General features: G+C 41.2%; 1 protein-coding gene across 1 annotated transcript; it reads left to right on the forward strand.

Moving 5' to 3' along the window:
- The first annotated feature begins 4,537 nt into the window (after positions 1–4,537).
- Positions 4,538–37,274, forward strand: hadh (hydroxyacyl-CoA dehydrogenase). The gene is made up of 8 exons (XM_072583908.1): positions 4,538–4,775; positions 13,489–13,617; positions 21,685–21,842; positions 23,049–23,175; positions 25,328–25,417; positions 27,171–27,243; positions 31,979–32,095; positions 36,830–37,274. Exons 1-8 carry the CDS (start codon positions 4,665–4,667, stop codon positions 36,946–36,948), a joined length of 924 nt encoding a protein of 307 aa, XP_072440009.1. The 5' UTR covers positions 4,538–4,664; the 3' UTR covers positions 36,949–37,274.
- Positions 37,275–72,089: the final 34,815 nt, after the last annotated feature.

Genomic DNA, 72,089 nt, shown 5'->3' on the forward strand with positions numbered 1-72,089 from the left:
ATGACACACCTCTTAGACCTGAAACTGGACCGCCCAGAGGTAGGGATACTACCACTGCTCCCCAATAGGTGTTGCAACACATTTTACCGTCACACAGGTAGTTGCAGGTTTAGTTATGTTCCAGCCCTCAGAGTGATTGCTACGTGTGTGTTAAAAACCTAATATCATATAACAAGTTCCTACCTCGTCATTCATTCCTCTTTCATTGTCTTTTTAAGTTTTAGTTCTGGCTTCCATCCATTACAGATACCATGTGGAAACCAACATACAGTGTGATCTAGTGAGCTGGGAGTAAGAGCAGGTCCATTGACAGTTAACCCAGTTTTAATCTATATCCATCAAATGAGAAGCTTGTGTCAATGTAGTGAGTGGTGTTACCATCTTCCTGTTTATAACACTGAGATTCAGCTTCATTTTTTGCCATTTTCAATGGGGGAAGTATTGGTCAATCAGAAATTCACTGTAGTACATTCCATGAAAGGCTGATTACACTGCCAGCACTGAAACTGGTGTTAAAATGATGTAAAACACAAAACAAATTAAATGGGGTCAAGGCGAAATAATATCCTTTCTGCCATCAGCGCAAAGTTCAGCAATCTCTCTTCCTTTTAATAACTTGAAAGTGTTAGCTTCTCAGTAGGAATATTGTAGATTTACAGGGTAGGGTGTAGGTTTGCTCACTGAGCTGTAGGTTTGATATCCAGACGTTTCATTACCTGGCGAGGTAACATCATCAGTGGTGACCTCCAAGTGAAGCGAAGCTGTTGTCTCCTGCTTTCTATTTATATCTTTCTCCTGGATGGGGTTCCTGGGGTTTGTGATGATGTCATTTCCTGTTCATTTTCTGAGGGGTTGATAGATGGTATCTAGATCTATGTGTTTTGTTTATGGCGTTGTGGTTGGAGTGCCAGGCCTCTAGGAATTCTCTGGCATGTCTTCGCTTAGCCTGTCCCAGGGTAGATGTGTTGTTCCAGTCGAAATGGTGGTTTTTTCATCCATGTGTAGGGCTAAGAGGGAGAGAGGGTCATGTCTTTTTGTGGCTAGCTGCTGTTCGTGTATCCTGGTGGCTAACTTTCTTCCTGTTTGTCCTATGTAGTGTTTGTGACAGTCCTTGCATGGTACTTTGTAGATGACATTGGTTTTGTCCATAGGTTGTACTGGGCCTTTTAAGTTTGTTAGTTTTTGTTTGAGAGTGTTGGTGGGTTTGTGTGCTACTAGGATTCCGAGGGGTCTTAGTAGTCTGGCTGTCATTTCTGAAACTTCTTTGATATATGGTAAGGTGGTTAGGGTTTCTGGCTGTGTTTGGTCTGCTTGTCGTGGTTTGTTCTTGAGGAATCTGCAGACTGTATTTTTTGAGTATCCGTTCACCACAAACCCCAGGAACCCCATTCAGGACAAACATATAAGTAGAAAGCAGGAGACAACAGCTTCGCTTCACTTGGAGGTCACCACTGATGATGTTACCTAGCCAGGTAATGAAATGTCTGGATATCAAACGTATAGCTCAGCGAGCAAACCTACACCCTAAACCTCAACCTGAGCTACAAACCTTCACTAATCTTGCATTGTAGATTTGCGTTCCTTCTAGGTAATGGGCACATAAAATCTAACCTGTGCTGTAAAAATTGCATACTATCTGAAAACAATGGGGTTTAGATTATTCAGTGTAAACCTGAAATAAGGACAGTGTTTTTATTGCTGTTGCTGTTATACATTGCCACCTACTGGCTAAAATGAGCTACAGCAAAACTTCCATGTGAAAATCTACTTTTCTCCTAACTTTTGCAAAGATTTTAATCCACTTAATTTAAATGTTTCAATGAGTTGGACATTGGAGTTTGAAACAGAACCCTCAAGCTTGCTCCACCATACAATAGGACCAATCGCAGTCTCAGATTAGAGTGGTGCTGGAAAAGTACATCAGGTTAGGCAGCGTCCAAGGAGCAGGAAAATCAACATTTCAGACAAAAGCCCATCATCAAGAAAGCCCTGCCATATCATCACTATTCCTGTTGAAAGGCTTTTGCCCGAAACGTTGATTTTCCTGCTCCTCTGATGCTGCCTGACCTGCTGTGTTTTTCCAGCACCACTCTAATCTTGACTCTAAGCTCCAGTACCTGCAGTACCCACTTCCGTCTGATTGCAGTCTCACTCCACCTACCCCTTGTTGATCACCAGTCTATCAATTGAGTCATCAAGATGGCAGTGGAGTAGGGCTCCTGAGCTGGGGCTCCTCCGCTCTGACCGCTTTTCTTTTATTTACCTCTTGTCCTGAGCTTGAACGGCACTGGCAGTGGTGAGGAATCCCAGCACGGACTTGAGCGAACCCAGCGTGGACTTCATAGTGGTGGCAAGCGGTCCCAGCACAAACACTGTGGTGGCAACAAATGGGCCCAATGTAGAACTCATGGCAGTGAGGAGTGAGTCCCTACTTACTTTTCCAGAGTGAGCATGGGATCTGCCAATGGAATCGGCAGCTGCTACATGAGTGGAGGTGACATTGGCTAGGTAGGCTCAGCAGCAAAGTTTGGCACTTGAGGATTGTCATTGGTTGAGCCCGGCACTGATCGCAGCTAGGCGGTGATGAAAAGACATCACAGCAACATCGACAAAGTGGGTCCAGCGGTGAGAGATGCAACTCTGATATTGGTGGGTCCAGTGCAGATGGCGGCTAGGAAGTGTCAAAGCAGAATCAGCTCAGTGATGAAAGATGGCGCCCAAAGAGTGGCAACATCAGCATTTATGTAGATGGCAGTAGGGCTGGGGGGGGGGGGGGGGGGGGGGTGGCACAGGTGTCATTGATGATGAGCTAGCTCACAACTAATGTACTCTCTTTACACTTGATGTTTCTTTTTTTTCTTCATTAGAGTCATAGACCAAGCATATATAGCAAGGAAATATACCCTTCAGTCCAACTTGTCCATGATAGATATCCTAAATTAATCTAGTCCCATTTGCCAAAACTTGGCCCATATCCATCCAAACCCTTCCTACTCATGTACCCATCAGATGCCTTTTAAATGCTGTAATTGTACCAGCCGCCACCACTTCCTCTAGTAGCTCATTCCATACACGCTCCACTATCTGTGTGAAAGAATTGCCCCTTAGGTCCCTTTTAAAGCTTTTTTCCTCTCACTTGAAACTTATGCACTCCAGTTTTGGACTCCCCCATCCTGGGAAAAAGATCTTTCTTGGACTGAAAGTACTAACTTGGATTGAAAGTTGGTTGGCTGACAGAAAACAAAGAGTAGTGATAAATGGCTCCATTTTGGAATGGTACCAGTGGGGTACCGCAGGACCGCAGCTTTTTACAATATATATTAATGATATAGAAGATGGTATTAGTAATAACATTAGCAAATTTGCTGATGATACTAAACTGGGTGGCAGGGTTAAATGTGAGGAGGATGTTAGGAGATTACAGGGTGACCTGGACAGGTTAGGTGAGTGGTCAGATACATGGCAGATGCAGTTTAATGTGGATAAATGTATGGTTATCCACTTTGGTGGCAAGAAAAGGAAAGCAGATTACTACCTATATGGAATCAATTTAGGTAAAGGGGCAGTACAAAGAGATCTGGGTGTTCTTGTACACCAGTCAATGAAGGTAAGCATGCAGGTACAGCAGGTAGTGAAGAAGGCTAATAGCATGCTGGCCTTTATAATAAGAGGGATTGAGTATAGAAGCAAAGAGGTTCTTCTGCAGCTGTACAGGGCCCTGGTGACCACACCTGGAGTATTGTGTGCAGTTCTAGTCTCCAAATTTGAGGAAAGACATTCTGGCTATGGAGGGAGTGCAGCGTAGGTTCACGAGATCAATTCATGGAATGGCGGGACTACCTTACACTGAAAGACTGGAGCGACTGGGCTTGTATATGCTTGAGTTTAGAAGACTGAGAGGGGATCTGATTGAGACATATAAGATTATTAAAGGATTGGACACTCTGGAGGCTGGAAACATGTTTCCGCTGATGGGCGAGTGCCGAATGCCGAACCAGAGGACACAGGTTAAAAATACGGGGTAGACCATTTAGGACAGAGATGAGGAGAAACTTCTTCACCCAGAGAGTGGTGGCTGTGTGGAATGCTCTGCCCCAGAGGGCAGTGGAGGCCCAGTCTCTGGATTCATTTAAGAAAGAGTTGGATAGAGCTCTCAAGGATAGTGGAGTCAAGGGTTATGGAGATAAGGCAGGAACAGGATACTGATTAGGAATGATCAGCCATGATCATATTGAATGGTGGTGCAGACTCGAAGGGCAGAATGGCCTATCCTGCACCTATTGTCTATCAATCATTGACCCTAGAATGTAAGGCACATTTCACCAGACAAGGAACCCCGCCCCCGGTCTATGATTGACAGGGAAGAGAACCCCGCCCCCTGAGCGATGATTGACAGGGAAGGGAACCCTGCCCCCTAAGCTATGATTGACAAGGAAGGGAAGCCCGCCCCCTGAGCTATGATTGACAAGGAAGGGAAGCCCGCCCCCTGAGCTATGATTGACAGTGTAAGAAACCCCGCCTCCGAGGCCATGATTGACAGGATGAGCAGCTCCGTCCCCGGGACAATGATTGACAAGACACTGCGCCTCCGCCTCCTGGGTCAATGACAGAGATTTCAGCCTGACCTCCACATTGACAGCCGCAACTGCAGTCAGCGGGTAATCATGGCGTTCGTCAGCCGCCAGCTTCTCCGCTCCATGTCCTCCGCCCAGAGCGCGGCCATCAAACACATCACGGTGATCGGCGGCGGCCTGATGGGCGCTGGCATCGCACAGGTCCGTGCTCTCGCAAACGTTAACTCTCGCTGCGCAAGTGGGCTAATAGAGCCAGCTGCGTTTCTCCAGCGGCACAGAATGGGTCGGGGAGGAGGTTCGCAAGACTCTTCCCCCACCGCCATCCTGGGCTCCGAATCTCGGTGAGAGGTCATCATCCCGGACTAAGCCCAGCCCCGCCCCCCACCTCGTCGGACAGGGCTGCGCCTGCGCGAGCCTCCCCTCATGCGGCCTGCTGGCCAGCACGTGCAGGGATGGCGGGTGGGAGGGGCAGGGTTTGAAATTTGAATCTCAACGGCATCTGGGCGTGACCTTCCAATGGAGCAGCCTGACCCCTACAACAACAACTGCCCCCTCCCCCCCCCCCCCAGGGCAGCTAAGGATGGGGATTGTGGGATTGGGATTGGGACAAGGTGGGACGAGAAGGTGGCATATCACCACCTTCCCAAGGGCATCTTGGTAGGGGGTGGGCAAATAAATTGGGAGAAAGTGAGCACTGCAGGTACTGGAGTACTAGAATTGAAAAATGTGTGCTGGAAAAACACAGCTGGCCAGGCAGCATGGAGGGCGGCATAAGCCCGAAACATCGATTCTCCTGCTCCCCAGATGCTGCCTGGCCTGCTGTGTTTTTCCAGCACCACATTTTTCAACGTGGGCAAATAAATGCCAATGATGCCCACTTGACGTCCCAGTCATGAATCAGCTTGGTGGATCAGTGGTTAGCATTTCTGTGTCAGGGACCCAAGTTCAATTCCACCCTCGGGCCCCTGTCAATGTGGAGTTTGGACATTTTCACTGTGCCTATGTGTGTTTCCGTTGGCTGCTCCGGTTTCCTCCCACAGTCCAAAGGCGTGCATGTTAGGATGGATTGGCAATGAGAAATTGCCCATAGTGTCCAGGGATCTCAGGTTAGGTAGGTAGCCTAATGTAGGTTAAGTTCGTTAGCCATGCAGGATTACAGGGAAAGGGTAGTGTGAGAAACAAAGCTCACGTATCAATAAATTTCAGTCCGAGTCAAATTCTGAAGCAGCGAATTTTATTGGAACGTTCTTGCAAGATGGGTGGCTAACAACTGGGTACACCGGTCCAACTGTTACTTCACAATTTATACAGTTTAATTGAGTCTCTCTCGGTACTTCCCCGTTTACTTCATTGGCCTAGCATATTATGTGTCAAACCTATCACTATTCCTTATTGTATTCCGCCCCTGCCTAGCTGCAATCTGCCCTTGTTTACTTCTCCCACGATTCTAAGCCTGGGGCACCTCACTCTTGTTTGTTTTATCCCTTATTTGCAACTAACTTGGCTTGTTCTGGTGCCTACATGAGGGCAATCTGCTGAGCTGGCATGGCTTCAGTGTTCTCTTTCCTCCTTATCTACTTGTCCATAACATATTCCATTGTTGCTCATCCTAATCTTAACTTTTGCATGCAAGTTTTAGCTAACTCAGCTCTTTATTTCAGCAAAGAGCTGAAGTTACAACTATACAATTGTGTAAGTTAGTTCATTACCTTGCAGAAGCAATTATGTATTCCCTTCATATAGTTTCATCTTTGTATGCAAGTTTTATCTAACTCAGCTTTTTGCTGAAATAATTATACAATTGTATAAGTTAGTTCATTACCTTGCAGAAGCAATTATGGCTGCAGAAGCAACACTGCTTTACCTATATCCCACAGTAGGGAGATAGGTCTGGGTGGGATGATCTTTAGAGGATTAGTGTGGACTTGTTGGGCCAAATGGCCTGTTTCCACATTGTAGGGATTCTATGATTTTGATATAGACCAATGATGTACTTGGGCAGGGAATAATTGATGAATAACAGCACCCTGGAAAACACTTAAGGATCAAAGGGACCTTGGCATGCAAATGTACCAATGCCTTAATGTAGAGGGAATAGGTGGATAAAATGGTTAAGAAGGCATATGAGATATTTGCCTTTATTGCAGGAGGCATAGAGTGTAAGAGCAGGGGGGTTATGCTGGAACTATATAAAAATGTTCATTAAACCACAGCTTGAGCGCTGCGCACAGTTCTGGAATCGACATTGTAGTGAGGATCTGATGGAAGTGGAGAAGGTGCAAAGGAGATTCACCAGGGCAGTGCCTGGGCTGGAGAATTTCAGTTATGAAGGGAAATTGGTCAGCCTGGAGTTGTTTCCTATAGTCCAGAGGAGATTGAGAGGGGACATAGAATCATACAGCATGAAAACAGACCCTTCGGTCCAAACATAATCCCAAACTAAACTAGTCCCACCTGCCTGCTCCTGGACCATATTCCCTCCAAAGACATGATTGAGATGTATAAAATTGGACAAGAAGGAAACTTTCCAATGACTGGAGGTATATATTTAAGCTAGGGATTTAGAGATAATCTGAGGAAAAATGTTTTCACCCAGAACATAGAATCCCTACAGTGTGGAAGCAGGCCATTTGGCCCATCAAGTCCACACTGATCCTCCAAAGAGCATCACACCCAGACCCAATCTCTATTTCCTTAACCCCACATTTTCCCATGGCTAATCCACCTGGCCTGCACATCCCTGGACAATTTGCACAATTTAGCATGGCCAATCCACATAACCTTCTTATCTTTGGAATTTGGGAGGAAACTGGAGCACCCGGAGGAAACCTATTTGGACTACAGGGAGAACGTACAAACTCCCCACATGGGTGGAACCAAACCTAGGTCCCTGGCACTGTAAGGCAACAGTGCTAGCCACTGAGCCACCATGCAACCCTAGAGGGTGGTAGTAATCTAGAACTCACTGCTCATAAAGGTGGTAAGAGGCAGAAACATTTATATGTTCACTTGTCATTCCAAGTGCTGGAAAATCAGATTAGAATAGTTAAATCCTTGTTTTTGGCCAGCACAAATTTGACGGGCCTTTTTTCTGTAGACCTCTATGACTCCATTGTGAAACCAGCGTCAGCAGTTATTTCGAGTCAGTGTTTTCAAACAGCAAGCAAAAAAGTCCTTTGGCTCATCATGTTCTCATCAGTTATCAACCATCTAGTCCAATCCTGTAGTCTTGTAGATATTTTCTCATCAGCTTGTTCAGCAATCTCATTGCACACTGCTTGAGCAGATGGGATTTTAAGCCTAACCTGCTGGCTCAGAGGTTGGGACACTGCTGCACCACAAGAGCCCCATATGCTATGAGATTCATGTTCTCACATAAAAACTTAATAAGAACACAAGTTATAGGAAGATGTGGGTTATTCAGCCCATCATAGTCAATGAATATCAATGTCAATGAATCCAGTTAACAACTTTAAACAAATGAATCAAAAACACCTGGAATGAAAGCTTACCTCAGTAATGGTGACTGTGAAAATAGTTATTAAATTCAAATTAATGAAAAAAAGACTGAAAACGAGTCTCAATAAAGCTAATCATGAACCATTGTCATAAAAACCCATCTGGTTTACTCATGTCCCTTTTAGAGAATGACTCTTAAATGCTCTCAGAAATTGCCAAACAGTCTACGCTGAAATGTGGCATTCCGTTTATGTAGCAAAAATCCAACAAGAGCAATGAACTAATTGATTCACCATTGCTTTTCAGTGATTAATAAGCAGGAAAAGAACTGCTGAAATTCTGAAATAGAAGCAGATAAATTTCAAAATACTCAACATTAGTCTTGGATATCTATGGAGAGAGAAACAGAGTGAACATTTCATATCTGTAACTTTTCATCAGAAAACTTCCTCAATTTTTCTCTCCAAGATACTGCCAGAGCTAAGTATTTTAATCATTTTCTGCTTTTATCTTTTTCTCAATATTGATTTAGTAGAAATATTAGATGAATACATATGAGCAAAAAACTGATGCATTCACTGAACTTCACCTGTCTTATGGTAGAATAGTTTTCAGTGCAGCTATTGTACATAAATTTCAATCCTCAGTGCCCTAATTCAATTTTTAAAAAACCTATAAAGTTAAGTTCGAGAAAAGGTAACTCAAATTCTATTAGGCACAGAAAAAGTGGAATCCTATGATTCTGCTCATAACTATCTATCTAATTCATATATGGAGTTCGTGTGGGTAGACAGCACCAAAGTTTTAAGAACTGCTGTGAGATTTCAACGTCTCCTGTATACTTTACTCTAATTTGTTTAAAAGATTATTGGCTTTACTACTCACTGTTGGATTTGACGATTTTTAAATAAGTTTGATTGTAAAAACGTACTGATCTCCATTTATCAGGGGTTTAGCTCAATTAATCAGAAATAAAAATTGTATACTCTGTGGGAGACAAGCCAGCTTGCAATCTGCATTGTTTACTTTTAGCTTGAATAAAATATTAATTGATTTTTATTTGCCTTTGTGTACTAAATGTTGCTGCCACAGTGAATCCAGAATTCCAGTTTTAAGAAGAAGCTGACTAGTTTGAACTTTAATCTTTTCATAAGTTGTTTACATTTTGAATGTCTGACTTTTATTTCACAACATTGTAGCGATAGCTGGATGTTAGTAGGGACAGAAAAGCAAACTTTGTACTTGTACAGAACTTTATCCTGCTGTAGTTTTCTTTCTGGTAGTTCAGGGAAGAATAATTCGCTGTACAACTGGAAACTTCAGGATGGTGTCAGTGTCTTTGTATCTATGGAATTAACTTACAGTTGTTCTGTTTAATGTCTCAACTCCACTAAAAGCTGAAATCTCAGTAAAATTCAGCACTTCCAAATGTTCAACCTGTCATGTGTGCAATTCTTGGAGTGGAACTTCAACTCATAGTGTTCTGATTCCAAGGAATGGCAGAAACTAGAATACTATATCACAAAAATCAGAGCTGAGCAAAGGCCATCAATTACCTCACCATTCCTGTTCCTCTGTCATTTCAACTCACTTAGCCAAGCATCCAATTGCATTTTGAACATCTTAAAGACCTCTCACCAGCTGATATATAATTCCAAACATTTGTTTACCTTTCAACAAAGATTTTGTTTTAAGTCAGTTTTCTGTTTACCCTTAGTAAAGTCAGTAGGTCTGACAGCTTCTGTGGAGAAACAGAACTTATGTTTAAGCTCATATAACTCTTTTTCAGTTTCACTACCAGATCTACTGAGTTTCTCCAGCGTCCACAGTATTTTGATTTTATTAAGGGTAAATAGAAAACTTTAAAACAAAATCTTTGCTGAAAGGAAAACAAATGTTTGGGATTATATCTCAACTGATGAGAGGTCTTTAAGATGTTCAAAGTGCAATTGGATGCTTGGCTAAGTTGAAATGACAGAAGATCAGGAATGGTGAGGTAGTTGATGGCCTTTGCTCATCACTGACTTTTGTTGGAGAAACTAAGTAGATTTGGCAGTGAAACTGAAGAAGAGTTATAGTGGGCTCAAAACAATAATTCTGTTTTCCCACAGAAGCTGTCAGACTATTGAGTTTCTACAACATTTTCTGTTTTTACTTAAATTTACTCTTGTTGAAGTTGAGATTTCCTCTTGATTAGAGTGGCTTTAAAGGTTTCTTCTGGATTCACCTTGTGCTTAAACTTTAGATTCAAGACTATAAACTTCTCTCATCTTTCATCATAAATATCCTGTTTTCACCTCACATTAATGTATTTGCTTTGATTTACACCCTTTCCAGTGCATATAATGGGGTAACCAGAAATATAGTATTTAAAGTGACATCAGACGTACTTGTTAATCTCTGTAAAATAATTTTGTACTTTTCTGAATTTCTAAAAATTGTTTTCTATTCAGTTTTGATACAAAATAATGTTTTTACAAATTGGCAGCTTTCCAAGTAATGACTAAAATCAGCAGCCAGGATGAATGCATAAATTTTGTTTTGTTAACAGTTTACTGTATTTTTCTAACTATGACAACAGGAGCTACTGTTCCTGCATTCTTCAGACTTGAGAGGACTCACAGACAAGGACAAAATCACTTATAGCTTGGGAATACTCAAACAATCAGGAGGCTGCCACCAAGTATTTGTCTATAGTGTTGTCCATATTGAGCTTTCTATTCAGACATCCACACCAAACAAACCTCATTAGGACAAAATTAAAATAAAATTGAGGTATTTTCCTTCCCGATAGTCTAAAGTGTGGCTTGTTTTAGAATGATACTGAGCTCTGTGTAGTATGTGAGTAAATGCATGACTTCTTAAAGAAGTGTGTTACTTTTTTTCAGAAAAATACTTGGTGTTTTAAACAATGCAATTAATAAAGATTGCATTTCGTTTATTTGGTAATGACTAAAATAAACCTTATGGAGGAAGTGTTAATAATAAAAATAATTCTTCTCAATTTATTACCTAATCCATTGACAGCCTGCAACAGGTTTAAACCAGTTCTTGTTATTCGGTTCAACAAGTTGGTCTAGTCCTCCATATAGAATTTTTGAATGGCACAGAGAAAACCATGTTCATTTGACAGCTCCATGTTATAGCTGGTCTGCATTTGTTTGAGAGCTCTTTTTCTTTCATCATGTTCACCAGAATTATTTGGGAAATTCATAATTAAATGTTATTTTGTAGAGGGAAGAAATTCTAAGTGCTTCTTTCCATCAATATTTTGAGCATTAAACCCAAATTTTCAATCATGCAGTGTATGGTCCAGGAGGCTACATATAGTTTAATACAATACAGACAGCTCTTTTTTTCCCAGATTAATTAATTCTATTGTTGCCCAGATTCAAAGCAGAGAAACCCCACCCAAATAATACAACTGGAAAAACAACAGTGAATACCGTAAAACCATTTCAATTTGGATGAATTCATCAAATGCATTGTTATTGACTTGGGAACTCTATTGATAATTTGAGAGTAGACTCTGTAAAGCAGTTTGTTTTTTTTAAGACAGCTGTCACTTTCTGAACACAACTAACTTCCACATTTTTCCCCTCTTAATGTTGATCTTTTCTCCATTCAGACCTCATCATTTAAAAATCTGCCTTTTTAAGTGAGCATTATGAACCTAACATTATACTCCTCCATGTTGTAGTGCTGGTTTCTGACATTGCAGCAGTGGCTACAGTTTAAAAAATGTTTAATTGGCTACAAAGTACGATCAGATATCTAGAAATTGTTCCCTACGTGCAAGATTTTTTTTTTCTGTTGCCAAGATATTTTCCAACTCTTAAGATGTTCAAATACCAATTCCTATAAAGTCCAGTGTTATACTTGTTTGTGTCTAATACTAACATAATCGCTGGGATTATGGGCCATCTTTTTAGGAATCAGGAAAACTCCGCAAATGTTTGCAGTTGGGACCTGCCCCATTTCCAACAGATCAAAGCTTTGCTAGTTGGGGAAATTGGAGTGGATGCAAACTACAAATGAGGGAAACCTGACCTCAGCAGGACCATTCAAACACACTGCTGAATTCAAAAAGATACCAGAAACAGAATCTGCTGGAAAAGCTCAGCAGGTCTGACAGCATTTGTGGAGAGAACTCAAACTTATAAAAAGAGGCTGTGGGTATTAGTGATAGTTTTTTTTACAAAAAACCTGGTGCTGGATTGCTTAGATTGACAGGGCATGGGCGGCACTGTGGCTCAGTGGTCAGCACTGCAGCCTCACAGCACCAGGATCCTAGGTTTGATTCCAGCCTTGGGTGACTGTCAGTGTGGAGTTTGCACGTTCTCCCTGTGTCTGTGTGGGTTTCCTCCGGGTACTCCGGTTTCCTCCCACAGTTCAAAGATGTGCAGGTCAGGTGAATTGGCCCATAGTGTTAAGTGCATTAGTCAGAGGGAAATGGGTCTGGGTGGGTTACTCTTCGGCGGATCGGTGTGGACTGGTTGGGCCGAAGGGCCTGTTTCCACACTGTAGGGAATCTAATCTAATCTAATTTGGTGTAGATTAAAAATAAAATCATTTGACACCTGCGCATATACAATGGAGCTTTTTTAAATCAAACTATGTTATGAAACAAATCCAGAGTAGGAGGGAATTGAACTGATCTCTGACCCAGCCGTAAAAGCACAACCACTGCACCACTTAAGGCCTGTTAACATTGAAAGTTTAGCTGAGTTTCAAAAAGTGGAATTTATTTTAGCAGGTGTACTGATCTCACAGTTTGACAGTTTAAAGATGTTATGAAAGGATTAGCTATCATTTATGTGGGATCTCAAAAAATTGTTTTACAAGAGATTAACCACTCAAGATTTAAATGTTTTGTACAGATTTTATGAAAGGGCATTCTTCCACTGTCTCACTGTGTAGAAGTGAGAACTGTATTAGACTGTTGGAAAGTTCCTTTTCATCTCCACGTGGTTCCTGAGATCAGTCTGTGGTGAATATAACCTGTGTAGCCTGTTCAGGTGGCCTGGTGGTGGTTGGGAGCATGGAGAGAATGAGGGGATGAGTTGACATGGACAATATGAGGACTCTCAAGGGTGGATAAGGCTTTCTAAGTAGTATTCCTCAGTATCTGCTTATCTCTTGCCAGCACTTCTGGCACCAACAAGCCTGATTCCTTCTTGCATCTGCTGCACCATCCACTGAGTGAAACTTACCCATATCAGGGTAGTTTTTACTAAGGCAGGACCAGTGAGATGGAAAATTTTCCAATCAAAGCTATCTGTGTTGGTAGCCTAAATCCAGCCCTTTTTTTTCTGTTGCATCTATTTTTACCAATTTTACAACCTGCCTCAGCTTCCCTTGTTTGAATCTGAATTTCTTGGTTTATTTACAGGAGTTGGAAGATTGCTGTGTCGGGTTGGTGTGACTGATGCAATGTTGTTTCTGCTTCCATTAGGTAGCTGCTGGAACAGGACACACAGTGATACTGGTCGATCAGGCTGACGATATCCTGAAGAAATCATTGAAGAAAATTGGAGACAGTGTTGCACGTATAAGCAAAAAGAAATTCACAGATAAACCTGAGGTGATGTTTTGACCTTAATGAACTTTATAAGCATTTGTAAACTAATTTACCAAACGTCTTAATATGTATTGACTATGGTAATTTCAATGTAAGCTTGTCAATCATATTCTTTTAAGAGTTAATTATGAATTTCCATGTCACAAGTAACATAATTGGTCATTTTAAAAACTAATTAATTAAAGTAGAATGATTATCAACCAATCAGCAGTTCCCTTTCATAGAGTCATAGTCATAGAGTCAGAGAACATGGAAACAGATCCTTTTGTACAACCAGTCCATGCCAAATGTAATCCCAAACTAAACTAGTCCCACCTGCCTGCTCCTGGCCCCTATTTGTCCAAACTTTCCTATTCATCTATCTATCTAAATATCTTTTAAACATTGCAATTGTACCAGCATCCACCACTTCTTCAAGAAGTTCATTCCACACGTGAACCACCCTCTGTGTAAACAATTTGCCTCTTATGTCTTTAATGTTGGTTTACCCCTTAAATTGGTAATCTTGCAAATGATCCTGATGAGTGGAAGATGAAACATTTCAACAAAATGTTTCCTTTTTTCTAAAGTAATCTAGCAACAGTGAATTCCACATGTTTGTGGGGTTTGTTTGTCTGTTCAAAATAAATGAAATTTGGAAACCATGTGACCAGTAAATCTCAGCTGGTTGTTAATTGTTAGTAAGGGCTAGTTTTTATTATTCCCACTTACAGCACAGTTTCTTGTCTGTATTTTATAAACTATCACTGTTTTGTATGTACTGTTGGAATCATGTCAGGAGCAATAAACTGAGTTTGAATTTAAAACAGAAGGTAATATTGCCAATTTAATTACTAAATAAATATGTAAATGTATTTAGTTTACTGTAAGAAATAAGCCAGCCCAATCCTTTAAATCAACATGTAAAGAGTTTGTTTTATTTGCAAAGCTGTATGAATTTCTAATAAAGAGTTTGAAATGCACAATTACATGGAATTACCCACTATTACAAAAAAGCACGTACACAATCCATCCAAGCAAGGAAAAAAAAAGACAGGTGAATATCAGATCCTAAAACTTTGCCAAGTAACAAGTAAAGGTGAGAAAGAAAATCATTTGCTGATTGTGCAGGTACCTGAATACAATTGAAAGGCCACTTTCTGAACAGCAGCTTCTGGTATCAGAGTTTCTTACTGAAGTAGTTATTCTGCAGTTGTGTTTTGAGTAATTTTCTTGGAGACAATAGTATGGATCTGGAATTCTCCATTAAGAACATTTACTTTGCAACTAGAAAGACTTATTGTAGACTTGCAGGTAATAAACTGCTTTGATGATAGTTTAAAGAGAAAGGGAGCAACGTAAGGCTGTTTCCCTTCTGTCCTGCTCCAGTCTTTCTGATACTGAGTTCAAAATCCCGCAGTTATTTTTAAACAGCTCAAGAGCTGGGTCACATCACCTGTCTGACAGTTAACTTGTGACTTCACAAAAACAGTTTGTTCTCCACAAATGCAACACTAGCTACTGTCAGTCAACATTCTTTGCTTTGAAAAGTGTTTGTTTCAAAATTCATATTTAGTTGTTGACATTATAGATTATTATTTTAGTCCACATCTTCAAAACGAAGCAGAGTTCATTTATCAGAATGCAACAAGGAATGAGCCTTGACAATAATGGCATTATTCTCTTTGGAGTAGAGAAGACTAAAAGGAGATTTAATTCTGATTAAATTATGAAAGATTAAATAAGCAGGAGATTTTGTGGTGCAGTGCGTTGTGTTCTTATCTCTGCACCAGAAACTTTGTGTTTAAGTCCTACACCAAAACTTCTCGGCCATGGACGATGCATATATAATTATCCCCAAGCAGATTGATTGTCAGCTTGCAAGTCCTTCTAATACAGCTGTTGTTACCAGGAAACCGAGAGGAGAGAGTTTTCTGGTCAGCCTTCTTGTGTAAGGCAATGTCAAACAATTTACTTTTAAGTGTGGACCAACCCAATCGAAGCTCTGGCCCAGCACTTGAAAACGTGAATTGTAGAAAAGACAAATAAAACAGACAAAATAAAGGGAAATTGTTTCCCAATTACCTGAAGGGTCAACGACCAGTGAGCACGGAAACTGAGATTACACACCAATGATCCATTTTACATAATGAATGGTTAGGATTGTCTGATGCATTATCTGATGATAGGATGGAGTTGATACAAATTCAAAATTAGCCTTAAAAATGAATTTGGATAAATACTTGACAGGGAACAAATGGGGGGTGATTAACTGGATTTCTCGGCAAGAGAGTTGACATAGATTTTATGGATGAAATGGCTTTCTTCTGTTCTCTGCTGTTCTATGATTTTGTTTGGCACTGCATTGACATTGCCATTTCTAAACCTTCAATTTGTCTTAATAGGTAATCGGTTATTCTGCAGTCTCTTATTAGTCACGTTTTGCTGATCTGTTAAACAGTCCAGCATTGATTTGGAAACCACACATTGAAAAGCAACAGAACAACATTCGTCCTGTTTGGCCTGTTGCCAGCAACACATACAGTTTCAACAGCATTCAAGATTTTCAGAGACACGTATAAAGGGTAATGTCACCATAGTTTTACTAGACCAACGGGCTGCTCTCTCTTTAGAGAGAGATGGCTGGTGGTGATTTAACCCAAGGGTCGTCATGCCTCAGGTGAAGGAAAGGTTGAGAAGGAGAATCCTTTATGGTAACATCAGTCAGTGCAGGAATTGAACCCACGTTGTTGGTATCACTCTGCATTGCAAACCAGATGTATACATAAACAGATTAATTAATTTGTAAATTTATTTTTTAGAGCAGTTGTTATAAATGTACAGTTCCTAGCCAATGTGTTACCTTTTAATGAGATGTGATTCCATGGGTTTTGCTCGGAATTTATTTTTTAGTCTTCGAATTGAATGTAACTGGGCTGAAGGTATTGCTTTTTACATCACAGTTGATCGTAATCCTGCTCTAATGTGCATCAGTGCGCTTCAGATCAGAACTGAAATCATGGTCAAATTCCCTGGCTTAACCCCAGGGCGCAAAGACCAATCACCCCACTCAGCACAATTGATAATCATACGTGGTATCATTGCTAATTTGCACAAGTGAAAACTATACAAGTGATGTTTAAATCAATTTTTAGTCTCTAAAATAAATAAAAGAAAAATGCTGGAAATAAGAACACAAAAATCTAAAAAAACTGAGCAGGTCAGGCACCATCTGTGGAGAGAAACACTTAACGTTTTGACCTGTCAGTAGTTGAAAGCTGACCTTTCATGAAACGCTAACTCTATTTATCTCTCCACATGCTGTCTACCTTGATTAGTTTCTCCAAGATGTTTTTGTTGTTATTTTGTATAAATTGAGTATTTCCTCGTTGGTATTTAACTTTTATTTCTTGACAGGTTTGATTTTAGGGAACTCTCTTAATTGTACCACTACTATAAGGAGACATGGATGAAAGAAAATGATTTGATGTTATTCAATGTTATGCTGTGCTTTGGGGGCCTCTGCTGGCAGAAGTCACAAATGCACAATTTCAACTAAAGTTTAAAAAAAAAATTCTCTGGCAATTTTCTGCTGTCCTGTCATCTCCTTCAAAGTTTAATTCTGAAATTCCCTTCTTCATCTGTAAAAATGATGGTGAATGCTGGTGTGCTCTTTGCTAATGGAGGGATTGCAGCTGAGCTTAGTTATAGTAATGAAACAAGTTATGGTGTCCCATTTCCAGTCTGGGTAAAATCTGCTACTTTAGTTCAGATGAGGGATTGAACCCATCACCTTCCTGGACCCAAATGAGTCATGGTTCCCTGACTGCACCTTCTGGATTACGTATAACAATCATTCTTAAAATTTGAAAGTGACCTTGCACTGTGGGTGGTACGGTGGCTCAGGTGGTTAGCACTGCTGCCAGGGACCTGGGTTCGATTCTACCCTCAGGCGACTCTCTGTGTGGGGTTTGCATGTTCTCCCAGTGTCTGTGTGGGTTTCCTCCGGGTGCTCTGGTTTCCTTCTCACAATCCAAAGATGTGTAGGTTAGGTGGTTTGGCCATGCTAAATTGCCTGTAGAGTCCAGGAATGTGCAGACTGGGTGGATTAGGCATGGAAAATGCAGAGTTACAGGGATAGGGTGTTGGCATGTGTCTGGGTGGGATGCTATTCTGAGAGTCCGTGTGGTCTCATTGGGATGAATGGCCTGCTTCCACACTTTAGGGATTCTGTAATTCTTACATACATGCTGGATGATGCACCAGCCATTTTATTTTCCATTGTCTTGTGCTAGTTAGAAGCAGCTTTTGGAGCAAATGTTTGTGTGTTAGCATGGCAACATAAAGTTTGGTTCAATGTGTCATAACTGGAAGCCACTTTATCCAGTCACTGTTCTAAATATGTACTATCAAGGCTGCATCTATTCAGTAATTGTAATGCAAAACAAACCACTGGACATGTATAACATCTCTTGAACAGGTTGATTAGAAAAATAGATTACAAAACAAGCAAGCCTGTAATGTTACCAGCATCTCTTTGTAGAATGTCTGCATTATCAAACTGACTGTATGGTGATCCTCACATTAAACGACAACTAGTTATCTCTCTCTAAGGAGATAGCATTTCTGTAGCAGCTTTCAATACAGATAAATCACTTCAGAGATGTATTGAAAATTGATTTGAAGCCACAATAGAGATATTAGGAGGGTGGCTTTAAGCTAGGTGAAAGATGCTAGTTTTAAGAATGGCTTTAAAAGGGAAGAGAGAGATGGTGAGTAATTCAAGTGAATTTGACTAAAGTAGGTGAATGGTGAATTAGAGAGAGGGAAGATCCATTAGACTCGAGTGAGTTTCTTTTAAAGGGTTTGTCCTGCTGAAAAAAGTTGCATTGATGAGGATTGTGAGGTCATGGGTTGACTTAAATACAAGGATTTTAAATAGGAAACATGGCAGTTAATGTAGGGTAGCAAAGATAGGGGTGATTGCAGATCACAAGCTGATACAGGATAAGATACAGGTTATAGTGCTGTGGATAAGCTGAGGATAATAGATTGCAGGAGACCAGCTAGAAAATTGGAATAATTAGTCTTAGTCTGACAGGAGATTGTGGGAAGCTTTCAGCGGATAGGTGAAGGTTGCAGTGGATATGGTCATGTAATCGAGATGGAAAGAGTCTATTCTTATGATGACAAGTGGTTACAGGAAGGAGCTTAGCTCAAAGTTAAAAATCACACAATACCAGGTTATAGTCCAACAGATATAATTGGAAGCACACTAGCTTTCGGAGCGGCGCTCCTTCATCAGGTGCTTAGCTCAGCAATGGTTAGGATGACAAGGTTATAAGCAGTCCAGTTTAACGAGAGACAATGGCAAGGAAAGTGAAAGAATCTGTAACAAGTCAGGGTAAAAGACCATGGTTTGTTCAACTGGAGCACATTAAGGTTCATGTGAGTCTGGGGGTTGAACACATAACCTGATAATGTGGAGTTAGGAGATGGCTTGAGAGTGGAGAAGGAGAACTAGGTGCTGGGGGTGTACATGTGAATTTTAATCTAATATCTGAGAGGCCACATGCAATGAAGGAAGCTGCAGGAACCAAGGAAGAATTGTTTAGGGAACTTTGGGGCTGAAAGTGAAAGATAGGGATTATTCCTTATTAATGGAGTTGCTTTGACTGAAATGATAGGCTACATTAAAAATGCGATTAAAGCTGGAGTGATGTAAACAGGAGGATGATCAAGAGTTTTGTAGACTGCACAGAAAACTGCACAGAGTTCTGGAAGATCAACAAGGCTATAATTCATTCAAAGTCTTTAAAGAGGAAAGAGAAATTGGAGCTCCAGGGCATCATGCACATGTATCTCCACATTGTCTTATGTCTAACCGTCTTCAGCTGCTTCATTAATGACCTTCACTCCATCATAAGGTTAAAAGTAAGGATATTCGCTCATAATTGTAGTGTTCAATATTCACAAATCCTCAGATATTGAAGTAGTATGCAGCAAGAGCTGAACAATATCCAGCCTTGGGCTGACAGGTGGTAAGTAACAGTCATGCCATACAAGTACTAGGTATTGACCATCTCCAACAAGAGAATCTATAACCATTGCTCTTGACATTCAATGGCATTAATATTTCCTGAATTCTCCCAGTATCGATATTCTGGAGTTATCATTGACCAGAAATTGAACTGGATTGGCCATATAAATACTGTAGCAAGAGCAGATCAGAGTCATGTAAGTGAGTTACTTACTTCTTGACTCCCCTGAACCAGACTATTATCTATGAGGCACAAGCCAAGAATGTGATGAAATACTCCCCATTTGACTGGGTGAGTGCAGCTCTGACAACATTCAAAAAGCTTACCACTGTCCAGGACAGAGACAGTTTGCTTGATTGGCAACATGTCCACAAACCGTCTCTGCCACCAACAACCATTGGTAGTATGAATCATTTATTGATTGCATACATTGCAGAAATTCACCAAGTTTCCTTAGATAGCACCTCCAAACCCAGGACCAGCACCATCTAAATCTAATACATATGAATACAATAACTTGAAACTTGCTTCCATCCTGACTTGGAAATATATTGCTGTTCCATCAGTATCACCATGTCAAAATCCTGAAACTCACTCTCTCCAACAGTTTTGTGAATGTATCCACATCACATGGACCGCAGCAGTTCAAGAAAGCAGCTCACTACTCTTTCTCAAGGGCACTTAAGGATGGGCTATAATGCTGGCCCAGCCAAAATCACCCACACTCCCCCAAATGGACAAGACAAGTTAGAGCAATAAATGCAGTATTGCCATGGTCTTTCAGTTGCAAATAACAAATTACAAAAAACCTTCTTCTACTTCCATTTCCTCTCCCTGCGTCCCTCAATGCGTGACCAAAATCAGGATTATCCTTTGTGGAAATAGATGTGTCTGAACTTTCATCATACTATGGCACTATTTCTTTGGTACTAATGTATTAAGTTAATCATAAATCACAATTCTTTTTGTGAAGGTTTGTTCAGACTCATTATAGTGCTCCATGTGTGGAATTGCGTGTTAATGGCTGTGACTGTCTCGTCTAAAAATTAGACTTTTTTTTCTTTTGATCTAAACTTCAAAGCTTAAAGTTTCAGCAGATTGAGTGTTTTAGAACAGCTGTAATTAAACTTTAAAACTTCCTCTGGTTGTAGTCTAACCCCACTTATTTTTAACCACCATAATAAATTGGAACAGGCGTTGTTATCTGGTTGTAACCATTCTCTTTAGACCAGTATGAGGGTTGTCTGTTCAAGCTGGTGTTAACATTGGCGTTCATGAAAATATTTCATTTCTACTTGTTTCTGTTCACAGCTGCAGAGGAAAGAATGTCTTGTGCAGCAGTTTTTCTTTTTAATGGGCCAACAAGTCTGCAGTCTCTTAGGAGACTCGTCTTCAGTTTAGTAACAGATTTTCTTCCCTGTGCAGATTGATTACTTTGTGTCCTGTTTATGCCCAGAGCTGCTCTGATAACATGGTGGGGAGCATCTTCATTCACATATATTTTGAGCTGAATTGCAGGCACACATGCAGTGAATGTTAATAGCAAGATGACACTTCCGAATCATCATCCAGGTCAGTCTGAAGAGCTGGCTTCAGCCGCTACTGCAGGATATGTATGCCCTAATAAGATCTAAGATCCGAGTACTGAGGACAGAGGCAGTATAGTGGCTAACATTCATAGAAAGGGAAGATTAGTTCCTATTTTACTCAACTTAAAATATATAATTGATGAATTACTTTAAAACATTCAGGATATTGTCTGAATGTAGATATTTTTGAGCTTATAAAGAGAATGAAAATCCACCAAGGTACAGGGCTCACACCTTATCCATCCCCATTACCTTCCTAAAATGTTTCCAGTAATGTTGTTTTAACCATTATACTATTTTGCAGTTAATCATTTTAGAACAAAACAATCAGTAACCCCACTTTTAAAGAATTGTTTATTGACAACACTTTGTCTCAGGGTTGGTGTTGAGGTTGAAACTGCCCATGAGTGGGGAAGCACAATTGGATCTTGCTGTTAATGACTGCTCTCTTCTATCACCAGGCTGCTGCAGAATTCGTGCAGGAGACTCTTCAGAGAATCAGTACCTCAACAGATCCTGTTTCTGCAGTGCACAGCACAGACCTTGTCATAGAAGCAATTGTGGAAAATATTAAAGTTAAACAGGAACTTTTTGAAAAACTAGATAAGGTTGCACCAGTGTAAGTATTTGAATTATATTCTACTGTGCCAGTAAATAAAGAAAGACTTACATATTATATATAGTGTCTTTCAGGATCTCAGGACATCCCAAAATGCATTGCAACTAATTAAATACTTCATTGAGATGTGGTCATCTTTGTAATGGGGCGCAGTGAATGCTCCACTATTGGAGGTGTTGTCTTTCTGATAAAACCTTAAACTGAGACCCACCCTCCCCTGGGCAGCTATAAAATGCCATGTGTAAAGCAGCAGGAGAATTACCCCCAGTTTCCAGACCAGCATCTGTTCCTTAAGAAAAACTTTCTGGTCATTGTATTATTTGTGGGACCTTGCTCTGTGGAAATTGACAAAAATCTGTCTTTGTGATAGTGCAGCACTCGCTAGGTACTGGCCATTAGTTTCAAGCTGGGGTTTTTTTTCCCTCAAGAAAATAAGCAATACCGGTTAGTTTGCTAAATACCTGGTAAATTTTGTTTATAAAGTGTCTTTTCTCTACGTAGGGGTTTTCAAGACTAGGTGGCATATGTTTTGAGGTGAGAGAGGAAAGATTTAAAAAAGACATAAGAGGCAATTTTTTTTTTACACAGAGAGTTGTTCATGTGTGGAATGAACTTCCAGAGAAAGCGGTGGATGTGGGTACAGTTATAATGTTTAAAAGACATTAAAATAATGACATGAACAAGAAATGTTTGGAGGGATATAGGCCAAGTGGAAGCAAGTGGGACTAGTTTAGTTTGGAATTATGATCAGCATGGACTGGTTGGACCAAAGGGTCTGTTTCCATGCTGTATGACTCTATAAGATGCTGATGAATCCCCAGAGGTGGTTGGAAAAGGGATTTTCATGTATGTCATTTTGATTTGTTAGTGGACTGATGAAAAAAAAGTTTCCCTAGTGTTTCGCAAATATGTCATTTTGTTATAGAGTAGGGCTATACTGATAATTCTCTGTCAGAAATTCTTGAGTTTTATAAATGCAGATGCTTCACTCTCAAATTAACATATTGCACTGTATGGACTTACATTTTATTATGTTGAAATTGTGCGCTGTGGTAAGAGGACGTCAAGTGAATCTTGAAGAGCTACTGAAAGTGATTAAACTTGCAGCAATGATTTTAAAATTTAGTTAGAATAGCAACTGAAAATCAGTAAACAGCCTTTTGTTGTTTTGAAGGAGTAATTCAATTTTCTTTGTTATCCTAATAGGGAAACCATCTTTGTTAGTAACACGTCATCATTGCCAATCACTGAAATAGCAAATGCTACAACCAGACAAGACCGGTTTGGTGGGCTCCATTTTTTCAACCCTGTGCCCTTGATGAAGCTAGTTGAGGTTTGTTTTATTTTATGACCAACAAAGAGATTGAAAGGAATTTATTTTAAAAACCTCGGGTAAAGTTATATTCCGTATTATCTGTTAAATTTAGCCAAGGAAGTCATTAGTCTGTTTTAATTAAAATATAACAAATAAGTTCTTACTAATGTCACTTGTTCAAGATTACAATATAGAAACAGGCCATTCAGTTTTAAGCCAACATTTTTAGGCTCCACATGATCCTCTATCACCCCTTTTCATCTAATGTTAGTAGCAAACCTTTCTGTTTCTGACTCCATTGTGTGCCTATCTAGCATCCCGTATATACTGTTTGCCTCAACTACTTCTTACATTAACATGTTTCACAATCTGACCACTCTCTATGTGAAGAAATTTCTTTTCCATTACCGATGGGTTTTACGAATAACAAGGTCACATTTATGATTTCTTGTGTGAACTTTCTGCAAGTGGTAGTGCTTTCTGTACAAATACCTCGTATCAAACTCCTTCAAAATTTTAAAGGCCCCTTTTAGATTACATTTCTCTTTTCCAGAGAAAAAAGCTCTAAACCTGTTTAGCTTTTCCTATTAGGTATATCCTCTAATTCTATTATCAGCCTTGTGAATCATTTTTGAACTTTCTCTAATGCCTTTTTTATAGAGCAGGAGGCCAAACATGTGCACAGAGTCCAAGTGTTGCCTAACGAATACATCTTCACACCTTTTGTCAATTGGAGTTACTACCCTTGACTTGTTTAGTCTCTATTTTGTAGTCACCATATATGGAGTAATAGGTTAACATCATGTGTTCAAGAGATCATGGTGGAATGATGATGTAATGTCATATGACTAGAGACATAGAGCACCTTAAGGAGGCACTTTGAAGCTCTTGTTGAATTTTAACTGTGTAAGATAGAAGCTCAATATATAAAAGGGTCTAGTTGAAATGAACAGACTTGAGTAGAAAGGCAATTAGGCCCCACGCGCACAAAAATAAGAAGATGAAACACTTTACATTATTTCTCTACCATTATACTCCCTCTGCAGAATATTCTTAATATTTAGTTAATTAAAACTCGGATGGATGAGGAAGGAATCACTGCTGTTTAAGTAACACATTAGATTACATGTTTGTTCCTCAAAAATATAGGATGTCTTCTCGTGAGGACAATTTTTTTGTTAAAAATTGATTTCAAGGACTGTATCAACTATCCACAACCTCGTTCTCCTTCCTTTCCTTTCAAATTCAAAAACAAATGGTGTGAAATGCAGAACACTTCAAGTGTAAATTATTTCACAACGAGCATCAGGTCAGTTTAATTTTAAAGCTTTGGCTTGTCCCAGAGATTTGCACTGAACATAAATCATTGAAGCAAACTATTTGGTCCAACTTGTCCATGCTGATGTTTAAATGCCAATGGGAGACACTTCTTACCCTAATGCGATATCCTTCTGTTTCTTTCTCCTTTATGTGTTTCTTTAGCTTCCCCATAAATACACTTATGCTGTTCATCACGGCTTCTCCCTATGTGGTGAATGTCACATTCTGACCACTCACTGAGTTCTTCTGAAATCTTCATTGAATCTATTAATGGCAATCTTATGGCACGAATTTTGATTTCCTCAATAAGTAGAACCATGTTCTTTACATTTAAGCTACTAAACGTTCTCAGAATTGGTTAGGTTTCTATGAGGTTATCCCCTTCCCTTCCCGCTCTTTCCTCAAGACAGGAGCCATAGGCTGTTCGGATCCTTTTACAATGATCATTTGTTCACCATTCTCTTGTTTGTTGCATTATCTTATATGGTTCTGTTATCTATTCCTTCTGTATTGCTTTCTACAGTTGTCAAACTATTCTTGAATTCCATGTCTGTTCTAAGCACATGCCAGAAAGGTGGGGTGCATAATTCCACACTGAATAGAAGACTTAATGGGCCAAACTAGCACTGCTAAATTTAAGTGCCATTTAAGATTAGTTTTTAACCAGTGTTACCTCTGGTATGCTCAGTTTTCTTCATCCTTGTAAATAGTTTCTCATTACATTTGTTTGCGAAATCTTTTTGTATCAATCGATTCTAGAAAATATTAGGGTTAAACAAGGAACTTGTTGAGAATGGGTTTTATGTTTTATTAGTTTTTAAAACCTATTTCTTGTAATTGTTGTGAATAGGTGGTTCAGACTCCAAAGACCAGCCAGCAGACATTTGAATCACTCATGAATTTCAGCAAAGCTTTGGGGAAGAAACCTGTGGCTTGTAAGGTAGATACTGCTTGGTTCTTGCTTCTTTGGCTAGTTTTTTTTTATTAACTTTGGATTCTATCCAGTTAGTGCAGTGGTAAAGAGATTGGTGCTTTCTCTTTTGGTGCCTGACTTCAAAGGCATCTCTGTCTGTTGTAACACGAGCTCCCTTTATATATGGCCTGTAAGTGTTGTATGCAACATCAGTTTGAGCAGTTACAATTCAATTCCTAGGCTTATAGGTTCTCAGTGCAAAAATATCCCTAATTTGTCAACCTTGCCTCAAAGGCCACCGTTTCACTGACACCTTTGAACAAAAAAATGTCAAGAATGCAAGTGCTTGCAAGTCATGAGGTGTGTCAATGTTTTTGAGGAAAAATTAAGACATAAACATAGATTCGGAGTTAAAACAGGAAGGGAAAGAGTACAATTCTCATTAAATCATAAACATAAGAGAGAACGTTCTACAACAGTTTTGAAAAATATATAACGGAGCAAGTCTAATCCATATCCTTCACTCTGACGTGTCTTCAACTATCCCCACTACATCACCCTGCCCCTACCATCCCCTTTATATGCAGCTCCCACCCACCCCCAGTCCTAAAGAAGAAGAAATGTCGACTGTTCCACCTCCTGATGCTGCCTGGCTTGCTGTGTTCTTCCAGCCTCCTGCCTGTTTACTCCTGACAGTACCTGCCATCTTTTGCTAATTCACGCCTGTGCTTCTTTGAACCCACACATGGGACAGGCTTGGAGGCGGGGCAGTGAGGTAGGGGATCCCAAAATGCTGTATAGGATCAGCTCTCAAATGCATTTGCACAGTAAAGGAACTTCCCAGATATTTTCTAATTGTCCTGTTGAGAGATGTTATTACATGCCTCTGGAGCAAGTGAAACCTAAACCCAGGCCACCTAGTTCAGAGGAAGGGACATTTCCACTGCACTGCATGAGCCCACTTCTAGGAGCTTTCCAAGGGTCAACCTAGAATTACAAATCAACTTGATAGTTCCAAAGAGATGAGCAACCATTTAAGATTCCCAATCAGTTTATTGTTGCTGATGAACCTTGGTATTCTATACAGTTTGAATACCCAATTTTCTCTGCCTTATTTAGTTCTGTGGTCCCAAGTACAAAATGCAAACTGCTCGCTTGCTCATAGAAAAGAAAGCTGTACTCCAATAGTTCTCAGATGAGTATTTGGATTTGTGCAATATATAAATTAATCACTATTTCTTTAATTACTGGGTCAAAATTCTGAAGCTCCCTCTCAGTTCTGTGTAGATATTTTTAATAAATCTGTTCAGACATGTTATGACACATAGGAGGAACTGAGCACTACTGATGCCAGAGATCAGAGTCGAGAGTGTGTTGCTAGAAAGAGCACAGCAGGTCAAGCAGCATCTGAGGAGCAGGAGAATCAACATTTTGGGCAAAAGCTCTTCCTGAGGATGGGCTGGATGTTATGACACGTGTCTGAGACAGGTGGGATTTGAACCTGGAGCTTCTTAATCAGAGGTAAGGCCATTGCCACTTGCCGCAAGATCCCTAAGCAGAAGTGTGTGTATGTACTTGCAGTAGATTGAAAAGGAGACTCACCACCATCTTCTCAATGACAATTAGTTGTTGAGGAACAACAAATACTGACTTTGCCATTTATGCTCACATCCCATGAAAGAGTTAAAATAAAGTTAGCCAATTTAGTGAGAGTCTTATAAGCATGAAAGCAACTTTCATATTGGTTGAAGGTTTTATTTAACTTACTGTCTCTCTGTAGGATACCCCTGGATTTATTGTGAACCGTCTACTTGTGCCATACCTGATGGAAGCTGTCCGGCTACATGAGAGAGGTAATTAAATTGAAAGATATTTTAAAAATACACATTTAAAAAATGTTTTGGAAGACTTATTTCAAATAAAGTGCACCTTTCCAAAATGAAGAAAGCAGTGTCTATTTTTCTCCTGTTGCACTGTATGAATGTTGTATGTTTTAATTTAACACAGGTGAAAAAGTATTTGATATTGTGTACCTATAGTCTCTGCCAAAACATACCCCTCTCCCGGCTAGCAGATAGTGAATTTAATAAGGATGTAAACTAGAATTAATTCTTCATACAAAGAATTCAACAAGATCTTTATTTTCTTGGAAGAATCCCTTTGACATTAGAACCTCATTAGAAGTGTTAAACTGTCTCCCGTTTTATAACTTTAAAATCGTTTATGGCAATTTGTACTTTCTGTGTCACCTGAGCCACTGGGAAGATATTCCATTGTCCTCATGCATTCACTTTAGATTGGCAAAACACTTCCCTGGTGATGATGCTAAAGGCAGTAAAATTGTTCGTCCAGTTTTTAAATGTCATATGAGACTGGATTAATAAAATGTTATAGCAAAGGTTTTTTTGTGTGCAAGTTTCAATTTCTGGCGCTAGTATGGCTATTGTTTAATTTTCAGTCTTAATAACAACCTTGGTATTTAGATTAGGTTTACATTTACATTACAATGTGGAAACAGGCCCTTTGGCCCAACAAGTCCACACCGCCCCGCCGAAGCGCAACCCACCCATACCCCTATATTTACCCCTTACCTAACACTACGGGCAATTTAGCATGACCAATTCACCAGACCTGCACATCTTTGGACTATGGGAGGAAACCGGAGCACCCGGAGGAAACCCACGCATCATTTTTGTTTAAAATTTTCCTGATATGTTATGCACACTTCTGATTCTTTTGCCTTTTGAGCAATCTGTAGTTTGATTTTACCTTGTAAGTTAAAAGCATTGATGTTGAGTTACTTCTTTACTGTCCCATTCAATGTGTAACAGATCTGTCAATCAAATCATGAGAGCTGTTAACTGAGATTGTTCTTCTCGAGCAGAGCTTCAACTGCAACGTGTACAATCTAGACAGTTGGGGGAAACAGGCGTGAGGTCTGAATTCAGGCTGAGATTATTTGACAAGGCAGGAACAGAAACTGAAAAATAGGAGATGATAAAGGAAAATTTCAGCTTGATCATAAAATTAGTGAGAAACTGAGTGAAGAATGATTATTAGTTCTTTTACATGCAATGAAAAAAATTGAAATCAACTAAATGAGAAGGTAATAACAAGTTGGGACAATCCTAATTTTACGTGACATGTTAAGATGTCTTATACCCTATGGAGGGAGGTGATGTGTGATAGTATTGTCACAAAAGTAACAATCTAGAACCTCAGGCTAGTGTTCTGAGGGGCATGAGTTCATGCCCATGAAATTTGAATTCAATTTTTTAAAAAACTTAGAATAAAAATTTTGCCTCGTGACAAACATATAACAACTGTTAACTGTTGCAAAAACCCACCTTGTTCACAAGTTTCCTCAAACAAATGAAATCCAGCCTATATCTGACTCCAGGCCCATAGCTGGTTGACTGTTAACTTCCTCGAGACAATTCAGGATGGGCGATAAATGCTTGCCCTAGTCAGCAGTGCCCACATCCCATGTACAAACAAAAGAAAAAGTTGTGCTTGGTAATGAGATACCCTTTAATTAACATTGAGTAAATTATGGGACAGAGTAAACAGAAAGAAAACACAAGTTCTCACTTTCAAAAAGTATTTTAAAAAATCTGGTTATATTGCATCTGGAATAATAAATTCGTTTCTGAGTATCACACCTTAGAAAGGTTGTCTTGGCCTTGGAGGGCTGCAGTGCTGAATCTCCAAAACGATGTTCATGCTAAAAGCATTAACTGTGAGGACAGCCTGTATAGGTTAGGCTTGTAGTTAATTTCATCAAGGTGTATTGTGATTCACCTCTGGGGCTGAAGCTGGTCCAGAGGTTGGGTCACCACCACTGGTCCACATGATCCTTAAGAGGCACTCCTTATTATTCCTTGACTGTTAGAAAATGAGTAGAGAACTTTAAGATGATCAAAGTAAAGTGGTAGGGCAGATAGAGAGAAACCGTTCCTTTCTTGGGGAATGCTGGGAACAATCGCACACCGATTTAAAACTGGAGCTAGGCTGTTTCAGGGTGTCAGTAGGATGTATTACCCACATTGGGTTGTCAGCTTTAAGCTCTTAAGATGAGGCCAATTGAAAATTTCCAAATTGAGATTACGAAATTGTTTTGTAATAGTATTAAGGTAAATGGAGTTAAGATGCAGATCAGCCATGAACTAATTCAGTTATGAGGGAACTTACGCTTGGAGGCAGAAGATATGGGTGAGATCCCAAATGAGTGCATTGTGTCAGTATTCACCCAGGAGAATGATATGGGGGATAGTCAGATTTGTGTGGAGCTTGCTAATATACTAGAGCATTTTGAGATCAAGAAAAAAGTGTTGAGTCTCAAATAGCATTAAGATGGATAAATCTCCAGGGCCCAATGGCATTTACCCAAGGTTCTCGAGAGGGACAAGAGAAGAGATTGCTGGGGCTTTCACCAAGATCTTTGTATCCTCACTAGCCACTGGAGAGGTCCCAGAGGTCTGGCAAGTAGCTAATGTTATTCCTCTATTCAAGAAGGGGAAATAGGGATAATCCAGGAAACTATAGACTGGTGAGTTTCATATCGGTGGTTGGGAAGCTTTTGGAGAGAATTCTTAGAGATAGGATTAACATGTATCTGGAAAAGGATGGCCTAATTAGGGACAGTCAGCACAGCTTTGTGAAGGGCAGGTCAAGTCTTAGCAATTTGATTACATTTTTCCAGAAGGTGACAAAGACAATCAAAGAGGCAAGAGTAGTAGATGTCTACATTGATTTTAGTAATGCTTTTGACAAGGTCCCTTATAGTAGACTCATCCAAAAGCTTAAGTTGCATAGTGATCCACAGTGACTTGGCTACGTGCATTCATCATTTACTTGCCCATAAAAGGCAGAGGGTAGTGTTTTTCAGGCTGGAGGTCGTGACTAGTGTTTGTGATATATATAAATAACTAGGATGATAATGTAGATGGGTGCGTTAGTAAATTTGTTAGATGATATAAAGATCGGTGGAGTTGTGGATAGTGCACAAGGTTGTCAAAGGATACAGCGGGATAGAGATCAGTTGTAGGTATGAGTGGAGAAATGGCAGATGGAATGTAATCCATATAAGTATGAGGAGTCAAATGTGAAGGAAAAGTATACAGTTATGGTAGGACCCTGAACAGACAGATGTACAGAAGGATCATGGGATTCAATTCTGAAGCTCCCAGAAAGTGGCCATACAAGTAGTTAGAGTGGTAAAGAAGGCATACAGCATGCTCGCCTTTACTGGCCAGGGAATTGAGTACAAGAGTCAAGGTGTCATGTCGCAGCTTCTAAGACTTTGGTTAGGCCACACTTAGAGTATTGCGTTCAGTTCTGGTTACCATATTACAGGAAGGATGTGGAGGCTTTGGGGAGGATGCAGAACATGTTTACCAGGACACTGCCTGGATTAGAGGGTATGAACTTTGAGGAGAGGCTCAAAAAACTCAGGTTGTTTTCTCTGGAGTGGTGGAGGCTGAGAGGAGACTTGATAGAAATCTATAAGACTATGAGCTGCATAGATAGAGTTGACTTTCAGAATCTTTTTCCCTGAGTTGAAACGTCTAAAACTAGGGGGCATGCATTTATGATGAGAGGGGGTAAGTTCAAAGGAAATATGAGGGGCAAGTGTTTTACACAGAGAGTGGTGGGAATGTGCTGCCAGGAGTGTTGGTGGAGGCACATATGATAGGGGCATTTTAGAGACTTTTAGCTAAGCACACACATCTGCAGGGAATGGCGGGTATAGACCAAGGGCAGGCAGAGGGAATTAGTTTAATTTGGCATCATGTTCGGCAGAACATTGTGGGCCGAAGGGCCTGTTCCTGTTCTATGTTCTATGGAAGAGGCTCAAGGGACTTTTTTCATGTATTCAAATCCTATGAAGAAAAATGGAAACTATTTCAGTAATGTATTCAAAGCTACAACAAATTGCATCATTTATTCCCTTGACACGCAGCATGAGTACAACATAAATGCTAATGAGGCATATAATATTTCTTCCAAAAACGTTAGTAGGCCAGATACCTATGAAAGTTACCAGTGATTTATAATATTTTTAGATATGAAATTGATAAATGAAATGTTTAAATAAATAGGTTGCTATCTCAAAAGGTAAGCTGGGAGGTAAAATATCCACAAAAACCAAGGCTTCTCCTGGATTTAATGGAAAAACAAATCTATGTTGCTTTCTGTTGATGATCAGCTGCCTTTTGGCCTTGATATTATTCCTGGGTGTTTATGAGATATCTAAAAAATTGGATTGTAATCAGCAGTAACTTCTTGACTGTGATAGCTTTTTGCCTTGCTGTAGAAAATAATAGTGACAGAGTTTTAACAAAAACAATGATGGTTCCAGTTTTCTCTGGGTTGTGCTTTTTTTTATTTTCTGATTGAACACAAATGACCTTATCTCTAAAATATGCAATAAAACAATCTTTGCATTGATGTGCTTTGAGTAGATATCTGATTAGGTTTATATATCGCTTGAAATGTTTTGGATCTTCATTCCCTAAATTAGTAGTTTATTTGGTTTCTTTTACTCTTAAAAGAAACTTTTACTTTTGCTTTTACTTTGTTTCTCAGGTCATGGATCAAAAGAAGACATTGACGTGGCAATGAAGCTGGGTGCAGGATATCCTATGGGTCCCTTTGAGTTACTAGATTATGTTGGACTTGACACCAGCAAGTTTATTATTGATGGTATGCAGAAGGAAAAATGTTGTTACTTATGTAGCCTTTGTCTCTAATTCATATTATTTAGCTGATTTCTTCTTTGTAGTTGAGTCTTGCCATGGCTATATTTTATGACTCTAGTCCACATTTGGCCTCTCCCCAATATTAGATACTCCTGAACTGTTCTTACTACAATAAAAGATATAGTGCTCAGCGAGTGAACAGTAGGTGGAGCTATGGTGAAGCAGAAATCCTCTTAAAATAAGTACTCTGGATCTATAAGAACAGAACACTACACAGACAGGCTATTTAGCCCACCATGTCTGTGCTGACCGTGATACCATTCCAAACTAATCCCATTTTCCTGCACATGATCTGTCTGTTTCTATTCTCTGCCTGTTCATATGTCTGTCTAAATGCCTCAAACTTTGCTAATGTATCTGCTTCTACCACCTCCCCTGGCAGTGCATTCCAGACTGTGTGTGTTACCCTCTGTGTAAAAAAAAACTTCCCTTGCACAACTCTTTTAAGCTTTTCTCCTTTCACCTTAAACCTATGACCCCCCCCCCCTCTAGTATTTGACATTTTCACCCCCAACTCTCCATCCCATCCATGCCTCTCATCATTTAATATACTTCTATCGGGTTACCCTTCAGCCTCTGACGCTGTAGCGAAAACAATCCAAGTTTGTCCCACCTTTCCTTATGACTAATACCCTCCAATCCAGCAACATTCTGGTAAACTGCTTTTGCATCTTGTCCAAAGCCTCACATCCTTCCTCTGGTTGGGCATCTAGAACTACACACAGTACTCCAAATGGGGCCCAACTGTTCTACTCCTGCACTCATCTGACTTTTTAAACCAGATAATAGGAACATAGGGACACATTTATAGTTGATCACTTCAAAGTTTTGGATAAATTTGGTAGCCTTATTCTTAATGACTAGGTGGAAATGGGTACTGCAGATGCTGGAGATTAGAATCAAGATTACAGTGGTGCTGTAAAAGCACAGCAGGACAGAAAGCATCTGAGGAGCAAGAAAATCGACGCTTCGGGCAGGACCCCTTCATCAGGAATCCTGATGAAGGGCTTTTGCCCAAAGTGTCGATTTTCCTCTTCCTCTGATGCTTCTTGACCTGCTGTGCTTTTCCAGACCACTCTAATCTTGACCCTTATTCTTAATGACTGTTGTGCCATTATTTTGGTAAAATGATCTTTATTTCCATTAATATTGGTCATGAGATAGTACATTGAACCACTTTTGAGAAAAGGAGGAAAAAGACTGGGCAGCAGGGTTTGTTTATTAAAAGTAGGTGAAAGCTGAATTCCTTGTGAATTAAGTTTCAGGTGCAGCTTACTGCATCTAATAGTGGAGCCTGCATTTGATAATCTCTTAAATAATCTTTATTTTCCAGCTGAGGTCAGTTGGTATAAATTGAAGATTTCATTCAGTTCGGGGCACACTTGATGCTAATGGGTTAATCTTGTAATTGCTGCTTTTCAAGATTTCTGTTTTTCTCTGTCCTTTGTGCTGACTCATCATGGGCTTTCGTTCCAGTATTTCTGATGTTGGGTGACTCCAGAATGGCTATTGGGACAATCTGATGATGGTCTCTGTTGCAGTAAATGCATCCTTTCCAGCCTTCTGGTTGTAATACTGTTCATCTGGAACAGCTGAGCAGCTTGGTGATCTAAAATGAAGGGTTTCCAAGTGCTTGAAACATGGTCATATTTAAAATTTGAAACAATTCTCAGACCGATTTAAAGGGAAAGGAATGTTTTAAACACAAGAACTCTCCCTAGACTTTCCTTGCTTTTGAAGATTCTTAGTTATGTAAAGCAGTGTAGTGACAAAGCAATGTGCATTGGAAAGGTGGAATATAAGAACAAACTCATAATCTCCGTAAGGTGACTTACTCTCTGTGCCATCAATGATTGGAAATATTTGAAGCTGAGGTCTCATCCATTATATTGAGAGAGCAACCAAAATGCTTCCCGGAAGCAAATGCAACAGGGCATAGAAGAAGCAGGCGTCAGTGATTTGTGTCAGGAAGAAAGCTGAGAGCATGGACTGGTCGTGCTACATAGATTAGGAGCCTATTAATTCTGACCAGATGTTGAAACCATCACAAATGTCCAAAGATGTGCAGGTTAGGTGAATTGGCCATGCTAAAATTGCCCGTATTGTAAGGTGCATTAGTCAGGGGTGAATGTAAAGAAATGGGTCTGGGTGGATTGCTCTTCAGAGGGTCGGTGTGGACTTGTTGGGTCGAAGGGCCTGCTTCCACACTGTAGGGAATCTAAATGTTAATTTATGTTGTATCTGCCAATTACAGATTGCTTCAACTGACAAATGCTGGTAAATATTTGTGCCACATAATTCAATTTGGCTTATTGTTCCTTTTTTGGGGAAGGCAGTATAGCCACAAAAGCAAACAGAGGATAACAAAGAGTGTAATAAGAAATGAGAGGATCAAATATGAAGGTAGGCTAGCCAGTAATATTAGAAATAATAGTAAAAGTTTCTTTCAGTACATAAGAAACAAACGACAGGCAAAAGTAGACATTGGGCCACTTCAAACTGATGCAGGGAGCCTAGTGATGGGAGATAAGGAAATAGCAGGAGAACTTAACAAGTACTTTGCGTCAGTTTTCACAGTGGAAGACAGGAGTAATATCCCAAAAATTAAAGGGTGTCACGGGGCTGAGTTGAGTATGGTTGCCATTACGAAAGAGATAGTGCTAGAAAAGTTAAAAAGTCTTAAAATTGATAAATCTCCTGGCCCCGATGGGATACACCCTAGAGTTCTGAGAGAGGTTGCTGAGGAAATAGCAGAGGCATTGGTTGAGATCTTTCAAGAGTCACTGGAGTCAGGAAAGGTCCCGGACGATTGGAAGATGGCTGTAGTAACCCCCTTGTTCAAGAAAGGATCAAGGCAAAAGATGGAAAATTATAGGCCAATCAGCTTAACCTCGGTTGTTGGTAAAATTCTAGAATCCATCATTAAGGATGAGGTTTCTAAATTCTTGGAAGAGCAGAGTCTGATTAGAACAAGTCAACATGGATTTAGTAAAGGGAGGTCATGCCTGACAAACCTGTTGGAATTTTTTGAAGAGGTAACAAGTAGGTTAGACCAGGGGAACCCAGTGGATGTGGTCTATCTGGACTTTCAAAAGGCCTTTGATAAGGTGCCACACGGGAGACTGCTGAGCAAGGTGAGGGCCCATGGTGTTCGAGGTGAGCTGCTGGGATGGATTGAGGATTGGCTATCTAACAGAAGGCAGAGAGTTGGGATAAAAGGTTCTTTTTCAGAATGGCAGCCGGTGACGAGTGGTGTCCCGCAGGGTTCGGTGCTGGGGCCACAGCTGTTCGCATTATATATTAATGATTTGGATGAGGGAACCGGGGGCATTCTAGCGAAGTTTGCCGATGATACAAAGTTAGGTAGACAGGCAGGTAGTACTGAGGAAGTGGGGAGGCTACAGAAGGATCTAGACAGGTTGGGAGAGTGGTCCAGGAAATGGCTGATGGAATTTAACGTGAGCAAGTGCGAGGTCTTGCACTTTGGCAAAAAGAATATAGGAATGGACTACTTTCTAAATGGTGAGAAACTTAATAAAGCCAAAGCACAAAGGGATCTGGGAGTGCTAGTCGAGGATTCTCTAAAGGTAAACATGCAGGTTGAGTCTGTGATTAAGAAAGCGAATGCAATGTTGTCTCTTATCTCAAGAGGGTTGGAATATAAAAGCAGAGATGTACTACTAAGACTTTATAAAGCTCTGGTTAGGCCCCATTTGGAGTACTGTGTCCAGTTTTGGTCCCCACACCTCAGGAAGGACATACTGTCACTGGAACGTGTCCAGCGGAGATTCACACGGATGATCCCTGGAATGACAGGTCTAGCATATGAGGAACGGCTGAGGATACTGGGATTGTATTCGTTGGAGTTTAGAAGATTAAGGGGAGATCTCATAGAGACGTACAAAATAATACATGGCTTTGAAAAGGTGGATGCTAGAAAATTGTTTCTGTTAGGCGAGGAGATAGGACCCGTGGACACAGCCTTAGAATTAGAGGGGGTCATTTCAGAACGGAAATGCGGAGACATTTCTTCAGCCAGAGAGTGGTGGGCCTGTGGAATTCATTGCCACGGAGTGCAGTGGAAGCCGGGACGCTAAATGTCTTCAAGGCCGAGATTGATAGGTTCTTGTTGTCTAGAGGAATTAAGGGCTACGGGGAGAACGCTGGCAAGTGGAGCTGAAATGCGCATCAGCCATGATTGAATGGCGGAGTGGACTCGATGGGCCGAATGGCCTTACTTCCACTCCTATGTCTTATGGTCTTATGGTCTTTATGCAGGTTGACCACTGTGAGTGCTGATCAGAATTGAGTCCTGCTGTCACTGGATTGCAGCCATCAATACCCAAATCAAGGAAACCACACACACCCACGCAAGGTTTTATTTTACATGAACTTGTTATATTTGCTCCAGTGAAGCTATAGGTCATTTTTGTCCAAAATACAGACGATGTATGAATCCAAATTGCAGAGGTGCAGCAGTTGTGAATTTCTGTCATCAACCCACTAAATCTCTTGATTGTAAGTTTAGGCTGCGATTTAATCGTTTAGGGCAGTTCAGACAAAGCAATGCAACTTTCATGAATTTCTTTATTTTTTTTCTGTCCTCCCTGAGCGACACCAAAGGGAAGTGTTTTTAAGCATGTCCCATCACTGATTGTAGACAATTTTCCTCCAACAGGATGGCATGAGATGGATCCAAGCAATCCCTTGTTTAATCCAAGCGCTCTATTAAATAAACTGGTGGATGAAGGAAAGCTGGGTAAAAAGACTGGAGAAGGCTTCTACAAGTATTCCTAGAAGACGAGATGTCTTGCTGGTGCATTTTTTTCAACACTAAATCATGCAAGCAGCCAGACTGTTGCCTTGGTGCTTAAGATTTCTGCTCTGACACTTAATTGATATGTACACTGTAATATTAATATGTTTGCCAACTGGATAACGCTGACCCAGCTTGATACAGTGATTGTGATAATATAATCTGTAAAACAAAGTTATTTTTAAAATTAATTGCTTCTCGGCAAAGAAATGCCTTAAAAATTATTATACATACAAAGATATTTTTGTTCTTCTTATTGATACACTTGAGCTTAGTTTCAATTTGTAAAATCTTTTTCACTTGTTAATAAAATGTCACTTGAATTACATAATGCAGTTTCAATTTAAATTGGCATTGTTATTTCTGTTTGCTTTGTGTGTTGCCTAATTCCCAGGATTCATTTAATCCTCAAATGAAATGAAATGACAAATAACCCTCCCACCCCTGCCTCCTTTTATCCACAACCAACCATCTTCTTTAAACGTCTTGTCCCTGCCTCTTTGTTCTCAACTCCAACTGAGTTATTTTGGTTTCACTGCTGTGCTGTGTCTGCTTGCTATCATCTCTTCTTCCTCAAACAGACCACTCTTTCAGAGTCTTTGAGTCTTTTACTGTCTCCCAAATCAGTATTCACTGTGAGTGCCTCAAACAGGGTCATTTATCTGATTTGGCAATGTTATGTTATCTTCCAGAATATAAGAAATTGGATGTGAATGTCATTGTATTGAATAATCCATTTGACGTTTATTCCAGCTAACTATTATGTATTTGCATTACATTCCTCAAGCACATAAGTATCTGTGCTAATATTAATCTAGTAGGTTACAACAGATATGCAAGCTTTCAGTTATCATGCTTCAAATAATCCAAGTTAGGGTTGAATAGGAAACCTTTACATTACACTGATGATAGCATGAGCATATCTCTTAAAGGAATACCTGACAAACTGATGCAACGCATCTTTCCTACAACTTTCCATTCGAATCATAGTTCTGGTTAGGCTCAAGATATTGTAAAACTCATCCGAGGTTGGTATTTTGGAAGCAGATGGCATTTTTAAAGAAACACTTGAAGGGTGATGCAAAATGGTTCTAATGTAGGAAATCATTTGATTTGTTTGGGGACAGAGTGGTTAGCTGAGTGTTCAACAGGAGGTCGAGAGTAAACGGAGTGAGATAATTGTAGGGAGAAGTTTGGTTGCTGTTTTCTGCCTCTGGTAATTACAGCAAAAGGCAAAGCAAGGAAAGCCCAGTGGATTTGTCAGGAATGACTGAAGAAATGCCTGAGCTGGCAGCAGGGGAAGGAAGGAATCAAGAGGGTAATATTGGGAGGGAGCAGACTTCAGAGAAAGAGACAGTGAAGAAAATATGGAGTAAACTGAGAGTTAAGCTCAAGGATGGTAGAGAAGCTTGCATTCAAAGTGGCAACCTATCTGCACAAGTAAGTGAACGCAGGATATTGGTCTCAACAGAATAGCACAGACAAGGAGAGGTCTTTATATAAACAATGTGTTGTCAGAGTATTTAGAAATACATGATCAAACAGAGTCAGCGTGATATCATGAAGGAGAAATCATGCTTGACGAGGTTGGAATTCTTTGAGGAGGCAATGAGCAGGATAGCGATGGGTTTAGTTTATTTGTTTCTTCAGAAGGCCTTTGATAAGGCATGACATATTCATCTACCTAATAAAATATGACTCCATGGTTTTGGAGGTGGTATATCAGCATGGATAGGGAATTGGAAAACTAACAGAAGACAGAAGGTTGGGGTAATGAGGCTATTTTCATGATGGTAAACTGTAACTATTAACAGATTTCAATGCTGGGGCCACAGTGAATTACAATATATAATAACTGGGATGGGGAAAGTGGATGCACTGAAGCCAACTTTGCAGGTGACACAAAAATAAGTGGAATAGCTGGTAGGTTAAGTGAGTGGGCATAAAATTGGCAGGATGGAATATAAAGTGGGAAAATATGAGGTGATGCATTTTTGCAGGAAGAATAGAGGAGTGAAATTTAACTTTAATTGTAAAAACGACAGCACCGAGGAATTTGGAATCCTCGCACTTAAATTTTAAAAAGATAACATCCAAGTTAAGCAGGTAGTAGGGAAGACACGTGTAATGTTGATCTTTATTCAAAAGAAACGGAGTACAAAAATAGGGGAAGACTCGATAAAACTATACCAGGCAGAAATCAGACCACAACTGGAGTACTGCTAGCAGTTTTGGGGCCCCTTGTCTCAGGAAAACTATACTGTCATTGCAGGAAATCCAGAGAAGGTACCAACCCTGATTCTAAATATAGAGGGACTGCCTTATGAGGAGATGTTGAGTAGATTGAGACTGTAGTCATTGAAATTTAGAAGAAAGAGAGACAATCTTATTGAAACATACAACATTCTTAGCTCATTTGAAGGAAGTATTTCTTCTCTCAGAGGATAGTGAATTTGTGGAATCCTTTACCACAGAATACAGTAGAGGCTGGGTCATTAAATATATTCAAGGCTGAGATAGCTGAGATAGAAAATCTAGAGTTATGGGGAAAAGGCAGGGAAGTGGAGTTGAGGATTTTCAGATCAACCATGAATGGCAGAGCAGATTTGATGGCTGTATGTTCCATTTCTACGTCTTATGGTCTCACTGTTTAATGATGATTATTGGATCAGAAGCCACAAGCGGTGTTGGGAGGAGGGGGTGGGTAGAGAAAATGTACCACAGCCATTTGGACAGATCATTGTCAATTCCCTCCAACATCATCTGACCAATAAACACATCTTTCAAATGGATAATTCTTACCATTACATTCCTAGGTGAGACTTGCATCGCACACAGCACCTGACCTTTTGTTATTTTCTTGAAGAAGGTCAGGAGATGCAATTTCCACCATTGATCTCCTTCTACACTATTTCCAGTGTCTGTTTTAACATTTGATTCAATCATGGGATAGGAACATTGCTGGCTACATTAACATTCATTACCCATTCCTAATTAACCAGAGTGCAAGTAAGAGTCAACCACGTCGTTGTGAGGCTGGTATCATATGTAGGGCAGACCAGGCAGGAATGGCAGATTCCCTTCTCCAAAGGGCATTAGCAAACCAGAAAGGTTTGCATGGTTGACATTGGGTTGGTTTTATTTAAATTTCTAGAGTTTTTTAAAATTTATTTTTATCTAACACGGTGTGATTTGAACCCATGCCCTGGAATATTTGCTGAAGATTTTGGATCGCTAGCCCAGTGACATTGCCACCACCTCCCAGTTGCAATCGCCACAGTTCCTGGCTGAACCAAAGTTTACATCTTCTTCAAGCAACCTAGTGCAGTGCTTCCCAAACTGCATCTCACCAAACTCATCTGGTGTATTGCTGAATGGTTTTTGTAATGATTAAGTAATTTTTATTTAGTCATGTAAGTTTATCAACACTTTTGATAAATCTTTAAAATTTCAATTCTGATTTTTTATGTCCTTGAAACCCAGTAGGATAGTAATTTGTGTCTTGTCGTTGTCAGAAGGCCTGCCATATAGACTTTCGCATATAGCCACATTGATTTCTTGGCCAGTTGCTAGGCATTGATCATGTAACTAGGAGAAAGTGAGGATTGCAGATGCTGGAGATCAGAGTCAAAAAGTGTGGTGCTGGAAAAGTACAGCAGGTCAGGCAGCATCTGAGGAGCAGGAGAGTCGACGTTTGGAGCATAAGCTTTTCATCGGGAATGTCATGCAACTGTCAATTACATCAGCAATCAAAAGTGACACCATCTGGTCATTCTGATGGTGTTATTCATGCATGATTGAAATTTTGGTTTCCATTTACAGAACGAGGAGTAATCTGGTTTAACTTCATTGATAGTCCTTGATCGGTGTTGTTGATGTATCATGGTTTGCAAAATAAATTTTTGCAGTGAAAAACAAGTTTTTTTTAAAAAAAAGGTCAGCTAATAATACGCTAAACAACAGCTATAATTTAAATTAGGAAGTCCAATCTCTTTTGGAGTGAGGGCCATATCAATTAAAAGGCAATAAATGACAGACAACATCTATATTAATCTATTTTCCATTTCGTGGAATTGCAGACTGTAAGATGCATTGTACACCATGTAACAGTGTTAACAAATATCATGTGAAAACCATGAACACTGTGACCACAGTGTGTTAGGTACAATGATTAATGTAAGGTGAAGCTGAGACTTTGACTTCAATACCTAGGTGATGTCAGATTCGAGATTTCATGCTTAGAATATCAGCAGGATTGGTGTTGGTTAAGGTCTCAGGCAATTCTTGTTTAAAGTCAACATTAGATAATCTGTTCACAACTATATGTCAAACCAGAAAAAGTCAGGTTTTTGTTTTGCATGTCGTCTCAATTGCAGAAATCACCTCTTGTCCAGACACATGTAGATCTCTGCCAAAGGAAGCTGTTGATGCTGGCTGCGGAACATATCATTAGGCTGTGGTTTGGACAGTCCTGATTTATATAATAGTAATCGTTGCTTGTTTAACATACAAGTGGCAATCTGTAAAAGGCTCCATCTCATATACTAGTTGGAAACAATGCCACGGTTACATGCACGTTGTAATGAAACTTGTCCTTAAAGCACCCACTCACCCTCAAAAAGGATAGGTTGCCTCAAACAGTTGACAGAATGCAAAGGCAAGCTCTCTCATGAGCAGAAGTATGGGATGATGCATTAGGAGACCAGTTACACTGTTACTGGATTCATTGCCAAGGCCAAAAAGCCTCGTACAACTGCTGAAACTCCATTCTGTCATGCTTGCCAGAAAATATTTTGCACTCTGATAGGCAGAGAGGCAGTAAAAGAGGTGGAATGACTTCCATCTTCGAATAATACCATTGAAGACATGTAGCAGAAAAGAAACAATGTTCAAGGCTCCAGAAAATTCAAGCATCAGGAAAGATTTCCCTGCAACATTGACAAATCTGCAGACATTGATGGTCATACGCATCTGATTGCAATTGCTTGGTTTGCAGAAGAGGGCAACTTGAAAGAACTATTCTGCACGGAACTCCACAACAAGCAACAAGGCAGGAAAAATATTCAGAGTGACAATGACAATTTCAAAACAAATGGCCTTATATGGCAGAACTGTAAATGGGTATGCACTGGTGGAGTGACTACAATGGCAGGGCATGAGAGAACTGTTTCAATGTACAATGTGAAAACCCAGAGGTCCCAATCACTCATTGCTTTCCTCATAGGGAGGCTGTCCTGTGTTGTGGCTTGCAAACCGAGTTGAAATCAACACTAAATGAAGCTGTAAAAATTGTCAACTTCTTCAAATCCAGGCAACATTAACAATGTTTTCTCTTCTATGCCAACAAATGATAGGAGAACATCGATGCCTTCTCCTTTATACTAACGTTAGCTGTTCCTCAAGAGGCAAAATTGTGTCAAGATAGAAGAATTGAAACATATCATGCAGAATCAGTCTCAGCACGCTAACCTGTTGCAAGATAAATATTGGCTGCAAAAACTGGCCAACTTGTCTGATGTACCTGAATGAGTTGAACAGGAAGCCGCAAGGAAAATATATTGACATGCACAGACAAGCTAACTGCATTCAACTCAAAACTTCACCTTCAGAGTGAAGAAGTAGAACTTGTCTCAGTTCAAATGTTCAAGTGAACTTTCTGCTGAAACTCACATGAAAGGCTACTCTCAAGATAAACTCAAGCGTTACTTCAGATCTTCTGGGGTAGAGCAGTTTGATTGGACAGAAGAATCAACCAGGACTTTCTCTTTGGTGGAAAAAAATGAGCTCCTGGATCTTAGGATGGATCGCACCCAAACTCATATGAGAGACGTTCCATTGGATCAATTTTGGTTGCAAGTAAGGAATGAATATCCCTTCATCTCAAACCAAGCAATAATTGTTCCGCTATCATTTTCAACCACTGATTTTTGTGAACTTAGTTTCTCTGCCCCGTCACTACTTGGGAATCAGAAGCGATCATGTTTAAAATGTGTGGGTCAGGAGCTTTGTGTAGCTCTTTCCAAATATTAAAGTGGCATTCATTGAAATAATCTCACACTTCATTTTGAAATTCCAGTCCAAAAACCAAAGTCAAACATCTCTTATTAAAATTGCAGTCTATTTGTGTTTCAGCTCAAAATAAAGTTATTCCTTGCAATATTTATACTGACTATATTAAAAGCATTTGGTGTGCTATGAACTCAGCCTTGATTCTATTGAATACCACAGAAGGGCTCAAAGGACCAGATGGCCTACTCCTGTTCCTATTTCCTATGGTCTAACTGCCTTCTGGAATGGGGTAAAAACAATGACTGCAGATGCTGGAAACCAGATTCTGGATTAGTGGTGCTGGAAGAGCACAGCAGTTCAGGCAGCATCCAACGAGCAGCGAAATCAACGTTTTGGGCAAAAGCCCTTCATCAGGAATAAAGGCAGTGAGCCTGAAGTGTGGAGAGATAAGCTAGAGGAGGGTGGGGGTGGGGAGAATGTAGCATAGAGTACAATGGGTGAGTGGGGGAGAGGGTGGAGTGGATAGGTGGAAAAGGAGATAGGCAGGTAGGACAAGTCCAGACAAGTCATGGGGACAGTGTTGAGCTGGAAGTTTGGAACTAGGGTGAGGTGGGGGAAGGGGAAATGAGGAAACTGGAGAAGTCCACATTGATGCCCTGGGGTTTAAGTGTTCTGAGACGGAAGATGAGGCGTTCTTCCTCCAGGCGTCTGGTGGTGAGGGAGCGGCGGTGAAGGAGGCCCAGGACCTCCATGTCCTTGGCAGAGTGGGAGGGGGAGTTGAAATGTTGGGCCATGGGGCGGTGTGGTTGATTGGTGTGGGTGTCCCAGAGATGTTCCCTAAAGCGGTCTGCTAGGAGGTGCCCAGTCTCCCCAATGTAGAGGAGACCGCATCGGCAGCAAGGGATACAATAAATGATATTAGTGGATGTGCAAGTAAAACTTTGATGGCTGTGGAAGGCTCCTTTAGGGTCTTGGATAAAGGTGACGGAGGAGGTGTGGGTGCAGGTTTTGCAATTCCTGCGGTGGCAGGGGAAAGTGCCAGGATGGGAGGGTGGGTTGTAGGGGGGTGTGGACCTGACCAGGTAGTCATGGAGGGAACAATCTTTGCGGAAGGCGGAAAGGGGTGGGGAGGGAAATATATTTCTGGTGGTGGGGTCTGTTTGGAGGTGGCGGAAATGTCGGTGGATGATTTGGTTTATGCGAAGGTTGGTGGGGTGGAAGGTGAGCACCAGGGGCGTTCTGTCCTTGTTACGGTTGGAGGGGTGAGGTCTGAGGGCGGAGGTGCGGGATGTGGATGAGATGCATTGGAGGGCATCTTTAACCACGTGGGAAGGGAAATTGCGGTCTCTGAAGAAGGAGGCCATCTGGTGTGTTCTGTGGTGGAACTGGTCCTCCTGGGAGCAGATCCAGCGGAGGCGGAGGAATTGGGAATACGGGATGGCATTTTTGCAAGAGGTAGGGTGGGAAGAGGTGTAATCCAGGTAGCTATGGGAGTCGGTGGGTTTGTAAAAAATGTCAGTGTCAAGTCGGTTGTCATTAATGGAGATGGAGAGGTCCAGGAAGGGGAGGGAGGTGTCAGAGAAGTTTGGGATATTGAAAGTGTGCTGCAAGCTGAAAGAGTTTGGGAAGCACCTGCGGTACAGTATGTTCCAATCACAGTTTAGTTTCTTTTATATTAAAGAGGGTAAAACTGAGTGCTTTGCCGAGCACATTTATTCTATATGTGAGCACAACCCCATGCTGCCTGTCATTTACAAGCTAACATTCCTGTTCTCAGCTGAACTTTTCTCATCGGAAGCTTAAGGAACAGTAGCACCTTTTGCAGTTTTGGGATCGAAATAAACTTCAGCTTTTAGCCGTGGCTCCCACTTTCTCTTCAGTAGAAAGAAATTGTTGGAGGATGGATTGAGGCTTCAAAGACCCCAGTTGGAGCACTCTGGTGACAGGATGATCTGCACCAGTGGTCTCGACCTGATATTTTTGATCCAGTGATTACTTTGTCCTAATTCAAACTGATCACCAACTCAGTATTGAGAAGTCATATTCTGTATTCCACTAATGAGGACTGTTTAGAACAGGGCTCACACCCTTCACCTTCCCACTCGATGATAAAAAATCTCCCTCTCCCGAGTCTTCTAGAAGTCTTTGATTTCAATGATGTCACACGATGTTTCCTTTTGTCTTGTGTGATGTTAACATTCCGTCATTTAACAATCCCCCATTTTCCACTCAAGTATTTCATACATCTTCTTTCCTTCAGTGCACTTTTCCACAACACTGTCCCCGTTGCTCAGAAGGGAAGGGCGGAGAAAGGGAGAGCAATAGTTATTGGGGACTCAATAGTTCGGGGCACAGATAGGCGGTTTTGCTGGGGCGACACGTTTGGTATGTTGCCTCCCAGGTGCAAGGGTACGTGATGTCTCTGATCGTGTTTTCCAGGTCCTTAAGGGGGAGGGGGAGGGGGAGCAGCCCCAGGTCGTGGTCCACGTTGGCACCAACAACATAGGTAGGAAGAGGGGTGAGGATGTTAGGCAGGCTTTCAGGGAGCTAAGTTGGAAGCTCAGAGCTAGAACGAACAGAGTTGTTGTGTCTGGTCTGTTACCCGTGCCACGTGATAAAGAGTCGAGGAATAGGGAGAGAGAACAGTTAAATGCATGGCTACAGGGATTCAATTCATTTCTAAATGCTGTTTCTTAGTTAGAATCCTCTATCCGATGAAAGGTTTACACTCTCAATGTTGGCTCTCTATATGGCTTGTTTTTCCCACACACCTCACCTGCTTTTGTTGAACATTTCCAGGTTTTGTTGTTTATCGTGCCTTTTCCCACACCCTCTGTACGAAACCTACACCGTATTATCTCTGCTGTTGCTTTCACCTCCTGCAACAATCTGCTCTGTTGTGGTACACCTTGCAAATTTGCAAATGCTGTTTCACATATTACAGAGAATTGCATGTCAGCCTCCAATGAAGTGGTGCAGGGAGGAGTGTGGCATTTGTACTGAGACATGAAGAGGACACTTCTCCTGGAAATTCAAGAGTCTTCCTTGAAACCCAGCAACCAGTCCATGTAAAATAAATGAAGGACTAATCCATAAATTACAGGTTTTGACAATACAGTGAGGACTTGAAAGCATCTTCTTTCAGGGCCAATCTTGCCTGAAGCAAATACATCAGGTAAAATGTCTACCTTCAATCAGACATGTTAACTTCTCCTCTCCACTTCCAGTCCCTTCAGAATTCCTCCTCGGTGAATTCTCTTCTTCGCCTCTTCTTTCATGATAGCTGAATCCGAAGGCACGTGCAAGAAACAAAAAGACGAATTGCTGGAAAAACTCAACAGGTCTGGCAGCTGTGGACAGAAATCAGAGTTAGTGTTTTGGATCAAGTGATGCAGGCAAGAGATGTTTTATTACTGTATAAACATTCATCCACTGTACTGATAAGAGCAAGTGAGAGGCTAAGAATTCTCTGGTGAGTAACTCACCTCATGTCTCCACAAAGCCTGTTCAGCATCCATACAGCACAAGTCAAGAGTGTGGTGGAATATCCTCCATTTGCCTGGCTGAGTGCACCTCCATTAACACTCAAGAAGCCCAACACCATCAGGAAAAAGTAGCCTACTCAACGGCACCCCATCCATCGCCTTCATTATTCATTCTTTCCCCACCGACGCTCAGTAGCAGCTACAAGATATGCTGCAACAACTCCCCAAGACTCCTTCAACAGCATTTTCCAAACACACAACATCTACCACCTTGGAGGACAAGGGCAGCAGATGCCTGGGAACATCACTGCTTGTCAGTTCCCTCCAAGCCACACACCATCTTTTAACTTGGAATTTTATTGCCAATCCTAAATTCCCAAGCATAAAATTCACTAAAGAGGAGGAAAACAACAACAAACTGCCATTCCTAGATGGCACAGTAGAGCGACCAGCCAATGGGGAACTTCAAACCAGCATCTACAAGAAAACAACACACACAGACCAAATGCTGAACTACAGAAGCAATCGTCTCAACAGCCACAAACGAAGCTGCATCAGAACATTATTCCAATGATCCACCACACCTTGTAGCACAGAGGAACTATGCAGAACAGAGGAGAATCACCTATACAATGCTTTCAAAAAGAACAGGTACCCAATGAACACAGTCCACAGATTTCTCAGCAACAAATCCAAGTAAGCAGACAAAAAGCATCCAGTAACCCCAGTCACACTCCCCTACATCAAAGACATCTCGGAAATGACTGCCAGACTACTCAGACCCTTTAGCATCATGGTAGACCACAAACCCACCAACACACTAAAACAACAGCTAATGAACTTAAAAGACCCTATACAGACAACAAGCAAAACCAATGTCATTTACAAAACACCATGAAAGGACTGTAACAAACACTACATTGGACAAACAGGCAGAAAACTAGCCACCAGGAAACATGAACACCAACTAGCCACAAAATGACATGACCCTCTCTGACTAGTATCCTGACAGACATATGAGGAAGGACACCACTTCAACTGGGACAACACATTCATTCTAGCACAAGTCAAATGGAGACATGCACGAGAATTCCTAGAAGCATGGTATTTCAACCGAAATTCTACCAACAAACACATCGAGTTAGACCCCATCTACCACCCTCTGAAAAAAAGAACAGGAAATGACATCACCATGTGAAATGATGTCACCACAGGACATGACATCACCAACCTAAAGAACCCCAAACATATAAATAGAAAGCAGTAATTATCAACAGTGCTTCGCCCAGAGCCCCACTGAAGATGTTACCTAGTAGGGTGACGAAACATCTGGAAATGAACCTTCCAGCTCACCCAGCAAACCTACATCCATTTGAACCTCAACCTGAGCTACAAATCTTCTCAAAACCCACTATTGCCAATCCTATGTTGCCGGGTCAAAACCTTGGTATTCCCACTCAACTGAACTGTGCATTACTCACAGCACATGGGACTGCAATAGTTAAAGAAGGCAGTTCACCACCTTCCTTGCCAGGGTAATTAGGGATAGGCAGGGAATGCTGGCCTAGCCAATGATGCCCACATCCTGTGATTACATTTTTTAAAAAATGATGTGCCAGTAGTAAATTTCCAAGGAGCAATTGACAATTCTATGTTTTAGTAATGACTGGTACATTGTCAGGTATGCCAGTACAGGACACAATCCAAAGACAACAATAACCAAAATTTAGATAGCACCTTTAACAGCCCAAGCCAATTTGCTTGGACACCAAATCACATGAGGAGATGTTGGGACAGATGACCAAAAAGCTTGATCAGTGATAGTTTGCAAGGAACATTTGCTGGTAAGTGAGTTGGGAAGGTTTAAGGAAGGAATTCAATTTTTGACACTATCACATCATGGATTCTGCAACTAAGAGCTGAATGAAGCCTCTGTCAGGTATGCCTCGCATTATCTGCTCGATGTCGTCAAGTTCCTCGTTCATGTGATGGTGTTCATCTTTAGAACATGAGCCAGAATTAATCCTGGCAGTAAGCTATCAAAATGGGGTTCACATTAAATCATAATAGCCTGAATATTTAACAGTTTCAACTTCAGGATTGGATCACCTCTATCTTAGACTAATGTTAGATTGACGTTCTTGAGTTTTGTTTAATTACAGAAGCCATGGATGTTTATAAGAGAAAAGAAAGTCACTTAGCCCCCTGTTTCTAGGTTGGGTCTTGCTAAACCCATCTATAAATAATCCATCACCCTACAACTGTGCAGAGATTTTTCATAAATAGCAAGATAGTTTTCCCTTAAAGCAATCACAATCTTTCAGTATTCCCCATGGCAAAACATTTTAAATTCTGAAAACCCATGAAGGAAGAGATTTATCTTCATCCCCTTCCTTACCACTGACTTCCAGACCAGAAGAAAGAAAGACCTCTATATTTATATAGTGCCTTTTGTGATCCCCAGGACATCCCTAAATACTTTACAGCCAATGAGAGACTTACTGAAATATAGTCACTGTTGTTACATAGGGGACTGAGCAATCAAATTGCAACAACAAAACCTCACAAATAGCAAGAGGATAACTAGTGATGTCAGCTGAGGGATATTTATTGACCAAGACCAAGAGCAGCTCCCCTATCCCATTAGCTCTGCTCTGATAGAGTCAAGAGGTATACAGCATAGAAACATACCCTTCGGTCCAACACGTCCATTCCAATCAGATATCTGAAATTAATCTAGTCCCATATGCTAGCATTTCGCATTTATCCCTCCAAACCCTTCCTATTCATATACCCATCCAGATGCTTGTTAAATGTTGTAATTGTACCAGCCTTCACCACTTCAACTGGCAACTCATTCCACACACGCACCACCCTCTGTATGAAAATGTTGCCTCTTAGGTCCCTTTTAAACCTTCCCCTCTCACCATAAACCTATGCTGTCTAGTTTTGGACTGCCCTACCCTGGAAAAAAGACCTTAGCTATTCAACTTATCCATGCCCCTAATGATTTTATAAACCTCTATAAAGTCACCCCTCAGCTTCCGGCTCTCCAGGGAAAACAGTCCCAGCCTATTCAGCCTCTCCCTATAGCTCCAACTCTCCAACCCTGACAACATCCTTATAAATCTTTTCTGAACTCTTATTTGAAGTAATTCCAGGAGATCTTTTATTTCAACTCAAGAAGGTAAATGGGGCCTTGAGAGAAAACACACAAAATAATATAATCATTAAAACAGAGGAGACTGTTCGTTCTTCATGAACATGGAAGTGCAACTCATCTGGACTCACTCCTCTGTGTTCTGCCCTTAAGCCTGCAATGATTTTCTGTGCTGATAATTATCCAACATCCTTCAAAAAGCTGTGATTGAGCAGTGTGTTCCAGATCCAAACCTCACACTGTGTAAAAAAAAACTTTCCTCCTGTTGCCTTTGATTCTTATACCACACACTTTAAATGGATGCATTCTCATTTTCAACCTTTCCTCCAGTCGGACTGTTTCACAGGGAGGGGGCTGTGAGCTGATTGGAGAAGGAGGGCCAGAAGCAGGTAGCCCCATGCCTGATATCCAGTCCCTCCATCAGACCTTGGATGGAGGGACACTCTTTCCTACCTTCAAGATGACATGCTGCCTCCAGGGCAATAGTGATCAGAAACCTGCCGTGGTGGCGATCCCAGCTGCAGCCACTGGGTGGCCTCAATTGGTTGGTGACTTGCGAAGATCAATCAAGGGGCCACCTCAACCAGAACCTAATTCTGGTGGAAAAGATGTGGCTGAGGAAAATCACCACTCTGTTAATGTTGTGCCCTCCCTGTCTCCAGGCTCACCTCCTCGTACAGCACAAGATTACACCCTCTGTCTCCGTTTATAAAGTCCAGAATTCCTCGCACCTAATTAATCGGTCTCTTCATTGGCTCAACCACATCCCATGATTAGTGCCTTTGCTCCTGCAGCCCACTTAGAATTGCATCCCTTGTTTTATATTACCCGTTCTCATTCTTCCTAATAAAACCCTTAAATTCTGTATGCTTTTTCATTATTATCGATCAAGAGAAGCAATGCTTCTAACACTGACCCTGGTGAATTCTCACAAAATACATTTCTGCAGTTTGTGAAATAATCGTAGAGTCATAGAGTCATAGAGATGTTCAGCACTGAACCAGACCCTTTGGTCCAACTCGTCCATGCCGGTCAACAATCAAAACCTAATCTAGTCCCATTTGCCAGCACCTGGCCCATATCCCTTCAAACCCTTCCTGTTCATATACCCATCCAGATACCTTTTAAATGCTGTAATTATACCAGCCTCTACCACTTCCTCTTGCAGTTCATTCCATACATGCATCACCCTCTGCATGAAAAGGTTTCCTCTTAGGTCTCTTTTAAATTTTACCTCTTTCACCCTAAACCTATACCCCCTGATTCTGGACTCCCCCACCCCAGGGAAAAGACCTTTTCTATTTATCCTATCCACACCCCTCATGATTTTGTAAACCTCTATGAGGTTATCCCCTCAGCCTCCGACGCTCCAGGGAAAACAACCCCTGCCTATTCAACCTCTCCTTATTACTCAAATCCTTCAACCCTGGCAACATCCTTGTAAATTTTTTCTGAACCCTTTCAAGTTTCATAACATTCTTCTGATAGGAAGCAGACTGGAATTGCACGCAATATTCCAAAAGTGGCCTAAGCAATGTCCTGTAAATCCACAACATGACCTCCCAACTCCTGTACTCAATACTCTGACCAATAAAGGAAAGCATACCAAACGCCTTCTTCACTATCCTATCTACCTACGACTCCACTTTCAAAGAGCTATGAACCTGCACTCCAAGATCTCTTTGTTCAGCAACACTCTCGAGGACCTTACCATTAAGTGTATAAGTCCTGCTAAGATTTGCCTTCCTAAAATGCAACACTCGCATTTATCTAAATTGAACTCCATCTGTCACTCCTCAGCCCATTGGCCCATCTGATCAAGATCCCATTGTAATCTGAGATAACCTTTTTCACTGTCCTCGAGATGACATGCTGCCTCCAGGGCAGTAGTGATCAGAAACCTGGCATGGTGACAATCCCAGCTGCAGCCACTGGAGGGCAATAATAGACCCTGCACCGATCCTTGTGGCACTCCACTGGTCACAGGCCTCCAGTCTGAAAAACTTCCCTTGGCCACCACCCTCTGTCTTCTACCTTTGAGCCAATTCTGTATCCAAATGACTAGTTTTCCCTGTATTCCACGAGATCTAACCTTGCTAACCAGTCTCCCATGGGGACCCTTGGCATACGCCTTACTGAAGTCCATATGGATCACATCCACCATTCTGCCCTCATCAATCCTCTTCGTTACTTCTTCAAAAACTCAAAGTTTGTGAGACACGATTTCCCACGCACAAAGCCATGTTGACTATCCCGAATCAGTCCTTGCCTTTCCAAATACATGTACGTCCTGTCCCTCAGGATTCCCTCCAACAACCTGCCCACCACTGACGTCAGGCTCACCGGTCTATAGTTCCCTGGCTTGTCCTTACCACCTTTCTTAAACAATGGTAACCATGTTAGCCAACCTCCAGTCTTCCGGCACCTCACCTGTTGCTATCAATGTTACAAATATCTCAGTAAGAGGCCCAGCAATCACTTCTCTAGGTTCCCACAGAGTTCTAGGGTACACCTGATCAGGTCCTGGGGATTTATCCACTTTTATGTATTTCAAGACATCCAGCACTTGCCCCTCTGTAATATGGACATTTTTCAAGATGTCACCATCTATTTCCCTACATTCTATATCTTCCATGTCCTTTTTCACAGCAAACGCTGATGCAAAATACTCATTTAGTATCTCCCCCATCTCCTGCAGCTCCACACAAAGGCCACCTTGCTGATCTTTGAGGGGTCCTATTCTCTCCCTGGTTACCCTTTTGTCATTAATGTATTTGTAAAAACCCTTTGGATTCTATTTGCCAAAGCTATCTCATGTCCCCTTTTTGCCCTCCTGATTTCATTCTTAAGTATACTCCGACTGCCTTTATAGTTTTCTAAGGATTCACTTGATCCCTCCTGTCTATACCTGAGATATAGACATTCCTTCTTTTTCTTAACCAAACCCTCAATTTCTCCAGTCATCCAGCATTTCCTACACCTACCAACCTTGCCTTTCACTCTAACAGGAACATACTGTCTCTGGGCTTTCATTAACTCATTTCTGAAAGCTTTTCCCATTTTCCAGCCGTTCCTTTGCCTGCAAACATCAGCCCCCAATCAGCTTTTGAAAGCTCTTGCCTAATACCATCAAACTGGCCTTCGACCAATTTAGAACTTCAACTTTTAGATCTGGTCTATCCTTTGCCATCACTATTTTAAAACTAATAAAATTATGCTCACTGGCCCCAAAGTGCTCCCTCACTTCCTGTTTCCTGTCACTCAGCTAACTTTGTATCCATGTTAGCACCACACCTTTTATCCCACAGTCTTCCAATTTGCTGCCAGTATTGTTTTGTGACCCTTTATTAAACTACTTTCTGACAAAATCACATGCACCATATCAACTGCAATACTTTCATCAATTTACACTGTGATCTCATGAAAAAAAAACTCAGTTAGATTCTAAATACAGCTTCCTTTTAACAAATCAATATTGGCATTTTTAAAATTAATGTATATTGATCCAAGTGATAGCCAATTAGTGGGCGTGCATATCAGATTTTGGAGCAATGACAGCATTATCCAATCTTGGAGAACTCCTCGCAAGTAAATATAATGGATAAATCTGAGAGATCATCAGAAAGGAATGTTTTAAAAGTGGTAGCACGCTTTGTAATCTTGGTTCCCGTACTTTCAAAAGTAATAGAATTCTAGCCCCGAGAGAATGAATGCAGGTTGAAGCCTTCACATAATGTTCTCGAACTGTATTATCAGCAAATCTGTCTCTTTGGCCTGGAACATTCATTTCTTATTTTGCTGTAAGTTCTATGATCACTCACAAGTCTTGAACCATCATAGGTTTTTATGATTGGCATGATCAGTGCCATTAAGGAGACATTAAAAGTAACATTGTGAGATGAGACATTTTGTTCTAGTATGATGTCAGTTATTTATTTTAGAAGGTTGCTGATTGTGTTGGAATGTTGCGATTGTCTTTGCTGCATTAGCGCAGTTTGTCACAGGTGTGAGAATGCGAGCAGAGTTTTCAGCACAAGTCATTGGATATGGATTGGCCTGTAACCTCTCAGTAAGATGAAAGCACTTCATCAAAAGGACATCGTTTTCCAGTTTTGATTCTACTGCATCAATAGAGAAAAACCTCCGATTTATAGGATAAGAAGAGCATAGATGTCAGGTAATGTTAATACTATTTAGTACACTCTCCTGAACTCTGCCTTCTCTTGTTGAAGTCATATCATGAGTTAATATTTTCCTTACTATTTAAAACCAAATCCCCATCAGGAATCCATTTTAACTTAAAAAAGAGCCCAACCTTGTACAATCATCTCACTACATAGCCCTCAGACTCTTAGGTATATGCTTCAAGACTCTTCACAGACCTGGCTTCAGTTCGTAATTGTCTCCCTTATTTCACTGTAACCAGAACTGGGCACAACTTTCAGAGCATGATCTGGCCACAGTTTGAGCAGGAGTTTTTTTCTAACTTGTATCCTACTATTCTAGCTGTCATCAACATTATTTTTTGCTTTGTTGGTGGCTGGATATGCTAAGCATTGACTCTATTCAGACTTCAAAACGTTTTTCAACTTCATCCCTAATGATTTTCACTCAGTGTCTATGTCACCCACTTTTTCCCTATACGGAAATAAGATTTGCTTTTTGGTACCAAGACCTTTTTTGCACAGGAAATTTCTGGGTCCTCTTTTGTTTGACATTTATATAAATGATTTGGATGAGAATATGGTTAGTAAGGTTGTGGACAACATCGAAATTGGTGGCATAGTCGACAGTGAAGAAGATTTTCGAAGATTACAAAGGGATCTTGATCAAATGGGTCAATGGGCTGAAAAATGGCAGATGGAGTTCAATTTGGATAAATGCAAGGTATTGCATTTTGCTATACCAAGCAAGGGTAGGGCTTACACAACTAAAGGCAGAGCTTTGGATTGTGTTGTAGAACAGAGGGACTAGGGGCTCAGGCACATAATTCTTTAAAGTTTCCATCACATATAGACAGGGTGGTTAAATAATTCTACAGGTAGTTTCTTTACTCAGAATGTAGTAGGGCGTGGGACGCACTGCCTGCAACAATAGTAGACTTGCCAACTTTAAGGGCAGTTAAATGGTCATTGGATGAATATGGAATAGTATAGGATAGATGGGCTTCAGATTGGTTCCACTGGTTGGTGCAACATCGAGAGCCAAAGGCTCTTTTACTGCTCTGTAATATTCTATGTCTATGTTCTGAAACGACATTTGGCACGCTTGCTTTCATTGCTCAGTCTTTTGAGTATAGGAGTTGGGAAGTCATGTTGAGGTTGGATATGATATTGGTGGGGCCTCTTCTGGAATAATGTATCCAGTTCTGGTCACCCAGTTATAGAAAGGATATTATTAAGCGGAGAGGGTTCAGAAGAGATTTATCAAGATGTTGCCAGTTATGGAAAGTTTGAGCTATGAAGAAAGGCTGGATAGCCTGTGACTTTTTTTCATTGAAGCGGAGGAGGTATAATAATGAGGGTTATAAATAAAGTTCATGGTAACTGCCTTTTCCCTAGGATGGGGAATTTCAAGACCATGAGGTACATTTTTAAAGTGAGAGGAGAGATTTAAAAAAAGACATGAGGGGCAAATTTCTTACACACAGAGTGGTTCGTGCATGGAATGCACTTCCTGAGGAAGTGATAGATGCGGGTACAATTACAACATTTAAAAGAACATTTGGATAAGTATGTGTATAGGAAAGGTTTGAAGGGATATGGGCCAGAAACAGCCAAGTGAGTTTACTTTGGGATGATGTTTTGCATGGACTGGTTGGTCCATGCTGTTTCCGTGCTGTATGACTCTATAATTACTTATGGTCCAATAAAGTCAGTTTGGAGAGACATGTAGCTAGAAATCGTGTGTGCACTCAGGATTTTGAGGCAAAGTCAACATTTAGCAATTAGTTTGGAAGCTTTAATTCTATTATGTTTATTCAATGTTCTAAACTTTGATGTTTTTCTTTGCATGAAAATGTTGATCAAAAGCATACCTTGCTGGGAATTTATAAAGGTTGAATTCTTTGTTAGTACAATAGCTCTAACTGATAGTGCACCCACACTTCTCCACATCACACTGCAAAAAAGCTTAACTTCAATAGACTGAGTGGGTTGGGAAAACTAGTTACAACATTCCACCTTGTGTGTGGTTTGTATTATCTTTGTGTGGCCCTGACTTGAACTGGCATGCTTGCACATTTTACAAAAAAATTTGTTTGATTAGATGGGAGATTTTGATACATTGGCAAAGTGAGCAACACACACACACACAAAAATCCCATCTGATAGTGTCAAGGGAAAGTGGTCAAAATCAATTAAAATGTCACTCAGTTGGTTTGAGAATGAAAGTGCATGCATGTAAATGTCACTGTTAACTGCAAATACTCAAAACGTTTTCTTTGAACTTACAAATGTGTTCAAATGTATTTTTAAAAAGTCCTGATTGACCTATCAGTTCAAAGCATTTTGGTTTCTATGACATGCTAATTCTAGAACCCCTACAGTGTGGAAGCAAGCCATTCAGCCCATTGAGTCTACACTGACCCTATGAATACCGTCAAACCCAAACCCACTCCAACCTTGTAACCCTGCATTTCCCATGGCTAATCTACTCAGCCTGCACACTGTAGGCAATTAGCATGGCTAATCTACCTAACCTGCACATCTTTGGACTGTGACAGGAAACCAGAGCACCTGGAGGAAACCCACACAAACACGGGGAGAGTGCATAAACTCCACACAGACAGTTGCTCGAGGCTGGAATTGAACCCAGGTGCTTGGCGCTGGGAGGCCACAGTGCCAACCATTGAGTCACCATACTACCCTTGAAGGGTTGTTGTGATGCCTCACTGAATTAGGCTATTACACCTCAAAACAGACTAAAGGTTGATGGGATGGCAAGGAGCTAATACTCTCATGATGATAGGTTCAAATTATGCTGGTTTTTTTAAAAAAACAAGCAATGTGCTCATTTATAGATTGACATCAGAATACATGACAATCAAAGTTACAGACTGTTGCAAAATAAAACCCCTAAAGACATGGACACTTGGTTAATGTTGCTTCAAATTTCCAAGTGCTCTGCAACCCTACCCATCCCCTTCTCGTCTCTGCCTGTGTTGAACATACAAAGGGTTCCAGATGTGAGTGGGTACTGCATCCTGTGGTAGAGAGTTCTTGGTGACAATATCACGCCATAGCAAGATACAAAAGAGGGGAACATAGGGGTGCATGTGCAATGCTGCTCTTAGGACACAGTTGCCATATTGTGACACTGATTGATTTATGTCACACCTCACTGGGTAACACACTAGAAGTGATTATTCCAGAATGTCTAGATTAGAGTGGTGCTGGAAAAGCACAGCAAGTCAGGCAGCATCCTTCATCAGGATGAAGGGCTTTTACCCGAAACGTTGATTTTCCTGCTCCTCGGATGCTGCCTGACCAGCTGTGCTTTTCCAGCACCACTCTAATCTTGACTCTGGTTTCCAGCATCTGCAGTCCTTGTTTCTACCTATTCCAGGATGTGTCCCAAGATTTGATAAAGTACAGAAAGATATCTCAACTTATGTATCACTTAGACCAGGGTTGACAAAAAGCATGAAGCTGGTTTCTGTACCGAACGAAATTTATAATTTATTCCAAGTAATTAAACTCAAGCTGGAATTAAAAAATTATGAACCATTGACATTTGGCTCTACTAATTGAAACTCTAATACTCTTGTTATCACTCCTTTAAAGGTACACATACACAAAAAGTATGGATGTTATGGGTGAAGGGAAAGATTGGGAAGGCAGTTCAGTTGTTTAGGTTCACAGGAACATGAGGTGATTCTCAGGATTCTTGTGTTGGTCTAAACATTCCTTCACAGTTTTTCTTCTCCAAAGGCTTTCACTGGTTTGTATGAAACATGAAATTAGAAAAGGTCTCTGGTTTGTTAATTAAAGTAACAGCTTATAGCAACTGCTGGAGGACAGATCCAATGATTTCCTTCAGGCGTAAAATAACTTTTACTGCAGAGAACAGAGAGACTCACTGAGCCAGTGGAAGCCTGTATCTTGTTCCCATCCCCAAATTATCTGGCTACCTGAGAAACAATCACATAGTCATTGACGAGAAGAAAGTCTTTGTCACCAATAATTCGTGCTAGTCCTCAAATCAATCAGTCACTCGTTCCCAACTTCTTTTTTGAAGAACCTTGCAGTTCTAGCTGGTTTACAAACTGCACTTTAACTTCTGTATGAACAAGCAGCAGTGTAAACAGTACTTACAACTTGTCAGGTTACTTGCTTTTGAAACATGCAACAACCCTCTAGCAATCCTTGATTCTAAAACAATTCTTTTCTCAGTTTAGTTTACAATAATACAAAAGAAAACACATGCTCCTTACACTTGGAAGCACCCTTTCCAACAAAATTTAATGGGATAGAGTCATACAGTGTAGAAACAGACCCTTTGGTCCATTATGTTTATGCCAACCAACAAACACCAAACTGCACTAATACTGTTTTACCTGCATTTAGTTTATAGCCCACTTTGGCCTGGCACTTTATTCTTCTTAAGTCATGAAGAATTTAAAGTTGCTGGTTTAGTGGCTGAAATGCTATCAATGTAACAGTGGAGAATCGAAAGAAATAGTAGACACTTCTGATGCAGTGAGAATTTGTAAATAGCAGAGAACATGATGAAAGAGGCAAGTATGTGAAAATCTGAGGAATAGGCTGCAATAGCTCAGGAGCCTGGGAAAGCAGAAAAGTTGGCGAATATTAAGAATGGCATAATGGAGTTTTACGACTTCATACACTACATTAGCACCAGCACTATCTGCCATGCAGAGAGGTGGATGCTGCAGTTAAGATCATGAAGAGATGCTGAGTACAGTTCTCTCCAGTCCCTGCGTATAATTACTGTCCAATTCAAAGTTGACAATCAGAGTATGTTCGGTTATGATGCTTGCTGCATTTGAATGTCTACTTTGGGCCCAGAGGGGAAAAGTCTACTTTGCCTGTTCAACTCTAAGGGGGCAAAGGACACAGAGAAGGGAAAATATTGTAATAAAGAAAATAAAATGAAACCTGACAAACAAGCCTCACCTTGTGTCTATGTTTGACATTGTTTCTTGTGTATCTATCAGATTGATCTGCAGCCCTGTGTGTGGGTTGCTCTGCAAGGATAACCTACTTTTCAATTATCTCCCCATCACCTCAAAGTACACCAACGCCTGCTGAGATAACTTTACAAATGCCATCCCGTACCTCATTCAGATACTCACTCTTCATGTGAGGTCAGGCAATGTGTCCCACCTGTGAATTCATCACTGCCATTCATCCTCACAATTCCTTTCATGTTCCCTCAGAATGAGTGATGCTGGCCAGCCTCAATTAGCTGCCTGTTACTTGTTTGCCCTGAGAGGACCTTCTCCATACCTCAACACTGCTCCCACAGTGGCCTTAAGTAGATCACTCCAGGACTTTAATTAAGGATTACTGAAGGAACAGCTGCATGTCATCTTGATATGTGAAGGGCACGGCATAAATGTAAGTTGTTACTCTACGTCTCCAATTCGGGATAGTGTGTGACTTGGCACGGAACTTGGTGGTGGTAATGGCTCTGCTCTTGATCTTCCTGTCAGTAGAGTTCCTTGGGTATGTTGAAGTAGGCCCGGTTAGTTATTGCACCCTGTAGAATACTCAAACTAAAGCTAAAGATGGAGAGGTGGGCGCGAGTCACATTTGTTGACTGCAAATCACAAGACGCAGTGAAATCAAAGGAGGCAGCTCAGAAATGGTGTTGGGCAGAATATTGTGAAGTCTGCAACAAAAAAAAGGGGAGTCAGTAAAGAGGAACAAGTAACCATACTTCTCATGGCTCTGGGTCGTTCTTCAAAGTCCAGCAAATCTGTGCAAAGACGTTGGCTACGTGAATGGTAATGGGGGGGACAAGGATATGGGGGACAAAGCAGAAGATTGGTCTGAGATCATTGAACAGGCACAATGGGCTGGACAGCCTCCTTCTGCACCATAATAATTCTGTGAGTTCATTCTTATTCTCCATAGACGCTTCAGATAGCCGTTACAGAACAATATCCAACACATTGTCTTGTGTCTGTTGGCAGTGATATTTACTGATACATCAACTAGGAGAAAGTGAGGACTGCAGATGCTGAAGCTCAGAGTCAAAGACTGTAGCGCTGCAAAAGCACATCCGGTCAGGCAGCATCCGAGGAGCAGGAGAATTGATGTTTCAGGCATAAGCTCTTCCTGATGAAGGGCTTATGCTCGAAACGTCGATTCTCTATCTCCTCGGATGATGCCTGAGCTTATTGATTTATCACATTACCTTCAGTAAAAGTGAAACACTGGATGCTGGTAATCTGAAGTACAAACAGAAAGTGCGAGAGAAACTCAGCAGGTCTGGCAGCATCTGTGGAGAGAGAATGTGGAGTTAATGTCTTGAGTCCAATATGACTGTTCTTCCTTTCTGGAAGTCCAGAACAAATACTGCTTGTTGATAGAAATTTCACACAATTTACTAAGTGGTTCACAAGCTTGGGAAAATTTTTGTTGTTTCTTTAAAATTAGGGCATTTCTTTCTGTCAGTGCCCTACATTAACGTATCAGGAAGGGTTCTGAAAGGAGCACTTTAGGACCCTAAGACTTAAGAATGCTTTGACAGCCAGGTTGTCTCCAGGAGTGACTGGCTGTGGATTAAAAACACCAAATCATTAAAAACACTGGATAGACTTCCAAGCCGAAGACTGAGATGTTTCACTCATTCTTCAAACCGCACTCTTATCTTTATTATCTTCTTTAAATGTCTCGTAAGTTGTAGAATTCAATCTTTGTCTTGTGTTCTTACAACAAGAAGTAAAAACAATTGATATTTATCGAGCAGCTAAAACGTTCTAAGGTGCTTTATAGAGTGAGAAAGGTCACGCTGAGTGATTCACAGCTCCTCGGGTACAGAAGCAGACCATGCAGTAAGACTTAGACTTAGGTTTGTAAAGGGCAAGTAATATTCGAGCCAAATAAGGGCCTGACTATAATCATCCTCAATAAGATGTCTCACCACCTTTGACTGATGTTCATCAGCATCACCATTACAGAATCCCACCATTAACATCTTGGGATTACGACTGAGCGGATGATTAACAGAATCAGTTATATAAATACTGTAGCTACAAGAACAGCTCAGAGGCTAGGAATTCTGTGACAAGTAGCTCACCTCCTGTCTCTCCACCATCAACAAGACACAAGTCAGGAGTATGACAGAATACACTCCATTAGCCTCCATTAGTATCTCCAAATCCATTAGCCTGAATGACTGCAGCTTCAATAACACTGAAGGATCTTGACAAAGCAGCCCACTTCACCAGACTGAATGTTCACTGTGTCCTGGCTGCTAAAACACATATATATTGCTAACTTGGCCAAACAAAGGGATGCTGGGTACATTGGCCAAGTAAAACTCTGAAGTCACAAAATCCACACACCAGACACAGTGCAAACTCAGCACCCAGGTGCTAATAACATTAACATAATGTAAAAGGCAACAGGTAACCAGTACAGATGTATCCCCAACTACTTATCCATTAAACAAAGGAGGGCACAGTCAGAAAGGCAACGGGTCCTGTTCCACAAAGAAACTAACAGTAGCAAGACAGCCAAATGATTGACACAGTGTCAAACTATTATGTGAATCACCTTGATTGGCCAGAACTATAGAAAGGTCCAGAAAACCATCAGAAAGGTTTAAAAACAGGGTTCACCTGCAGACTGCTCTCTTGGACCCTCTTGGACCTTCTGGCCAAAGGCAGAGAGCAGCTGACCGTCCAGAGAGAGAGAGTGGAAGAGAGAAAGCAGCTTGCAGCTCCACAAAGACAGCAGCTACGCCATTCTACAGGAGACCCAGGAAGTATTGTAAGCTTGAAGGCCAAATAGGATTAGAGATAGTATTGTTTTGTAGTAATCGTTGTGTAACTTGTCTCCTAATAAAGTTGGGATTGCTTTGCATTAGTATCGGCTCGTGTGTGTAGTGATTTGACCGCTTCAGTATCATGGGACACACGGGCAAATTCATTCATAACATTCTGGTTGGAGCTGTCCCACTTGTTTTAAGGAGGGATGAGACGACAAGAGGCATACAGCAGCAGCAGTATGTGCATCATAAAAACAGACTGCAGCAACTTGCCAAACTTCTTTTAACAGCGTCTTCCAAAAACACAGCCTCCACCGTCTAGAAGGACAACACCATGACCTGAAACCCTCCAAGCCATGCACCACCCTGATTTACAAATATATTGCCTCACTCTCACTGCAAAAATAAAACAATCCTGGGCCTCCCTTCCTAACAGCCATGTAGGTATACCCACACAGCATGGTCAGCAGCAGTTCAAGAAGGCAGATCACCATCAGCTTTGAAAGGGGCAAACAGTAATAGCTAATTAATGCCAGTCCAGTCAGTGACATTCATCCAAAGAAATAAATTACAAGAACTGGTACACTTACCAAGTATCTTCTCTCAAATCTCAAATTATTCACACTCTGAATCCTGAAATGTTATCTATAATTTGTGTTTACATTAATCATGTTATCTGCTTCCACCAGTTCTCTATGCAACTTGTTCCACTGATCAACCACTTCCTCCCTTTCTACAACACAAGCCCAGGCCTTCCGGCCTTCGAATAGTTGGAAATCTGATATACCTTGAAAGATGTGTGCTGAGACCACTCAGAGGCCCCAGTGCACTGACTACGTTGTATTGGCTCAGGAAGTTGAAATCTCTGACAGACGAGTACCCTCTTTCAAAACAGTCCCCGTCTCTGGTTAAGGTCAGAGACTTTAGAGGGTTCTGACCTACTTACTTAATTAGGCAGAAAATGTTGGATAATTTAAGAGCAACTGACCCACGGACTCACCACTGGACTGTGTCAGAGTTCCCCAAACTGAATCCCTCCTCCACCCACTGCAGACAACTCCCCGTACCCACCCTTAGAGAAAACCCTACAGTCTCAACCCAATATCTGACCCACTTACCCATCAGCCATACTCCCTCACCTTCCCTGAGTAACTTTCGGATATTAAAGCATTGTTCACATAGAGGAATACAGGAGCTTTTATCATGAAAAGTGGATCACGTGTTTTCTGCGTGTTTTGCCGTGTTAGGAAGGATCGCACATTCTGAAGCAGAGATTCTGACCCAGATGTCAAATTTGGGCCAAAGCTTTCGCGGTGACTGTGGTCTCTTCGTTGCTTGTGACTGTCAGGCAAGAGCCATCGGTGGTGAGATAGCTCAATGTAATTGATGGGCATCTCCTAGCTGGTTGCAGAGCTCCTCACTTGGTGTGACCTGAGTTGGTATGTCAGGGAGGCTTTATTGATCCTCTCAGTGGCTCTGGGACCCAGCAAGCAGCAACTGAAAAATATCTCCTGATCCCAATTAGTGCAGGCCCTGTATTGCTGTAAGTGTGGGATAGCCACATGATGGCAGTATGAGATAAACATCTCTCAGTGCATCTGAAAAGCAGCCATCCATTCTCCTGGATAAAAACAAATTACTGCGGATGCTGGAATCTGAAATCAAAAGAGAAAATGCTGGAAAATCTCAGCTGGTCTGGCAGCATCTGTAAGGAGAGAAAAGAGCTGACGCTTCGAGTCTAACTGACCCTTTGTCAAAGCTGCTTCTCCTGCTTACGTCGCTCTAACACCCAGCTCAGCAAAGAGGTCAGAAGTCACACGACACCAGGTCATAGACCGACAGGTTTATTTTAAATCACAACCTTTTGGAACACTGCTCCTTCGTCAGGTGAAGGGTCAGCGCTCCAAAAGCTTGTGATTTCAAGAAGCTGGTTGGATCTGGTGTCATGTGACCTCTGACCTTGTCCACCCCAGTCCAACACCGGCACCTCCACATCAAATGAGAGGGCAGGTTCTCTAGATGTTGCTGGATGTGAGGAGTTGGATTGTTGGGTTGCGGTCTGGACATGAGAGTTGGAATGTATCTTTCATGTTCTTAATAAAATCCAAAAGAACTGCAGACGCCGTAAATCAGAAACAAAACTAGAAATTGCAGATGCTTAGATGCTGCCCGACCTGTTGAGCTTTTCCAGCAATTGCTATTTTTGTCCCTCCACATTGGAGGCATGGACAAGCAGGGTTTGGGAACCTGAACTCCTGAGGTAGTGTTCATGCTGTATGGTCCGTAAGTAATTTAGCACGTAACCTGGCCAGGTCATTATGCCCTGATTGAAGTTGATGTCCACAAATTCCAACCGGGCGTACTGGGTAGAGATGTGGAAATGATCATGGCGAAATTGTGTCTGAAGTAGGTACCTTCTTAGGTCATCTAATACCTACTGCATCCATAAGAGCATTTTACATTTCTAAGAATTAACTAACAATGCCTTCATATCCTTTTGTCAAGATGCGTTTAAGAGACATGCTGATGAAATCATAGCTGCATCATAACAAGTGAGCTCGGGGTGTAAAGGAATCATACTCCTTCTTACTCTAGATCACTTGAAGCATGCCATCCTATTCAAACATGCTCTTCTGTTGTAAAATATAGTTTCAATAGTAGCCCAGATAATTTTGTGCCTGAGGAATGTAATGTTTGCAGACCTTCCCGTGGCTTGCCACTTCACCACCCAATCCTGCTCTCATCCCCACATGTCTGCCCTTGGCCTGCTGCAATGTTTCAGTGAAGCTCAACACAAACTGGAGGAACAGCATCTCATCTTCCGACTAGGCACGTTACAGCCCGCCGGTCTCAACATTGAATTCAACAACTTCAGATGATTATCCCATCTCGACCCCTCTGTTCTCATTCTGCTCCGTAATTTTATTTTATTTATTTAAAAAAAAATTTTTTTCACTGTTCTGTACCTCTTATTTCTTGATTGTCTCTCTTTCTCTCGCTCCCCTCTCTCTTTTTCCTTTCCTTTTCCCCCTTTGCTACCCTTCTCCCCTGTTTTCCATTTTGCCTCTGCTTCACCCATCCCCCCCATCCCCTTCAGCCTTGGTCATTCACAGCTCCTAACCTCCCTATAATCTCTCAATGCACTGTCATTATCACCTCTTTATTGCTACCTTTGCTTCTGGAGCCATGACTCACCTTCTCTCAGACTAGTATAAATACCTCCCCATTTCTCCCTTTTTTTAGCTTTGATAAAAGGTCAGTTAGACTCGAAACATCAGCTCTTTTCTCTCCTTACAGATGCTGCCAGACCTGCTGAGATTTTCCAGCATTTTCTCTTTTGGTAATGTTTATACACATCGGTTATTTGTGACAAAGGTCTGTTAGATGCACATTTTTCCCCAACATTTCATCCAGAACCAGGTCTTCATAATGTTTAGGCCTCAGGAGTCATGTAAGAGCAACTTAAAAACTTCTGAACTATTAGAAATTATACCAAATACCAGAAAACATAAGAGTAGAAGCAGGCTATTCAGCCCATCGAATCTGCTTGAGCCAACTCGAATAATTTAACATAGCTGTCCATCGAAACACAGCCATTCATACTGAACTGGGAAACCTTAGATCCACTGAAAATCCATTCCAACAGTGAATCAGTTGAAAAACAAATCTATTCAGTAACTACATTAAAGACAGCTAAACTGTTTAACTGTTAAAGTGGTCAATCAAATTGTGGACACAATCACCTCTGAGATAAATGGTTCTGACTATGTGAAACTGAACTAAGCATTCATAATGGGCTCAGCTGTCAAAATAGTCAATTCAAAGACATTAGACAATAGACAATAGACAATAGATGCAGGAGTAGGCCATTCTGCCCTTCGAGCCTGCACCGCCATTCAATATGATCATGGCTGATCATTCCTAATTAGTATCCTGTTCCAGCCTTATCTCCGTACCCCTTGACTCCACTATCTTTAAGAGCTCTATCCAATTCTTTCTTAAAAGAATCCAGAGACTGGGCCTCCACTGCCCTCTGGGGCAGAGCATTCCACACAGCCACCACTCTCTGGGTGAAGTAGTTTCTCCTCATCTCTGTCCTAAATGGTCTACCCCGTATTTTTAAGTTGTGTCCTCTGGTTCGGCACTCCCCCATCAACGGAAATATGTTCCCTCCTGCCAGAGTGTCCAATCCTTTCATAAGCCTATACGTTTCAATCAGATCCCCTCTCAGTCTTCTAAACTCAAGGGTATACAAGCCCAGTCGCTTCAGTCTTTCCGTGTAAGGCAATCCTGCCATTCCAGGAATTGACCTCGTGAACCTACGCTGCACTCCCTCAATAGCCAGAATGTCTTTCCTCAAATTTGGAGACCAGAACTGTACACAGTACTCCAGGTGTGGTCTCACCAGGGCCCTGTACAGCTGCAGAAGCACCTCTTTGCTTCTATACTCAATCCCTCTTGTTATGAAGGCCAGCATGCTATTAGCCTTCTTCACGACCTGCTGTACCTGCATGCTTGCCTTCATTGACTGGTGGACAAGAACACCCAGATCTCTCTGAACAGCCCCTTTACCTAATTTGATACCATTGAGGTAGTAATCTGCCTTCCTGTTCTTGCCACCAAAGTGGATAACCAGACATTTATCCACATTAAACTGCATCTGCCATGCATCTGCCCACTCACCTAACTTGTCCAGGTCACCCTGTAATCCCCTAACATCCTCATCACATTTTACCCTACCACCTAGCTTTGTGTCATCAGCAAATTTGCTAATGTTATTGCTGATACCATTAGAGGGTGTGTGCAGAAAAAAATTCATAAGAATGGCTCTTTGAAGAGTGACTTCAGGTACATGGATTGATTGATACAAGCTGGGCAGTTCTCATAGAGGAGGGTGAAGGGAGATGCGCTCGAGAGGTTTAAAGCCATGAGGGGCTTAGCTGATGTGCATTTTCCCTTCAGCAGAATTGCAGCAATGTTAGTGTTATTCCCTTATAAGACAAGGAACTAGGACTTATCAAATGTTGTATTATAATGACCCAACAGACATTTATTATAGCTCATTTATATGTACACATATGAGGCATATTTGTGTCTGGGCTTACATTAAGGTAATCAGTTACAAAGAGTAATGTGTTTCCATGAGAGTGACCTGCTTCAAGTGGCCCACTTTAAGGTAGAATCTGAGACCATTCTACCCTTGGGTCAAATGCAATGACACAGTGATAATATCATGAGTATGTCCCTTAAATATATACCAATGTCCTGGTGGAGATATGACAGCACCAGGACAGCTGGAGATAGGCATTAGTAAGAGGGCTGAGAATGAGAGGATGCTGATTTAAGATACACAGCAAATAACTGGAAGGTTAGTGAAGAGAGTACTTTTATGCAATAAATAATTAGGGTCTGAAATGCATGGCCTGAGATTGTGGTGGAGGTTGATTCAATAGTGGCTTTCAAAAAGCTGAAGAGAGGGCTATTTGAAGGGCTATTCAGCAAAAGTGCAGGGTAGTACGTCAATTTGTGTTACAGTTGTGGGTAGTCATAGGCAAAAGGCCAAAGTGCCTCTTTCTCTGTTCTGATTGACTTCTGGTCTATGTCAGAAAGATCAGCTGCTGACATTTCAGGAAGGCCTTGATTTGATGCTGGCATGTTCTGCTTCAGGAGTGTAAGCACCTCCCACTACATTGTCCAGGGCTTTCGAGATTTATAAAATCAGGAGGGCCACAGCTAAGGTGAGTGACAAGGGTCTTTTATGTGGGCTGGGGAATTTGAAACTAGGGGGGCATGGTTTTAAGGTGAGAGGGGAAAGGTTTCAAAAAGGGATGGGACAACATTTTTACACAGAGAGTGGTTCGTGTGTGGAACGTGCTGCCAGAGAAAGTGGTGGATGCAACATTTAAAAAACATTTGGAGAAGTTCATGAATTGGAAAGGTTTGGAGAGATGCAAGCCGCGTGCACACAGGCAGAACTAGTTTACTTTGGGAATGTGAAGAGTGTGCACTAGTTGGACCAAAGGGTCTGTTTCCATGCTGTCTGACTCTCTGACTCAATGTTGCACTGAACACTGGTGATTTAAGAAGCTATTTGGTTATGTTTGAGGATCACAGCAAAACCTCATTATGCCTCAACTGAGCTTGATCTCCATAAACACAAACTGGAAGTACTGGGTAATGATTGGAAATGGACGTATGACCATTGAGACTTTGTGACCATTGTGAATTTGTGCCTTAAGTAGGTACCTCCTTGGGTTATCTGAAGCCAACTGATTGCATAAGAAGCATCTTACATTTGCAAGAATTAACTAACAATGTCTTCACATTTTTTACGAGAATAGCACCCAGGGCACAACAATGAAGTTACCTTGTTCTCGGGCCTGGATCTCCATGGCTTTTTGCGCACTTATTTCTTCAACTTTATGAAAGCTGGAGTGGATTCCAATGAACCACTTGTGATTTGCTTGGTATTGCTGGCTCCACTGTTCTTCAGTCAGGTTTATGCACAGCTGTGATCAGATCCATGTGACCACATGAAAACGATGAAAACACTGCACTGCCCCACTTCTGTCTGTCGCCTGGCTGCTGTTGGTAAAGGCTGGCTGTCCAGGGTCGTCCAAAACGGAACTTTTTGGCTTTGGCCGACTACTTCTGGCTGATTGCCTGCGCAACAGACTGTTTCCCAAAAGTCAGAGTGCCTACTGGTCACCGTGCCTCTGGTCTTAACCCCTGATTCACTGACAAACAGAAGATCAAAGATTTGCGAACACAATGGGTGAGAGATGCTTTCCAACAATCTGGATAAATTAACAAATTGTTTGTTGCATAGCCCCTACCAAGAGCTAGCTCTGATTGGCATATTAATCAGCTTTCATCTAACTTCTGATCTGCAATCCAAGTCCTTCTAGAGATACTAATCCCTTTGATGATTTAACTGAAAAGTACATTTTGTAATTTAAACTAACCAGTGATTAGTTACTTGTCATGCAAAGAATTATTTCAAACATCCAAAAACATTAACATAAATGGCTTATTCAAGAATCCGTACCTAGGTACCTTTATACTTAAGCTTGCATCGTAAATGTTGACCTGTAAACTTTCCATTGTACTCATTTGAGTACAAGTGACAATAAAGCTCATTCTATTTGCTACCCAAGCCAGCTTGCTGTATGGGCTAAACTTCGATATTGGTAGTGGAGGAGTCAATATTTCAATTAGAGCACAAAGCACAGAACATAATCAGATAATACTGGGGCCCTGCTGTCATCCAATTAACAGCAGCTCACTCAGTATAGCCCACAGCTCTACTTAAACTCTGCCTGGGTTTGGGACCAAACTAGCGACTGGCTCAATTTTGTATCTCAAATGTAAATTCAAATCAATTTGGAAATGCATTCCTTTTAGTTAACTGGAAGTGTCAATTTTAAACCTCTACCCCAGGCCAGGTATGAAGTGCCGGACAGCTTAAAATATTGGCAGCGTGAAGCCTCTTTACACAGAAAGTGTATGAATGGAGAAGCTACTGTGACATAGAGTAACTGAGTCAAAGAGCATAGATCCACTTTCAAAATGTCAGTCACAGGAAGTGGATATCATTGGCTGGCCAGCATGTGTTGCCTATTGCTTAATTGCCCAGAGGGCAGTTGTGAGTCAAACTTTGACTGTGGGTTTGGAGTCACATGAAAGCCAGACCAGGTAAGGATGGCAGATTTCTTCACCTAAGGAGCATTTGACCTTGATGATCAAGAACAATTCCATGGTCATTAGACTCTTAATACCACATTTTTTGTCGTATGCCCATCTGCCAAGGTAGGTGTCAAACCCAGCTGACCAGAAGGTTACCTGGGTCTCTGGGTCAACAACTTGGCGCTATTACCACAAGGCCATTGCCTCCATGTTTTATTAGGTGAGGCCAGAGGGACACATGAAGGAGGGAGGAATAGATGACTATGTTGGGTGGGGTGAGCTGAAGAAGGATGGAGGATGCTTGATTGTTGTATGAACACCAGAACAGTCCTGCTGGGCAGAAAGCCTTGTTCCTGTACCACAATTACTCTATGATATGCCACTCACCATATCAGCAGCACCAACCTGCACTAGTTAAATAGCTGGCTTTGGCAGGTCACTACTGCAAACCTTTCCCTGAGATTCCAAATCTAAGGCCTGATGAAAGCATTTTGACTGTGTTCCCAAAAGTCTCACATCTGGTAGCAGCCTCCGGGACAAGGAGAAGGTCACAATGGTAAAAATTCTAGAGCCTGAGATCCATTCCCTTGGTTGTGACCACTGTTTGTAGGAATCACCTTTGGCTGGTTCTTAGCTGCAACTTCCTGTCACTCTGGGGGTGGTTTCTATCCTGATTGTTAGAGATCTGGGACATGAGGTCTCTGTCCTTTCTCTCTGAACTTAGCACCCTGGGAAAAAAATGTTCTTTAGGTATAACCGTTACCTCGATTAGTGTGATATACCTGTCCTTAAGTATTTTAGGGAAAAGTGACATGTTGTCGATGCTTTTCATCAGGACAACCGCAGCATTGCCACATGGCCAACTATCACAACACTTTATACTGTAGGAGAGAAAGGTGCTGATTGGTTGGCATAACTTTGACTGAGGTGTTGTCACGGGGCAAGCAGGAGGTGCTACTGGCTCTGCAAGCTGCTGAAATGTGGCATTCGCGTGTTTGCCCTGACAAGCTCAAAACACAGCACTGCAGCAACATTGACCAAGTGCCTGTTGGTGCATCTGTCCTTATAAAACACAATGTGAGCCGTGCCTTTGGAAATCTGTGATCAGTAGCTTTCAACAAAGGGACATAGCAGCATAAATAATAGAAGCAGTAGGCCATTCAACCCCTCACACCTGCCTGCCATTCTATAAGATGCCAGCTGATTTGCACCAGGACTCGCCTGCACTTTTGTACCAGGTCCTCAAAGCCCTTAACTCCCCACTATTTGAGAAATCTACCTCCTCATTCAATATTTTCAGTGATCTAGCCCTCACAACTTTCTGTGGTAGAGAATTCAACATACCCTCTATTCTCCAAGGAAGACATTCCTTTGCATCTCCGTTTTAAAGTGTCCCCTTATTTAGTCATCATTTCCCTATTTTGAGATTCCCCCACTAGGGGAAACATCTTCTCAACATTTGTCTTGTCAAGCCCTCTATGAATTTTGCAAGTTTCAGCAACTCATATAATTGTCCATTCCTCTTAAACTTTAATGAATAAAAGTCTAACCTACTGTCTGCTCTCTATACTGTCTGCCCTTCATCCTAGGAAACAGCTGATGGATCAGTTTTGAACTGCCACCAATGAGAGTTGATCCTTTCTCAAATACAAGGGCCAAAACTGTGCATAGTGCTCCAGATGTGGTTTCACCAATGACCTGTAGAGTTGTAACAAGACTTCCTTATTTTTAACCTCTGACTCCCAGCAATGAAGGCCAAATTCCATTTGCCTTCTTAATTACTTGCTGTACCTTCATGCTTATATTTTTGTGTTTCATGCCCAAAAATATCCAGATCCTTCAGTGCTGGTCTTTTCTGAAATCTTTATTTAAGTAAAAGTCTGCCTTCTGATTCTTCTTACCAAAGTGTATGACTTTCCTACATTAATTGCCATTTATCAAGCTTTTCTCCTGACTCATTCAAAATATCGATATCCCTTTGCAGGTTCCTTATGTCATCTCAACATACCCTCTCATCTATTTTTATACCATCAGTAAATTGGGTTACATTCCAATCCATCCCTACAATCTATGTGCAAGTTCTTTGGGGGTCTATAGACAATACCATACTTTTAGAGTATGAGTCTTCTTTTCTTGTTCCTTATTTCCACACTGATTCCACATCACGATCCACTGAACCTATATCATTACTCACAGTGCACTGATAACTTCCTTGATGCTACCTCATCTCCTTTCCCTTCCCACATATTTTTCAGGAATGTTGAATATTCTTGAATATTATGCTCCCAGTTTTATCTACCCTACAACCATGGCTCTGTCATAACTATCAAGTCATATTCATTTAATTATATTAGTGTCATCAACTCATCACTCTTGTTACAAATAATATATGTATTCAGATAAAGAACCTTAAACGTTGACCTTTTACCATTATTACTTATTCAGGTTTGAATTTCTACTGCACTCTTCAGTTTGCATATTCTACCTCTTCCTGCCACAATTTGATTATTGTTAACCCCTTCACTATCCTGCACCTCCGTTGTCTTATTTCTTTTTGATTTATTAAACTTACCTTCAACTGAACCTTCTTCCCACTCTCAAGCATCAGCAATAACCCTCATTAAACAATTCACCAGGCCATTGGTCCCAGCCTGGTTCAAATGAACCCAGTCCCAAAAGAACAGTTCTTTTTCACCCATGAGTTAGAACCCATTTCTCCCACACCAATCTTTGAGCCATGCATTTATCTCTCTAACCTTAGTTACTTTAATTTTTTAAACTGAAAGTAAAGCTCTCTCTACTCTCTTAAATAGAAAGTCAC

Source organism: Chiloscyllium punctatum, chromosome 14 (genome assembly GCF_047496795.1).
Source record: "Chiloscyllium punctatum isolate Juve2018m chromosome 14, sChiPun1.3, whole genome shotgun sequence".
NCBI classification, from domain to species: Eukaryota; Metazoa; Chordata; class Chondrichthyes; order Orectolobiformes; family Hemiscylliidae; genus Chiloscyllium; species Chiloscyllium punctatum.

Excerpts from the sequence above, each read along its gene's own strand:
- hadh (XM_072583908.1), top strand. The coding sequence starts at position 4,665 with ATGGCGTTCGTCAGCCGCCAGCTTCTCCGCTCCATGTCCTCCGCCCAG. Across the intron at positions 13,618-21,684 it reads AATTCACAGATAAACCTGAG|GCTGCTGCAGAATTCGTGCA; the intron begins GTGATGTTTTGA and ends TTCTATCACCAG. Across the intron at positions 21,843-23,048 it reads CTAGATAAGGTTGCACCAGT|GGAAACCATCTTTGTTAGTA; the intron begins GTAAGTATTTGA and ends TTATCCTAATAG.